At 41.8% G+C, this 64,743-nt stretch overlaps 2 protein-coding genes across 2 annotated transcripts; both read right to left on the bottom strand.

The window, feature by feature from the left end:
- Nucleotides 1-11,869: 11,869 nt before the first annotated feature.
- LOC147443918 (uncharacterized) lies at nt 11,870-41,519 on the bottom strand. The gene is made up of 3 exons (XM_086526714.1): nt 40,380-41,519; nt 39,690-40,069; nt 11,870-12,517 (listed from the first exon to the last, which is right to left on the bottom strand). The coding sequence occupies exons 1-3, from the start codon at nt 41,413-41,415 to the stop codon at nt 12,371-12,373; spliced, it is 1,563 nt and encodes a 520-aa protein (XP_086382840.1). The 5' UTR covers nt 41,416-41,519; the 3' UTR covers nt 11,870-12,370.
- A 638-nt stretch (nt 41,520-42,157) lies between these two features.
- LOC147443917 (uncharacterized) lies at nt 42,158-42,634 on the bottom strand. The gene has a single exon (XM_086528050.1). The coding sequence runs from the start codon at nt 42,632-42,634 to the stop codon at nt 42,158-42,160; it is 477 nt and encodes a 158-aa protein (XP_086384176.1).
- Nucleotides 42,635-64,743: the final 22,109 nt, after the last annotated feature.

The raw sequence follows: 64,743 nt of genomic DNA, 5'->3' as shown, positions 1-64,743 counted from the left end.
TGTTGCAACCAACACTCATGTTGCTTACAATACTGAAAGATTTTTACTTTGGAGAAATACCAAATGTTTAGCAATATAAATAAAGCTCATGCTGATCTTCAAACGTCGTTTCAATCTTCAAACATACAAGTTATCCCACGATCAGTTATTCCAGATCAGTTCACATGATTTGTAGTTCCCATGGACTCTACCTCAACTCTAAAATCCTCTGCACTTTTGGTCCTCTTCAATCTCTTGATGGCAACCGTTCTACCACACATGTGACCTTCACCAAAGCCACCAAAAACTTCACCAAAACCACCGTTACCCAGCCTTCTTGAGGTGAAGCCAGAAGTGGCAATGTGCATCTCACTAAGTGCGTATTCCTTAAGACTAATGTTGTCCAGATCTTGCTCTTCATTTCTATAGAAAGAAGTACCCTCTTCTTGAGGAGGGGTGAGCCCACTACTATCAAGAAACATTATCCTGTACAATAGAAATCCTTTGCATGTCTTGATCCAGGACAAGGTGAGGAGGAAAAAAAGGGAAATGAAGGAGCAGACAAGACCCACTAGGAGCTTGCGGTATGCCCCAGCTACCTTTGGCTGCGGTCCCTGCAGCTTCACCTTTATGAATAAGTTGTAGCTTGGCTCGCTGCTCCTTGACGTGATGATGATCAATGTCCCACAAAGTGAGATCAGGTGCCAAGTAGCATGACATGGAGTGGTTATGGTACATAATTTTCTTGCAATGGCAATCGTCAGAGCATGCCTCCTTGCAATGAGAAAGGGTGATTGGTTGCAAATCGGGCAAGACGAGCAGCTGGTTGCTGACATGCAGATTCGCTGGTGGAAGCTCAATGAAAGTGAAGGGGTCAATGGTGTGACCTGATGAACATGGTGATTTTTTGAAACCTTGGTATCGACCTCAGCCAAAGGAGACTGACATCATGTAAGACACATAAGCTGATGACAGGTTCGCTACACTAGCATAATCAGACCACCGGCCCATCGTTAATTAATGTTGCGGTAGTATAAGTGGGTGGAAGGTGATCCACAAACCGGCCAACACGACATTCCTTTCAAGACAAGTCTGTGGGCGATTCAACATGAAGCCCAATAATTACTACGCCTACTGGACAGGCCTACAGTCATCTGCTATATAATGGCTTAACGGTCCAACCCTCTCAACCCTCCAAATGATGATACAGGAACCTCCATTGCGGCGGTTGTAGCAAACATGGATTGGCCTTCTGCCAACAGATATGTAGCACGTTTTCAAGTGTGACAAACACATAAAGAGGAGATAATTGAATACCTCAGGGAAATGAATTTTGTGAGAAGACAAGGAGCTGGCCAAATCGTATAATTATGTTTAGAGATGGTGTAAGTGAAGGTCAATTTGATGAATTTTTGCAGATGAGGTTGTTGCTATAAACAAAGCCTTTGTAAAGGCAGGGATCCTGATTATAAGCCGTTGATTACATGGGCCACAGTGATCCAAAAACGGCATCACACGAGGCTATTTCCTACTGATGACATCTACAAGGACAAGAATAATAATACTAGATGGTTATGAAACGCAAATTTAGTGAATTTGGGTTTCAATAAATTGTTGAAACATTTCTCAGCTTGTAGGGGAAGCCACACAATCACTTAACTCGGCTCTATTTCTTTGATTGATGTGTTTCATTGTCGCAATATTCTACAGGTTGTGGAGCACGAGGGCCAGATGTCACACGCTCTTGGTATATACTATCATGCTTGTTTGACATGTACGCAAAGTGTGTTGTATTGATGAAAGCATATAATGTGCTCGACAAGATTCTTGTCTATAATATTGGCATGCAACAACATGCAAAACATTGAAATGGTCCAAAGAAAAGGGATGAGATTGTTAATCAGGGATGTGCATTTGCAATGCTTTGGTCTGCAAGCATCCCAAATGTGATGCACTTTTCAAAGCAGAATCTAAGATATGCTTAACACGGGCACATGTAAGTAGTTTTGAGCTGCTTTTAACAATTGTGGATCAAGGGCTTTTATCCAAATGTGATCAACGTTCCTTTTTTTGTTTTGAAGGCATAGGGAATTTTGCAAGACATTGGCATATGCAAAAAAATATCATGATGAGATTGCTAGTCAAGCTCTATAATTTTCCAAAAGCTCTAAGTGAAAAGCTCCCTTTTTTTAACACCCTCGTATTTTCACATGGCCTCTAATTAGGAAATTTTATGCCATTGTAGTAGTATGATACTCCTATGCCTTTCACTTGCTTCCACCTGCCTTGGATTCTTCATGTTGGATGGATACACTGCATTATTTAGGCGATTTGTTGGCTATAAAAGATATATTATTTGAAAAGGGAATTTTTGAAGTTTGAATGCTCATTACCTTTGACTCAGGGATTTCTTCTAGTAGTAGTATTTTTTGAAAGAATTATCTGGCTTGATGTTCACTATCATAAACCATGCATTGTGGTCATATTCAGACCCTAACTCCTATTTATTGGTCGATATACATTAGGTTGATATTGTTTTTATTGTTATGCTATGGTCGATGTACATTAGGTTAATATTGTTTTTAATGTTATGCTCATTTGAGAAATGGGCAAATTTGTTGAGGTCTTACTCTCTGTGTGAAAAGCGAAAACTATAGGTTGTTCACCAATACGGAGATGAAAACAACTTCCTCCACTTTCACAAAAGCCTATCTCCTTCATTGCAACAACAAAGGTCTTTCTGATAAAAGAAAGCTCTGAATTAAACCTCTCTCAAAAAATGAATTAGGATAACTTATAAATGCATGTGGTGTTGCCTTCTGGAATTTATATAGAGGGGATCAATTAGAGGAATAAAAAAAATTACTTGATTTGATTGGTTGTGATCAACAAAAGATTGATACATTTATGGACCATCGACGAGTGTTCCGAATATGAGTGCATAAAAATATGCTTGACCACTTATACATCCTCTCATTAACAACACCCTTTATGTTTTTGGCTCACCCATGGACATGTAATTTTTGTTTAAAGGACCACTTCAGTCTCCAATGACAAGTACTTGGATGAATATGAGAGTGCGGAGGTAAAGAGAGTTTGTAAGGCATATCTCCAACTCACTTGAGCATATTAGAAGGCCCACAATATCTCAGAAATAATTTAGATGTTGGTCCAATTTGCATACTCACAATATTGCTAGGCAACCCGTAAAAGCATATGCTAGTGCCATGAGTAGTCCCAACTCTCAAAAAGCATCTACTAGTGCCATGAGTGACCACCACTAACTGCTTTAGTGGAGTGTGCAAGAATATATGCTTGATTGTACGCTATGAATATTATGCCCATATCATTGCACAAATGACAATTTGACTATTGTGCAAATGATTTTCTCTCTCGACTGTCGCTTCCACTTTGGCATTTTCTCTCTCTCTATCCCTCACACACCCTCTCTCTCTCTCTCTCTCTCTCTCTCTCTCTCTCTATGTGTGTGTGTGTGTGTGTGTGTGTGTGTGTGTGTGTGTGTGTGTCTGTGTGTGTGTGTGTGTTTTTCTCTCGTTGTTGGTACTCTCACACCCCTATCCTATCTCTATACCACAAGTATATTTTTCTCTCTCCGTCTAATCCTTATTCTCTCTCCTTCTCTCGGTACTTATTTCACCTATCTCAACGCCACCATAGAGAGCGTACATATGAGAGATCTCCATGCTTAATAAACTTGAAAAAGCATCACCTTTAGCCAAAAAACGCGAATTGATTAACTCGCAAATAAAATTAACTAGTTTTTTGAGGGTTGCATTGAGGAATACAACAATTCTTGAAGCATTATGTAGCACCCGTTTCTCAAATTTCAATTGCTCATGTATGAGATATCTTTTGATCACTGCACCAACCTCATTGTGTTCACACTTCCCATGGCCAGAAGCAAAGAAATTGTGCATCATCTTGATACCCGTCATATTCAAGAATCATGCTAAAAAATAGAACGGCCGCCTTGCTTTGAATTGTGAAGTAGCACAATAAGACCACACCCAGTGTTGCTTGACACCATAGCCTAGACTTGTCAGCCACTCATGGTGCAAAAGAAAACAGTGGTGCACAAACAAAGTGTCATGTGCCTTGTTATTAGATATGTAGAAGCGGGTCGTCTTTTGAATGGCCCCAAGCACATCATATAAATATGAAATGTGAACCAAAATTGTGACCTAAGTTGAATATCAATGCATTGAATGAATCTCCTTTTGCACCTTATACAAGTAATTCTCTGCAAAATCCACTACATACACCACCACATCTTCAAGAAAGTTCTCCAAACATTCCTTGAATCGTTGAGCTTGCCATATGTACATGTAGTTGTGTTTGACGGAATTCCCCAATTTGATTTGAATCAAGGAAATGAAACGCATCGAATTGACCTTCCAAACCATGAGGTCTTTTTGGGATTTTGTGTTTCCTTTCTCATCCAATTCCTATGTAAGGACCTCGTCAAAGCGCTTCACTGTCATCATAGAGCTATCATCACTTTGTTTGCTTGGATACAATGAAATACTTTCAATGCCACAATGTTTGCATGTTTTGAAAAGAGATTTTCTATGGTGATAAGCACTATCAATGGGCTTTGAACACAATACAAACTCCCACAGGTCTGATAAGAATGGAAATGTGGCATTGGATGTTGTGCACTATGCTGTTCTGTCATGGAAATTACAAACAAGACATCTACAAAAGCTTGACGTTTCTTCCATGGAAAATCTGATTGAAGGCTTCCTTGAAGTATACAAGATGAACATGGTATTCAGAACAGCAAGTGTTGTGGTCCTTCAACCTGCATATGAAGTATTGATTCAGACTCTCAAAGTAACTGAGGGAGATCTTAATGTTAGGATGAACCTTCTAGAACCGCATGGGGTGGTCTCTTTGTGACACAAAAGACACATTTAGAAACATAGAATCACTCACAAGCACACAAAAGCACTTGAAAGCTTATACAAATACATAGAGTCACTCACAAGCACACAACAACACTTGAAAGCACTTTGAAGCACTTGTAAGCTTTCAAAAGCACATGAAAGCATTCAAAAGCACTTGCAAGCACATGACAACACTCAAAGGAATTTGTTTAGAAGAACTTTGAAGCACATGAAGTCTTTCAGGAGCTCCTTAAAGTACTCTAAAATATTTGGAACCATTTGGAAGCACTTGAAAACACTCAAAAGCATTCAAAAAACCTTAGAAGCACTAAGAATCACTGAATGCATTCAGTAGCACATGGAAGCATTTGGAAGCACAAGACAGCTCTTAAAGGACTTTTGTCAGAAGCACTTTATAAAGCACTCAAAGGTTTTTCATGAGCTCTTCAAATCACCTTCAAGTATTTGGTAGCTTTTGCAAGAACTTGAAAGCACTCATAACCATTTTGAAGACCTCAAAAGCACTTAGGAACAAGCACTCAGAAGTCTTCAAAAGCACTTCCAAGTACTTGAAGCCTATTGAAGCTTTTTAAAGCACTAAGAATCAGTTAGAGTCACTTAGAAGCACACGGAGGTACTTAAAAGTACTTGGAATCAAAATTGAAGCATTTAGGGGCATTTGGGAGCACTTGAAGGATATTAGAGGCTTGTAGGACTTTGAAGCACTTTTCAACAATTGAAACTAAATGAAAGCGCTTAGTGAGCACTTGGATTCACTCATAGGCAATCATGAGGAGTTGAAATTGTTTATCACTCTCGGTCAAGCACTATAAAACACAGTTAAATACTAAAATGGACTACTATACATATGAAAACAACAGATGATAGATACCTCTTTTAGCAAGACTCGTGGAGATTATATGGGGAAGATGATGATGAGTTGGATATGGTGCAGAGAAAGGTGTAGAGAAAGGACAGAATGATCAGAGGGAAATTTGAAATTTGAACCAAAGAGAAATGCGGTGCATTGGGAGGGTGAATTTTTGGGAAAGGGACACATTCCCAAGAGATTTGAAAACAATACTACATGTGGGGCCCCCAAAAAGTGACAACCTATGCACCCAATAAAAATATAAAATTTTTCCCCCAATTTTGGGTTTTAAATTCCTTGTTCATATTTTCAAAATGAAAAGTATTTTCTCTCTCTACCCTTTCTTACAAGGAGAGTTTGAGACCACAAACTTCCCCTAATGTAGCCTCACCGAATGGATAGAAGAGTCAAAAATTAGAGATTTATATTAGAGGTACAACATCAAGATAACTCCCACTCCTCATTTGTCACATGTTCACATTCTTGTTGGGCCTTCACCATAACATTCTGCAGGCATCTTAGATTCACAAAAGAAGGCAATGTGTCAAGCTCTTTTGGATAGTGCACCAGTGGTCTTTTCCTCCTCCTAAAGGCACATTGTGTAGCTTTTCTCTCTTGCTAAGTTTTTTTTATGGCCCATCAGTAGCTACTTGTGACTAGTAGCTTTAATGACCTATTGGCAGCTATTTGCAACTAGTAGCGCTTCATGCAACCAATATCTCTCAAGTCCACCTTGGTGCAAGCATATCATTCTTTCCAACGAGATGGGCCCACAAAAATCTTCCCACATTCTTGAATATGTGCATCAGATCTAGCAAGTGGCTGGTTTTCATTCTCGACTAATAGGACAACTCAAACGATATTAAGAACTTATTCATCCCTGGGGGGGGAAGGAGCTCATCATGCCTCTCCTTCAATTCCAACCACTCCCATGTGGATATCTTTTGATGCTCACATCCAAAAAGTCCCACTCATACATCATGGTTCTTTGGAACATTTGCTCAATGAGCTTCATAAAGCTACGTCCTCATCGCTGGCGAAATCAGTGGAAACACAACCTTGGCCCACACATGACACATGCATTGTGCCACTAATTTTAATTACTACACACAAGCAAACCTAGTATGCGGTGTGAACATTGTTTGCATAGCATTGTTGGCAATATACATAAGCATTCTTTGTAGTCAAGACTCACATTAGAATGACTCTAATGAGAGTGTTTCACCAACATGCATGCGGCTCATTTCCACGTCTTCTATGGTTGTCCAGTATTGTTGTATCTCTTCACGGAGCGAATGAAGATATACATCCATATTCTTTATTTATATTGACTTTTTTGGCACAATTAAGCTTAAACTTTAAATATCTTCTGAGAATCAAGCTAGTAGTCATTGTTTCTCGCCACTTTCTAAGCACTTTCACAATGCGTAGTTTCATACACATGCAACTAAAGCATACGATTGGAACATTCTTAGTTCTCTACAAAGCAGAACCATCAAATTTTCATAAACTAAGGAAGATTACCTCTTGTCAAAGTTAATTGTGCGTAAACAAGTAAAGGAATAATAGCACATGTGAATATATGTGTGTATGTGCATGATTCCCCATCCACAAGAGAATATGACTTGCTTTGTTACCAATGATACATAACCCAAAACCTAGGTGTCCAAAGACTCTCATGAAGGGATCTACAGTGATCTCTCTTCATAGGAGAACAACTAAAGTCTTAGACCTTGGTTGTTCACACTCGGCCGGACAAGGGCCAAGGCTTTGGTGTGTCAGGCTACACACCCTATGGCATCCTAAGCCTCTTGAGATCCCATGTGGACTCCATCCCCCAGATTTTCACGAGCATTGTGAATTAAGCATCGTACCTGCATGTGCCATATGCGCTTTGTGGCCCAAATTATATAGATGATGGAGTCTTCAATCTATTTATCACTTTTGCAAAGAGCAAGTTTATCAAATAAGCATACTAAGCAGGAATGCCCTTCAAATCAAAACACATATCAGAACAAGGCCAAGGGAAATGATAAAGACGCATAAAAAGGCTAAGACAATACTCTACACGCTATTCAATTACTAAAATAAATTTCATCCCAGGTGGAAGTCTCAGTTCACAAAGACACATGGGTGTTTACTTACCGCTTTAATGTGGCAGCGCATTAATGGTCACATGGTGCATGCTTATTGCATCGGTGGAGTATCAAATAAATCCTCAACCTAAACACTACTAATGTTTATTAATGTCCAAACAATTTTTAGTATGCTTTATAAGCAAACCATGATGCATGCAATATGGACCTCACTATCAGTGTTGTAGGCTTCTAGTTGTAATAATTCCAAGCATGTCCAAGATTCCATTGATGTAAAAAAATGATGCCAATGTCCTTGAAGGAGAAGCCTATGTGAAGATTCATGATGGGTCCTTACTGCCAAAGGCACGATACAATTGTTTTTAGCTACATAGCTTTCAGTAGCCATCAAGTTTTTCAAATGGTATCAACATAACAGCATCCTCTAATTGCATAATCAAGTGCTAATGGTGGCTCTTGTGCTTGCAATGATGTTGGTGACTTCTTCGTGCTTCACCTCAATAGCATTGTGGAGAATATGGTTATGTTTCGGTTATGCAAGCTCCATGGAGAAACTGAACATGCAAGTTATGGAGACTCTATTTGCGACAATGTATGACTAGGTGATGTACATCTTAGAGAAGATAGCCCCTTGATGGGCTTCTCCGTGCTTCACCTTAGTAGCATTGTGGAGAATATGGTTATGTTTTGGTTATGGAAGGTCCATGGAGAAACTCAACATGCAAGTTATGGAGACTCTATCTACGACAATGTATGACTAGGTGATGTGCATCTTAGAGAAGATAGCCCCTTGATGTTGATGGCTTCTCCGTGCTTCACCTCAATAGCATTGTGGAGAATATGGTCATGTTTTGGTTATGTAAGCTACATGGAGAAGCTCAGTATATGCAGGTCATGGAGACTCTATCTGCAACGATGTATGACTACATGATGTGCATCTTAGAGAAGATAGCCACTTGATGTAGCTCATATTCATGTCATACCAAAGGCTTGCAAGTGATTGTTGCTCTAATACTAGTGTCACAGTGAGGGTGACAAAGTACAATATAGCACCCGCATGCACACATACACACACACTCCTCGTTTCTAGCAAAAATATATATCTCTCTCTCTCTCTCTCACTCTCTCTCTCTCTCTCTCTCTCTCTCTCTCTCTCTCTCTCTCCAAATTTACTATAATGAAGTTTTTTGTGTGCAATTTTCACCAACTTCTACTTAACCAGCATGTGGGAATGTGATCGTTAAAAAGAGGAAGGAATGTCTAGGAAAGATATATAGTAATCATGAAAGCTATTTATTACAAGACTTATAGTAGTTGTTCTACCGGGAAAGTGAACCCAAGGACTTTGTAGGCTCTATATACATAGGAATCAAGAAAGCTATTTATTACAAGACTTATACTAAGTGTTCTACCGAGAAAGTGAACCCTTGAGAATGGAAGTTGTGAAAAAGGGGGGGTTTTTTTGCATGTTTTGTTTCAATAGCAAAACAAAACATGATGCATAAGAGATGATAGCCTCTCTTATAATCCTCAAAAAAAGGCCATAGATATACATAATCTCTTACTTGATTGATTGTAAGTACAAGATGAACTAGGTGTTTATGTGAGTCCATGGGAGCGAGAGTAAGTAATATCGTGTGCGTGCACGTATATGCTTGACACACCAAACACAATGTAACATGCAAATCTATGCAATCTCAAAGACAACATAACATGCAACTATGTGTAAGTTCAAGACTTTTCTATATAAGGAGTAGCGCGCGCACAGCGTTAAGTACATAAAAGCTAGACTAAGAGGTTCATTATTCTCTTTTTGTACCGTTGAGTGCGGTGCAGGTAGTAGGGAGAAATTTTACACATATCATGTATTTACAACTGCACATTGTTGTACATTATAACCTTGAGGGGCGACTGTGGGAACCACCTCCTTAATAGGGAAGGAGGGTACAGCTAAGAGAATGCAACCCGTGATCCTTGAACCCTCAACCTTGGGGTTACATCACATAGGTCTCACCAAGTGAGCTATGCTTCTTGGGTGAGCTAACACATTCTTAGGATAACTCTCTATTAAAGGCTATTAATGGTTTGGTAGACAAGGTGCACATAGGGATAGACATTCCAAACTCGATATGAGGTAAATATTCTAGCTTTAGTCCACAATTTGATACGAGTAGATTCAACGATGAGCAACATTGTTGTCAAAATGTTTTTCAAGATACTAGCATTATGTAGGGAAACCTTCTCTTGCACAATCTCATCATTGCATCAAGAGTAAAGGAGAGCCACATGTATCCTTCATTGACATGGATTAATACTACAAGCATTTCTAGTGGTGTGGCTAGCCAGCAAGCCAACATTGGTATCATAGCAATGTGAGAGAACATGTTAATCAGTTTGGCCTCATGCAACAAACACAAATTGAGTTAAGCTTGATCAATAGTTTTATTTTCTATCATGAGTGCATCAAGTGATTGTCCCATGTTGCTAAGCCACAAATGTGCTCTTAATTGCAATTTATCGTCGGTAAGATTTTATAATGCTTTGTTACTTCCAAACTGTAATTATTAAAGATTAATTCTAAGTTGAACTTGCTCGCCAAAGCTACCTGCACACAAAAGAAAAAAAAACCATGCGCTTTTGACCCAAGAAGCATAGCTCAGTTGGTGAGACCTTTGTGATGTAACCCTAAGGTTGAGGGTCCGAGGCTCGCGGGTTGAGTTCTCTTGGGTGTATCCTCCTTCCCTATTGGGGAGGTAGTTCCCACGGTCGCACTTGTAAATACATGATATGGAGTATATATACATCCTATGAACTTAGGGCCAAAAGGTGCTATAAGTAGGGGTTTTGTGATGAGTATAGATAGACCCTATGGCCTTGCAAATGATGTAGGTGTTTCATGAGTATATATACATTCTATGACCTTTAAGGCCATAGGCTCATATATACATCCTATGACCTTTAGGGCCAGAGGCTGATATATGTAGGCGGAATCTGTTAGTCCCATTATTGTGAAAACCATCAATATGATGAAAGGCTTAACCAATGAGGAAGAGGAAGATCTAATGAAAGCTAATGAGGACCTGTTGTTCATGTCTTGGTGGATGTGCAATCAATTGAGCAACAATACCCCAAAAAAAAAACCATGGTGGTCTACTGGCAACTACTGCTATCAATGCAACTGACCTAATGGTTGGAGCTTAAAGAAACCTTATAATGAGACATTTTGAACAGCAAATGAACCAAATCAATCGTGTTGAAGATGAGGTCTAGAGAGTTAATACAGGATCCGAAAGATAAAGCACAATCAATCAAGATCTCTGTGGAAATGGAATCAACATTTTAGAAGGGAGTCATCGCAAATGTTTTCACTTAAGAATATATAATATGTAGGGTCTGAATTTCAGCACATCAATTTGAAGAAGGATGTGCCAATGAAGAAGCAACTATATCTGATGTATCCGCATATTGCAAAGCAAATAAAGAGAACTAGATAGATTGTTAAAAGTTAGTTTCATTGTCCCAATTGAAAAATTTGAAATGGGTTTCACCCATTGTGGTGGTCCCAATGAAGAACAAGAAGTGGCAGACCTCAGTGAACTATCAAAACTTGAATGCAGCTAACCCATTCCCATTGCTATTTCCAGGTTCTACTTCATATAATCACAAGAAGATTTAGAAATTTTCTCATGTAGGAAAAGGGAGACTTTTTCAGTGTTTTTGACACAATGCATAACATCATGAGCTTCTACTCGGGAGGCACCGCATAACTAGCTAGGTACGATTGGAGGCATGGGACCACCAGCCCCCCCACCGGGCCAACGGTCCCCTGCCCCAATCATACCTAGCTAGGTATGCCGTGCCTCCCTCACAAAAGCTCATGATGTTGAGTTAAGTCATAATGTGGGAATTATTGTCAAAATCTGTCCAAAACTTATTGTGAATGTAGCCGGAAAAAAAAAAAGTGCTGCTTCTTGGATGGCTATAGTGGCTAAAACCAAATGTGGATAGCTACAAAAGATCAAGTAAAGACAGTATTTATTATAACATGAGTTTTTTGCAAAGCAATATGGTTCAAATTCGGCTGGTTGAGATTGCAGAATGCACCTAGCACATTTCAGAGGGATATTTGAGAAATCTGTGGCTCTTGCATATTTTAGTACAAGTTTAGTGCGTTCAAAGGAAGGTATTTAAACCGCTTGCAACCATGTGTTTGAGAAATACCCTCTGGCCAATAAGAAGTATTAGGCACTCAGATTACCTTTCACAAACAAGAGAAACTCACATGGCTCATTACACATTTGCAAGCTGAAAAATACCCACACAAAAGAATGTAGGCCTATATCTCTCTTCCTCTCCAAGGCATGTATTGGGAATGGCCAAAAGGTTCAAAGAATTTGTCGATTGCAAGCTGAACAACTTCATGTTTGCTATGGCAATGCTTCTTTGCACAATGCTTGAATGTTTGGCACATGTCTCTCCTCTTTTGAAAATCAGCAAAGGTGGAAAATCATGTTATCTTACGTCTTTGAGGGAAGTTCTGCACTTGAAAGAGGTAGTTCCACTCCTAGCTCAGCCAGATACTTTGTCTGAAGGTCAAGAAATGCCTCGTCTTGCCATGACAGCTCTTCTGATAATCGAGCAATGCTCGCTTGCTGCGATCTTGCCTGCATTTTTTTAGACTTACATCAGCTTGTCTACCATCTATACTCCAATGCAAGAAACCAAAAAAACAGACTCAACATCAGACTTCAATGAGACGAAGCTTTTTCATTTGGATTTTACACTACTTTTCTCAAGTTTTTTCCTTTTTCTCTAGCCCCAAACCGGTCCATTGAAGCATAAAGCGGCAAGGTTTTAAGCTGAGACACACTTTTCCTGGACACTGCATAGAATTGAGGCCACGACCCCCCTTCAAATGCTTTAAATGCTCTTCTGTCTTTTAAAATCATCAGCCATTATACTGTTTAAGCTGCCTTAACTCCTAAAGACAATGACCACAACTGAAGCCCGAAAGTAAATATTGGCTGTAGGCATTCTATCAAAGCGTTAAGGCCTTTTTGAGAGCATACAGCTTGTTTGGAAAACCAGCTGCCACCACGCCCACAAATCGGTCATTTGTGCTTTGCAGGTTAGAGCATGAACCTTTTATTTTACTGCATAAGCAAATCAGGATTAACCTCTGAACAGGATGAGCATGAAAGACCCATTGAGCAACAACTTGGCTGGAAGAGCAGAGAACGAGCTGCTGATCGAGAGCTGACCCGAGCCAGTGCTGGAGCTGCCACGTTTTGCTGCACAATTCATGGGCCCGAGATGATGTGGCACTGTATAGCAGTGCTGACATGGCACTAAACAGACGTGATGCTAATGTGGCAGTCTGCTGAGAGATTGGCACCAATTGGAAAGCAGCTGACTTTGGTAGCTTTTGGGGTGCCAGTTTTTGAAAGCCTAGCAGCAAGGGCTTTTTGGGCACTAGGTAAAGCAAGAGGCCAAGGGCCTATACAAGGGAAGCCATTATCACTCATCAGTTGCACAGTGGGCTCTCTCCGGCAGTTGTATACACACAACTCATAGTTAATAAAAAGAAGTGGGCACCTACATTAGGGGCCAGTGCATCTGAGTGGGGAACTCCGCCTCACTGTCTTAAGTGTTCAGCTCTCTCTTTCAATTCCAGTATTTGCTGTTTACAGTCCATTCGTGGTGTTGTCCTTATATTCTACCGCCTTGTCACATGACTTGCTGGTTACACATTGGGCGAACTTGCCAATGACCTTCGATGAAGTCCTTGGCCTTGAACTTCCTCTTGTCAAAACTCTTTATTTTTTAGAATATGCTTAATCATAAACAGGCCTCCAGTGCTTCATAAATCGGGCAGGCCCCTTGAACAAGGGGGCCTGAACAAAGTTCGAGCTTCTAAAGGGTTATCCTGCTCAATGCAGTTATCCCAGGCCTCTTAATGTTACATGACAAGCAAATGGTCCTACTTCTCTTGAAGTTCCCACATTATCTTTCACAAGCAGCCTTTGCCTTGTTGCACAGAGAGACAGCAATGCGACAAGCTACTATTGCATGCAGAGAGAGAGAGAGAGAGAGAGAGAGAGAGAGGAGGTCTTGTAACAAGTCATTACCTTCAACTTCTTATCCTTTCATGTTTATGTGATAAGAATGAAATGTGTTAGTATGGTTACAACCAGACATGGCCAAGCACTTTGGCTATTTAACCCAACAATCTCCCACTTAAAGACACATTGTGTAAACCTTTGATGAGTAGATCACCAAGGTTATCATTTGCGTGAATCTTAACAAAGTCTATGCGCTTGTCCTCAAGTTGTCACGTGCACATCTAACCCTATGTGCATGTGGACAAGCTACTTCATGACAAGGGTTCAATCAGTCTAGCCTAGGAAGTGTTCTAGCACTTTCATGAGTCTGTTGGCAAACCGTGCATGTCCAGACACTTAGAGTAGATGCATATCCTCTGGTTGCACACAGCATGACCATCAGATTTCCATCAGAACCCATCAGGAGCATTTTTACAATGCATAGACCTATTTTCCCTATTTTAGCCAATTTTCACTTATTATTTTTAAGTGACTTTTGTTGGGAACTAGGTAGGGCAATTTTGATAAGCAAGTACGTAAGAAACCTAGCGCTAGCATAATCTGGCAGAAGAGGCAACAAGAACACCTTGTTCAATAGACACCTTAGCAAGACCTTCTTGGCAGCAAGCCTTGCGTTTTTAATCTGAAAAGCCTAGCGTTTTCAGCCATCACCAAGCCCTGGCAATTTTGCATTGCAGATCAGCCTGGCGGCAGCAGGACCAACAGAAGCCTAGCGTTTTTGCATCAAACCCCCATTCAATCCTAGCATTTTTTATTTGCAGATCAGCCTCGGCATTTTGCAAATCTACCACGACAAGACCATCCTTAGCATCAACGTTTTCAGTTTTCAACATCAAGACACCGCAGTAGAAGTCCCGAACCTCGTAGATCTCACCTTCCCGCAGCAAATCCTTGTCCCACGGTCAGATCAACGAGCGTTTGCAGATTCAGCCCGGAAAACGCAGATTTCAGCATCTGCGTTTTCAGCACGTCGTAGTTGCATCGTCGTCATCGCCGTCGTCATTGGCATAGAGTTAGAATTCAGCAGATAGAGATTTGCAGATTTCAGCCATTAGCGTTTTCAGATTCCAACCCGTCTCGTCGTCGTCCTCATCGTTGTCAACATCGTCAACAAGTCCAAGCATTGTAGAGATTTGTGCAATCAATAGTAGACCGCTCTCGCCATAGAGAGTGGGGCCTTCGGAGGAGGGTTTGACAACATTTTGGTGTCATATTCTTCTCTCTCTATCTCTCAGTCTCAGTACCTTCATTCACAGTGTTCACCACTTTGTTTGTGTCCATTGCGCTCTCTCACTAAAGGAACAGAAGGCTCTCCCTACCATAAGTAGAAGGAACCCTTGAGCACAGTTCGGAGCACTCATCTTGAGCAAAGTTCAACATTCACTTTTGTTGCACCTTATATTGGTCAGAGCTTTGGCAGTGTTCTGTATCACTCAAGGAAAGAACCATGGAAATTTTTTTTGCTTGTTGCGGTCGCACGTAACCCAATTCCACTTGGGCGTGTCGATTTCCTAATCGTGTTTTTGAAGAGTGACAGGAAACCCAGGAAAGAAGGGCTTGTCCAACCTCTCCTTGTTTCTCTTTTCACTCATTGAGAGCGGACGTGCACTTAGCGGTCGGCCAATCAACATGAGGTGGGAAAAAGCAACCTTGGTGTGAGCGCAAGGCTGCCAAGGGGGTGCGCCCGCGGGAAAGAGAAGAGCTCGGGTACTTCTCTAACACATATTGCAAGCTAAAGAAGAACCTCAAGAACTCAAGAACCCAAGACCCATAAGAACCCAAGTTCCTCGTGAACTTAAGAACCAAAGATCTCAGTGTATGGTCATCACCCGAAGAGGAATGGATACTTTGCATGAAGGTGATGAGTATGAAGAAGGTGAAGAAGAATTTTCCCCACGAAGAGGTTTTTCTGACCTCTCCCTTCCCCATTTGCGCCAAGGTTTGCACTAACTCCTATGGAGGCTTTGGTCGAGTCGATGATGGACATGATGGTATGACAAGGTAGACAACGAGAAGTGTGGCACGAAGAAAGAATGGCAGCCATAGAGCGTTAGTGCGAGCAAGCACGCTTGACGGCCACAGAAAGAAACGCAGAATTGGATCGCGAGCCCAAAGAAAGACTAGCCGAATTGGCCCGCGAGCGCAAAGAAAGACGGTTAGAGCGTGAAGCGCAGACAGATCAGGCATGCAAGAGTTTGTCCTTCTATTTTCTAATGTGCAGGCGCAGATTGAAGAGAATCAAGAGAAGGAGACTCTCTAAGTCTTTTCTTCTCCAAAGCACGACACACATCATTTGCATGATAATGATGAGCATGATGATTTGCATGATCAAGATGTGATTATTCACGAGCATGATGATTTGCAAGATAATGATGTGATTTTTCACAAGGATGATGGTTTAGTTGATGCTTTTTCTAGCGAAGCTAACCTCGTTGCAGATTCGATCAATCACGAAGAACCGATCTTGGCTCTCGAGTCGAGGTCCCAAGAACCCCCACAAGAAGTATTATATGTTCGAATGATTAGTCAGCACACATTGTTCGAGTGTTTCATTCATGATGCTTTCCTGTATTTTAGTCACTGTCCTTATGTGATCCCTTTTCACAGGCATGACATATTGTACGATGAACACGATTCACTCATGAATGAGCACGAATGTATGCGGATTACTCATGAAAAGATGAAATGTTTGCACCCAAGGAATTCACATTCCATGTCTCTTCCTTGGCATGACACAGTATCAAAAAGAGCACAGGAAAGATTGAGCATCAAGCATGGGCATTTCCATTGTGATTTGCCACAGTTGATTGATTTAGATCAAAAAGTCAAGATTTGACCCCATTGTTTGCATGTGTTTGATGAACGGATTGGCCCTCCGTCTCTTTGTTCGTCTACATTGCATGCACAGTCTTTAAAGAAGACTAGAATTTTTCCAGTCACTTTACATGGAATGGGTATGTTCATGGTTTTGTGTTGGAAGTGGTTTCAGGAATTTTCATCCTCGGAGATTCTTGAAGAAGGTAGACTCATGACTCTAGACGAAGTTGAAGCACTGAAGAAGCCACAAATGACTTTGTCGCTTTTGATGCGACCCAAGGAAGCAAGCGTTGCAGACCTTTATGAAGTTCAAGTACGCATGACCCACGCATCAAAGTGGGCCAACGAAGAGTCCTTTTCAAGATTCGAGACGTTGTTGGCAATCTCCCTTTACGCCATACACTTCGGTACCAGTACCTCACTTTGTCACGTGCACATCTAACACTATGTGCATGTGGACAAGCTATTTCATGACAAGGGTTCAGTCAGTCTAGCCTAGGAAGTGTTCTAGCACTTTCGTAAGTCTGTTGGCAGACCGTGCATGTCCAAACACTTAGGGTAGATGCATATCCTTTGGTTGCACACAGCATGATCATCAGATTTCCAACAGAACCCATCAAGAGCATTTTTACAATGCATAGACCTATTTTCCCTATTTTAGCCAATTTTCACTTATTATTTTCAAGTGACTTTTGTTGGGAACTAGGTAGGGCAATTTTGATAAGCAAGTACATAAGAAACCTAGCGCTAGCATAATCTGGTAGAAGAGGCAACAGGAACACCTTATTCAACAGGCACCTTCTCAGCAACAAGCCTGGCGTTTTTAATCAAAAAAGACCAACGTTTTCAGCCATCACCGAGCCCTGGCAATTTTGCATTGCAGATCAGCCCGACGACAGCAGGACCAGCAAAAGCCTAGCATTTTTGCATCAGACCCCCATTCAGCCCTAGCGTTTTTTATTTGCAGATCAACCTCGACATTTTGCAGATCTACCGCAACATGACCATCCTTAGCATCAGCGTTTTCAGTTTTCAGCATCAAGACACCACAGTAGAAATCCCGAACCTCGTAGATCTCACCTTCCCGCAGAAGATCCTCGACGCACAGTCAAATCGGCGAACGTTAGCAAATTCAGCCCGGAAAATGCAAATTTCAGCATCTGCGTTTTCAGCGCGTTGTCGTTGCATCGTCGTCATCGACATAGAGTTAGAATTCAGCAGATAGAAGATTTGTAGATTTCAGCCATTAGCGTTTTCAGATTTCAGCTAGTCTCGTCGTCATCGACATCGTCGGCAAGTCCAAGCATTGTAGAGATTTGTGCAATCAATAGTAGACCGCTCTCGCCATAGAGAGTGGGGCCTTCGAAGGAGGGTTTGACAACATTCTGTTGTCGTATTCTTCTCTCTCTATCTCTCAATCTCAATACCTTCATTCACACTGTTACCACTTTGTTTGTGTCCATTGCACTCTTTCACTAAAGGAACGGAAGGCTCTCCTTCCGTAAGTAAAAGGAACCCTTCAACACATTTCGGAGCACTCATCTTGAGCAAAGTTCAACATTTACTTCCGTTGCACCTTACACAAGCACCTCACAAATAAAGTGATACCTTACATCAATGTGCTTTGTCTTCGCATGAAACACTCGCTCCGTGCTAGGTGGGTAGCACTCTGACTATTGCAATGTAAAACTAGAACCTTTGCAATGATGCCAAATTCTCCCACAAGACAAGTAAGCTATATAGCTTCTTTGTTGGCATTTGACGCCACAATATACTTTATTTCCGTGGTAGGCTAAGATGTATAAACTTGCAAAAAAATTCACCATGAAACTACACCACTAGTGAATGCAAAGACATAACATGTCATAAACCTTTTATTGTCCATCTTTATTGCATAATCTACATCTATGTAGCCAACCACACAATGACACATGCGTCTTTGCTAGCAAGACTCTTTTGTACCATTCAAATATCTCATCACACCCTTCATTGCTTCCCAGGCTCCCAATGCGTCTAGCGAGGCTTCACTATCAATCTGCTCACAACTCCCACTTCAAATGCAATGTGTATACGAGTCCCAATCATGGCCTACATCAAAGAACCAATAGCAGATGCATAAAGACTCTTGGCCATCTCAACCTTTTTATCATTAGATTTGAGAGAATCCTCGTGGCTCAGTTTCACATATGGAAGCAATGGAGTGGATAACACCTTCCCCCCTCGACATTGAAACGCTTCAATACACAACAAATGTGCTCTTTTTAAATTCTCTAACAAGTTACAAGTATAGACTTTCTTCGACTTGTCTCATATAATGCGCATGCCAAGAATGTGGTTTGCTTCACTCAAATCCTTCACATCAAAGTTCTCATACAACTTCGACTTTGATGCATCTATCTCAAGACTATTTTTCCCAAGGATGAGCATATCATCTAAATATTAAATCAAAATCAAAAGACTTCCATCTATAGCTTTCTTTGTTTAGAGACAATGATCAATTTCACTCCGCCTATACCCTTTAGACTTCATGAAAGCATCAAACTTATGATACCAATCCTGTGGTGCTAACACACTAACTTCTCTTTGTCATTCTCAACAAAGTCTTTTGGTTGTTGCATATAACTATCCTCCTGAAGATCACCATGTAAGAATGTTGGTTTAGCATCCATTTGGACTAAATCTATGTTCTCTTTCGCAAACAAAGTAAGTACTATCTGCAAGGTAGTCATCTTGACAACTAGCGTAGAAACCTCGTCAAAGTCTATGCCTTGCTTTTTCTTGAAAACTTTGGGAACCAATCAAGCCTTATACTTTGGATTTCCTATCTAGAAGTTTTCTTCAATCTGTATATACCCATTTACAATGCAAAGCATTCTTTCCTTTTGGTAAAGCTTGTAAGTCCTAACTCTGATTCTCATTCAAAGAATCCATCTCTAATTTCTTAGCACTCTCCCACTTCAGCTTGTCATCCTGTAGCAAAACCTCGTCATAGTAGCAGGGCTCACCATAATCCATCCACATAATATAATCTAAGCTGGGAACAAACCTCTCAAGCGGCCTAGAAACCCTAACTAACCACCTCAATGAAGAATGCTTTGCATAAGGAATAAATTGTCTCGCCAGCATTTCACTACCACTCGATGTATTGTTACTACTCACTACAAATGATCATATGATGGCATACACCGACTTCAAGATTCTTCCAAAATACCACCATCAAGTGTCTTAATAGTGATCCATTGATCAAGTGAACTAGAGTCTTAAGGGCTTCAACCCAAAGACCATCCAGCAACTTACTGGGAGATAATATGCCACCGATTCTCTCTTGAATCGTGCAATTCATTCTCTCAGCAACTCCATTTTTGACGTGTATGAGGAGCAATAAGCTTTCTCCTAATGCCATGTTTCACAAAAACTCTGAAATTCATTAAAGACATACTCTCCATTGTTATCACTCCTTCAACGCTTCACTTCTTGTTTGTTTGGAAAAATGAGATCCATTTGTGACTGATATGAAAGGTATCATAATCTTTACGTTCAATGGATATGCCCAAACCTAGCAAATTGCATCATCTATGAAAGTGATAGAATATGTAGTACAACCTAGTGACTTGGTAGACATAGGTCCATACCCATTTGAGTGCCCTAGATCTAACTTCTCAAGCTTCTTTATCTTTGACGGACAATGCTTGCCATACATTCAATGTTCACAGAGTTCAAAGCCTAAAAAGTTGAAAACATGCAAGTAACTCAACCGCTCAAATGCCACAATCTATGGAGATCCCTAACACTAGTTTTGTAAAAAAATAGTCACTTTTGTGGCTTTAAGAGGCTTTTGTTAAAAAAAAAAATCGATGGCTATTTTGATGTCTAAACAAAAAACCCTCTCAAGGAAATACACCCAACACATAGTATGAGTTGATAAAATGACGTGAAAATAAATCTTTGCACGGCCATCTCTAAGGACTATATCAAATGCGTATAATTTTACTAAATTGACTCAATGTAAACCTTTTCTCTTTAAACAAAATCAAACCTCTTTGAAAAATCCCTCAATATGTATATAATGATTCTATCACACTTCTATGTTGCTTACATAAAGACCAACAACATTTACTACTCGCCGAAGTAGTAAATTACAATTTTACACAAAACGACTCTTTTTTTTTAAAAAAAAAATTCAACTCAATTATGACTCTCAAAGACATCCTAACAAGATGCTCAAGAAGTTTCATGAAGTTTTGATGTCATATGCAAAAGTTATACTTAAAATACTCAAATCTAGACATGAGCCACTTTAGTGGCTCTGTCATAATAATCAATATCTAATTCTCCTAAATGATTTTCTCATGTTAAACTGATCATTTAATATGGGGAAGTGCCAGGGGAGAAAAAGCTAGAATATTGGCTAAGCTAGCAGACCGGCCACAGTAGGGATCCAAAGGGGGGGCCATCTGCAAAAGAGCAATGTGCAACAATGGGCTTAAAAAACCCTAAGGTTCAATCCATTAAGACTTCCAAAATGCCAAGGTTCCAAAATTCAAAGGTTGTGTCCAAAGGTCAAACATTAGGTAAATTGGATGCTTTGTGTGTCCCAAAAGTCTTCATGCATTCCTACATAGGAGGGGGCGAGCCCTAGTTGTAGGAGATGAGAGAGAAACTCACACACACACACATACACAAGCTCCCTTTACACAAAAGGGAATGAGGAACACATGTCAGCTCCCTAGCCCAGATGCCCACAAGGAATACTCAAATCCTATTGGATGACCTTGGAGGTGGACCAATGAGAATTAGGCTAGAGTAAATCTAGTTTAATCAATTTAAAAACACTCAATAAAAGAACCAATAAGAATTAAGCTCTCTAGAAGACTATTGGACAATCTCCCAAGGGGTCCAATGAGCATTCAACAGCCCAATGGCTTGCCTGATTTCTATTGGCAAGGAGGCAAAGGGGTCCAATGAGAGTTTAGTTGCATTTTTTAATTACCTAGAGCTCTCACAAAAGGGGAAAGGGGGACACATGTCAGAAGGCTATCACTTATGCTCCTGAAATCCTATTGGCTAGGCCTGGGGAGGTCCAATAGGGCTGTAGCATGAGCAAATAGCAAGAGGGGTCGACCAAGAGAGAGAGGGGGCTGATTTTCTCAAGGCATTATTGCATTACACACTCACACAATCTCATGTGTGGAGCAAGAAGACTCTCTCTCTTCTCAAGCTTTAATGAAAAGCTTATCACCTACTCCAAGCTTGTGAGAAGGTAGGCCTACACCAACAACTCTTGGCTTTGTGATGCAAATCCAACCAAGAGCCAAGCTTCAATGCATGCTCATCTCCTCTACCATGCTAATTACTAAGCTAAGCTATGCTAATATGAGTGATTATGTGAGGAGATGTACATCTTTCTCGTAAGAATACTCCTTCCTCTCAATCTACTCTCATACCCCGCTAGCTCTCACCATCTTCGAAGGTGTGTGAAGTCTTGGGTCTGAGACCGTGAGGGAATTGATGTTGTGTTTGATAAGTGTTTTGCTTAGTGCATGAAGTTTCCATCTTCATTGCACTAGCTAGTATTGAAGGAAAACAAAGGATTGTATTGTAAAATGTCTCTCTTGATGGGAGAAACCATAATACAAAGCCTTTTGGAGGAGGGACCGGCTCCATGCAAATCCGATCCTCAACTGTTGTCAATGCTTAATTTCTCTCTCTTTTGAAGTATTGTTCATGCTATCTAACTAGGTGTTATACTTTTTGTTGCTCTCTCCAGCCAAGCACTCTTGTTATTCTCATTAGGAATCTATTCTAATGAAATGCTCACTATGTTCATGCTATTTTCCGCTACACACAAGTTACTAGACCATTAGAAGTTACACGCTTCAACCACTTTTGTGGCCCATTACAAGACTAGTGCTCAAGTAAATTGCACTTTTTAGGTCAGAGTGTCCAATGGCAAAGCGATCTCACAAACTGTCTAATGAATCTCTTTTAGTAAGAGCACAAGCAAAAGAAGCTCTTTACATTATGCACATTCCACAATCATGAACAGCCTCAACTTTTATTGCATCCATTCTAGCACCCTTGGACAAAATAATGTGTCGGACAAGAAGTGTTATCTATGGTAGAAAGAACTCACTTTTGCTTCCTTTGATCACCAATCTATGTTCTTGCAACGCTATGAACACTTGAGTCAATGCTCTCAATGCTCTTCTTTGGTTTAAAAGAAAACTATGATATTATCAAAGAATGTATCCATGTATTGTCTATGCTCTTCAAAGATCCCATTCATCATCCTATTGAACACTACAAGAGCATTATGAGGCCAAAAGTTATCACCAAAAACTCGTACAATCCGAAGGATGTCCTTAACACAATCGTGTATACATCTCCAACAACGATTCTGATCTAAGATAGCGACCCTTAAGCAGTAGAGCCCTGTAATTTATCGAATCTATCATCGATCTTGGATAGGTATTGGAAACTCGTTCTTGATGGTAATCTTATTAAGAGCTCGGGTAATCTGTACACATTCTCCATGATCTATATTTCTTCTACACAAGTAGCACTAGGGAACAAAAAGATTAAGAATTAAGTTGCATTTTTACTCAAATCAAAACTTCTAAGAACTCCATGGCTCCCATCAATAGAAGTCTAGAAGACCCTTTGATGAATCTTTTCGAAAAATTATTGCAAAATTTCATCTTCTCAAGAGATTTGACCAATCCCTTTCTAATTGTAGCAAGTCGAGTAGCTCACTAGCTGACTCTTCTTGAATCAACAAATGTATTGTGTCTAATCTCATATCTATACCTTTTAAAAAAGTCTTTGCCAATTTGCAACTTTTCTACTTGCACAAACCAAGAAAATTTTGTTAATCCCTCTCTAAATCAATTTGTAAAAGTTCTTGCAATAGTGCAACACTTCAAAAGATTTTGTCAATCCCTTTTATCACATCTTATAAGACATCAAAAACCATTCGTGCTTTGGCTTTCTTGACTTTTTTGGTCTCTACTTCTTGCCTTCACCCTTCGTCGGAAACTCTACAAACGCTCTCAAAAGCATACACGCCACTATTTTTTTGTTTTTCATTGACCTTGGTTATCAAGTGCAACGAAATTGAATTGGTGAAGATCTAGATTTTACACTTCCACAAATCTTTACTTCTTTCTTTGCGTTACTGATTTCCTTTAGCATGAATGATGGTTCTTTTTATTTCCCCGAAGAGAGAATGAGCGAGGTAGAGATGTAAAGAGGGAGAGAGGGGGAGAGAAGAGGAGAATGACACCCGATGGAATCCTAACCAACCCTCTCAAGGACCCCCCACACCGTTGCCATGATGAGGTATTTGCTCTTGATTGCGTAAATAAAATATAGTGCAATGTGACATGAAACGTTTCTAGGTTTGGTGCATTTCAAGGTTTCAAGGTTTTTTTAAATGTTTCCTTTTGGAGCTCAAAGAAAGCGAAACACAAGTTTCGTTTTACATGTATGTACCTATAATTATACATTGAATATACATACAAATTCACTTGTCAAGACATGTGAAATACCAAAATCTAAATGTGAGACTTGAGAGTCACGAGTGAACAAGGTATCAATTTTTTGAGGTGGCTTTTTTACAAGGCTTAAAAAATCCCCAAACGGGTGGATTGAGGTCAACTGGTCAACGAGGGGCAAAAAAAATTCCACTCGTTTTGCATATTTCACCGAAACGTTTTGCGGACTTTTCGAGGTTTCATGGTTTCGAAACACGTTTTTATGTCACTATGGTACAGTGTACACACATGCAATACCTCAAGTGCAAACTCTATTGACTCGAATGGGGAATATCGCCTCGGTAACTCTTCAAGATGAAACACCTCCGGAGCTGATTTGATACACCTTTGGATCCGTCTCGATTTTGGGTTGTTGATGCCACCAAGGGTAGATTTGGGGTTGATTTGCACTCGCGATGTTACAGGAATCAAGGGTTGAAAGCTGGCTGCAAAAATGTAGATCTGGCACGAAAAAATGCAACAGATTTATTGCGTAAAGCAGGGCTGAAAATGCAGACCTCGATGATGCCGATGATGGACAGCAATGGGAGCAGTCAATAGGCCGAGGAGAGGCTCGATGGGCTGCCGAAGTATCGGACCACAATGGGAACCTTGCAAATGCAGATCCAAGCCGTTCTCTAGGGACGGAAAGGGCTGAAATCTGAAAACCTGAGGCTGATCTGCTGAATACTACAAAAACTGGCTGATCTGGCATTTTTGTAAAAGTTTCTTCTTTAAAAATCAATTTCTCTAAAAAAACCTTCTTTTGTCATGAAATCTCTTTCCTCGTACTATTTCTCTTCTACTTGTGCTCATTCCTAATCATGAAAAAGCATTGCTTCCACAGTCGAATGCTGCAAAACTAGACTGGATTGCTCTGAGAAGAACAACTATTTGATCTTTGATACCACTACAACTGGCGAGGCAATAGAATTATTGTAGCAATCATTGAACTGAACCAAAACAACAAATACATGTACTTAAAAGAGAGAATTCACGAATCACATTGTAGACACGAGACACGAAGTGGCAAGTTTCCACTCCCATAAGAATTGACCCTGAAGTCAAGCACCCACCCCTTTTGATACTTCTTTTTATATTTATAATCATAGATACAATTACCGGGAAGTAATTCTCTACAATCGTGTCTCCACGCATTGATCTGCAAAAGAGAACCCCAAGGCTCATATTGAAAGGTACTAAGGCCCAAAAGCAACTGCTTCAAAAGCTAGCATCCAAAAACTCTCTTGTTGGAAACATGGTGCCCAAAAAAGTTCTTTGCAAGTCAATGCTTGTCCCAAAAAGCAATTGTGCAGTCTGCCACCTCAACACTTGACAACAAAGAACTCTTCCATGCAAGATCACATCAACAAGATGCAAGAGCTTCAACAAGAAATACTTCAAGGAAAGCTTATTAATTTAGAGGATGTGGGCCATCCAACTTTTGGCCGAATTGCCTCCTCGGTATACCAACTTCTGTTCTTCATTGATTACGAGTGGCCAACTGAATTCTATCTCTTGGGACGAGATTGTTTCAATAGTATAAGACTAAGAGGAGTGGTTCAATATAGGGAAGAAGTCAAGCTCCGAAGCTTTGACTGGTTCTTCCAACGACAATAAGAAGCAAAAGGGTAAGAAGAAAAGCAACAACACCAAAGACAAGAGTGATGTCGAGCCAGAAGCCTTGAAGGCGGAACGACAGTGCAACAGTTGCGGTGAGAAGGGACATTATTGGAGGAAGTGTCCATAGCGAGTTGGAGATGCTTTAACTTCTTTGGCGGCAATGACGCAATCACCGGCCTTTGTTTATTTGAAGATTCTCCCCTCAAAGGACTCTCCAGGGATATCAAAGGGTGAGTTGACTCTTGCGGGTTGAGATGATCGTAATTGGAATTTGGATAGTGGTGCTTCACGACACATGACACCATCGAAGGATCTTTTCTCCAACATGCGACGACACTACGATACCATCCTCATTGGCGACAAATCTGAAATTCCTATTCACGAGGGATCTAAGAGGGTATGCATATCTCCAAGGTACTTTATGCTCCGAAGTTGGGATTTCATCTTATGTCTGTGCACGAGATAAGCAAGCTTGGCATGGAGGAGATTTTACAGAGGATGTAGTATCTATTCGGGATTGGCAATCCAACAAAGAGGTCATAGGGGACTCAGTGGAGAACGGACTCTACAGGCTCCATGCTCTTTCTTCAACGACACGGATACCTACAAGTGATCTTTGGCATTATAGATTTGGTAATTTGAACAATGATGCTCTTCGGTTTGCTTTTCATGAGCAGATGCTTACAGGCTTACCACATGTCGAGAGTAAGCATGGGAAATGCATTACTTGTATTCATGCGAAGCAACATCATGAATCTATTCAGAGGCTTACTACACGCCGAGCCATTGCCGTTTTGGAGTTGGTTCACACCGACCATTGTGAACCTATGTGCAGACTCCTTCCCTCGACAAGGCTCTCTATTTCATGTTGTTGGTGGGTGATTTCAATCGCTTTACTTGGGGGTTTCTCTTGTGAAGAAGGAAAGCAATCGAGTGTTGAAGACTATTGATCGGACAAAGGCAGGGAGTTTACCTCCAATGCCTTCATTCATTTTTGTGCAGACAATGGCATCAAGCACGAGCTTGCAAAAACCAGATCACCTTCAGAGAATGGAGTTCTGGAGCGGAAGAATAGGACAATGGTCGAAATGGCATGGACCATGCTTGAGCATCGAGACTTGCCAAAATCTGTATAGGCAGAGACAGTTGCGACGGCAATTCACACCATAAACTGATCTCCAATCTCTTCACTTCCTCGAAAGACCCCGTTCGAAGCCTATTTTGGTAAGAAGACTGACGTCTCTCAATTTTCGGATTTTTGGGAGCAATATGTTCACGTACTGAATGAGCAATGGGAGAAGTTTGCCCCCAAGACTAGGAAAATGATTTTTGTCGGCCACAACTCTCTTTCCAAGGGACATCGACTTTATGATCTAGAAAAGAAGGAAGTTGTACTCAGCCGTGATGTTGCCTTCGATGAGTTTTTCCCTTCAGAGGGCCTTCTGCTCCCAAGTCTTCCACGATGACTCTTGATTTGCCGATACTTAGAGACCCATATTTTGTTTTACCTCTTGATGAACCCTCTTCTCCTACCCCTGTTCTCGAGCTTCGAAGGAGAATGCACCCATTCCAAATGATGCAGATGACAATGGTTCTCATCATAGTGTAGAGTTAGAGTCGGATATACCACTAGTTGCTCCCTAAGGGGAGCAAGACAGACAAGTTGTCGAGGTGACAATTGGAGACTTTGCAAGATTTAGCAACTTCAAATTTTCCATCCAATTGAGGTGAAGCCGGTACTACACGACGATCTCACTTCAATTTGTTGAGGTGGATGGGACTTTATTACAGATAAACTATGCTTTGATGTCAACAGTGATCAAGGACAGAGATCCTTTGACAATTGAGGAGGCGTTTTCACAACCGAAGTGGAAGTTGGCAATGCAGAAAGAACTTGATTCCATCAAGAAGAACAACACTAGGGAGTTGGTTTCGTAGCTTGCCAATCAAAAAGTGATTGGTGTCAAATGGGCTACATGACCAAGTACAAATCTGATGGTTCTTTGGACAAGCACAAGGCAAGACTAGTTGCCAAAGGTTTCTCCCAAAAACCTAGTGTGGACAATATCGAACCTTTGCACCGATTGCAAGGATGGCGACCATTCGGATAGTTCTTGCCCTTGTTGACTTTTTCGGGTGGTCGTTTTTTCAGATGGATGTTGTTTCGGCATTTCCAATGGTGATTTAGAGGACGAGGTGTATGTGGAACAACCTCCGAATTCGAGGATCCAAACTTCGCAAATATGGTTTCTAGGTTGCTAAAGACTCTCTATGGCTTGAAGCAAGCCCCTCAAGCGTGGTACCAGAAGATAGACTCTTTCTTCCTACGACACTCCTTTCGATGATCTTCTCGACACCCAGATTTATATATTTATAGTGAGGGAGGATTAGTGACACTTGTTATCTTCTATGTGGATGATCTTGTGATTACAAGTAGCCATGTTGAGCATAGCCACAGTACTATGGAGACCTTGAACAAGTTTGAGATGATAGATCTCGGCTTGCTTCACTACTTTCTTGGATTGGAGATATGCCAGACAGAGGGGGACATCTTTCTCTCCCAAGAGCACTATATCCAAGAATTGTTGGAAGCATTTGGTATAACTGAGTGCAATGTAAGGTGCAACACAAGTAAATGTTGAACTTTGCTCAAGATGAGTGCTCCGAACTATGCTCAAGGTTCCTTTTACTTAGCGAAGGGAGAGCCTTTCGTTCTTTAATAAAAGAGTGCAAGTGATCACAAACAAAGTGGATGAACACTGTGAATGAAGGTACTAAGACTGAGAGATAGAGAGAGAAGAATACGACACCAGAATGTTGTCAAACCCTCCTCCGAAGGCCCCACTCTCTATGGCGAGAGCAGTCTACTTATGATTGCACAAATCTCTACAATGCTTGGACTTGCCGACGATGTCTACGACGATGAGGACGACGATAGAGACGGGCTGAAATCTGAAAACGCTAAGGGCTGAAATCTGCAAATCTTGTATCTACTGAATTCTGACTATGTCGGTGACGACGGCAATGACGACGATGCAACGACGACGCGGTGACAATGCAGATGCTGAAATCTGCGTTTTTAGGCTGAATCTGCAAACTCCACAAGATCTAACCGTGCGGCAAGGATTTGCTGTCTACTGTGGGAAATCTGCTAATGCTAGGGCTGATCTGTTGTTTACTGTCGCCGAGAATCTGCAAGTCCAAAAACGTTGGCTGATCTGATGCAAAAACGCTAGGTTCTGTTGTCTCTTGCAAAAACGCTAGGCCTCTGTGGGGGGTCTTGCTGAGAAGTTGCCTGTTGAGCAAGGTGCTCCTGTTGCCTCTTTTGCCAAAAAGTGCTAGCGCTAGGTTTCCATTTATACAAACTTAGCAAAATTGACCTACCTACTTTTCAACAAAAGTCACTTAAAAATAATAAGTGAAAAATGTTAAAAATAGGGAAAATAGGTTTATTGCACTGGAAAATTCCCCTGATGGATTCTGATGGGAATGTTGATGATCATGTTGTGTGCAACCGGAGGATATGCATCTAATCTAAGTGTCTGGATATGCACGATCTGCGAACAAACTCACAAAAGTGCCAAATCACTTCCTATTCTAGACTGACTTGACTGAACTGAACCTTGGTCATGATGTAGCTTGTCCACGAACACATAGGGTTGGATGTGTCACGTGACATGCAAACCTATCTCAACCCCTATGAATCCCAATCAAAAGTTCTCACAGTTTGATTCCCCAAATGTAGTAGATGCTATAAAGTATCGAAAACTGGTCGTTTCTGCAACATTCGATTTGATGTCAATTTTCCGGTGGGACTTCTCAGTTCTTTCATGCAAAACTCCGCCAAGTCACATTTAGAGCAAGCTCTTCGTACTCTACCGTATTTAGAGGCGACCAAGTCATTAGGCATTCACTATGCGACTGGAGGTACAGACTCCCAAATCATCCTACGAGGATGGAGTGATTCCGATTTGGGTGGAGATATGATGGACGACATGTCGACTATAGGATACACCTTTTCTTTTGACTCACGAGCAATTTCATGGATCAACAAGAAACAGCTAATAGTTGCCTTATCTTCCATAGAGGCAAAGTTCCGAGTTGTTTGCAATGCTACATGTGACTCAGTGTGGATTCGGAGGCTACTTTTGGAGGTGGGATTTCCCCAACAGACAACCATCATGTACTCTGACAACCAAAGTTTTATAGCCATTGCGAGGAACCCGATGTTCCATGCCCAAACCAAGCATATAGAGATAGAGTACCAATTTGTTCGTGAGAAGACCAAGGATATAGAGTACATCCCGACTTCGAAACCCTGTTGATATCTTCATCAAACCTCTTCCATAGGCGACATTATCCTCTCGTCCCAACTCCCTTCGACTTGTTCCCCATCGAGGATCTGAGAGCGAGTGTTAGAGTTCATATTCTTGTCCAATGGTAGCTCCAATATCTCCCAGGAGCAGATTAGGGAGTGAGTTGTTTTGTGGTTGTGCCCGACCATATCTGAGGTAGACGTAACGGTTCTCCGCGATGCACTCCACGGTGTTGCACGCCCTAGGCTGGCATGAGACAAGACCCTCGTTCCTAGATTTTCTTGAGTTCAGAGTCTAGAGTGCTCTACAGTTCTACTACTAAATATGTGTGTAATCACTTTTAGTGAGTTTACATACTTATTAGCATTTATTAGCCATTTATCAAGATCGTGGGGTTTTACAATAGGTAAGGCAATTCTAGGAATTGCCTATATATGCAACCCCTCTCCTTGTACTTTTGGCATGTGTTGTGATCATTGCAAAGCTTTAACTTTTGGACACACTCTCTCTAGCGTTTTTCTCTTGCTAGCGTATTGTGTATGCGGCTCTCTCTCTCTCTCTCTCTCTCTCTCTCTCTCTCTCTCTCTCTCTCTCTCTCTGTGTGTGTGTGTGTGTGTGTGTGTGTGTGTGTGTGTGTGTGTGTGTGGCCTGAGGCGAGAACGAGCAGCTGGGAGGGCGAAGGGCGAGCTGGCCTGAGGACGAGGGCGAGGGCGAGCAGCCTAAGGCGAGCAGCCTAAGGCGAGCAGCTGGATGAGGGCGAGCAACTGGACCAAGGCGAGCATTATGTGGCGAGCAGGCTGACGAGGACGAGCAGGCATGAGGGGAGGAGACTGAGGCGAAGGACCCTCTCGTGCTGCCAACTTGCTGGACGAAGGACGAGGGACGAGCTCTCTCTCTCTCTGCTGGACGAGGAACGAGGGCGAGCTACTCATCGAAGGCGGGGCGAGCTGCTGGACCTGGTCGAGGGCGAGCAGGTGGACCTGGTCGAGCTGTTAGTCCTGTGTCAAGAGGGCGAGCAACTTGCCAAGGGCGAGGACGAGGGTCCTAACCTCTGAAGGACGAGGGCGAGAGCTAGCTGCCTACCAAGGGAGAGGGCTAGAAGAGCCAAGGACGACCAGACGAGACCAGTGCCAGGGCGAGGACGAGAGCAGTCAAGTCAGCCAGGACGAGGGCGAGGACTTGGTGACGAGGGCAAGGCCAACCAAGGCGGAGGCCAGACCTCAACTGGTGAGGGCCTTGACTCAGTGCTCGCTTTGTTCTTCTCTCTCGGGTGGACCAACCAGTCGAGGATGGTGATGCAAGTGGCTTCACCACGCCACAAAAAATGAAAGCGACTTTCAAGCGGAGGAACAGAGATAGCATACTCTCGCCAAGCTCATTGTGGGCAGGGAAAACCATCAGAATCCAAGATGATTTAATGATGGAGAGGATTCAAGTGATGATTAAATCTGAGCTCAGCTTTATGGGAGATGACATCAGGAAAGAGATGTACGCAAACGCAGAGAGTTATAAGAATTCTATGTATGCAGATATGAGGAAAGAATTCAATAAAGCGATGCTTAGTAAGCATGATGAGATGTATCTATCTGTGAAAGGGGAGATGCAGGCTCTAATGCGGGCAGAAGTGAATGTAATGGAATGTATTATGCAGAAAAATTTGGATGAGGCAATTGCAAGCTTTGAATCTTGGAAAACCAATGTGGAAAAGTGCATGAAGGAAAAAGATACAATGATTGAAGAGCTTAAAGGGGAACTTGCAGCGTGCAAAATTATGCCCAAAACGGAAGGGGAAATCAGCCCTCGATGTTCAAGGAGCTCGAAGATATTAAGGAGCAGGTGAAAACTCTGCGCGAAGGGGAAGAACTAAACTCGAAAGAGACTTCCTCATGGGCGGAGCGCCTTTCTAAAACACAAGATAAAGTTGACGAAGCAGAAAAATGGATTGAAGGTGCAAAGAAAGGAAAGGCCCGGATGCCAGAAGCCGCACAGACTTCTACCATCATCAATATGACCATTGAGGAGGAACAAAAGAGGAGGACTAGAGCCCTCCATGTGCGTATTACTGGTATCAAAGACACCGAAAATGTAGAAGACGAAGTGAAGGAACTCTTGCAGCGCATGGGCATCCCGGAACCTATGCACACAAAGCTTGGAGAGTAGGAAAGAAGGGAGTGGATGAGAAGGGAAACGTCAAAGAGAAAGCACTTATTTTGCGTTTCCGGACTTTGGAAACAAGGAAGGAATTTCTAAAGAAGAGACCAACACTCAAGAAAACTGGAATATTTATGGGGGATGACCTTACTTTAGCACAAATAGCACATATGCAAGAGTTGATGCCAGAGATCAAGGCAGCAAGGGAGACGGGAAAAATTGCCTTTTACAGAGGAGGGAAAGTAGTGGTTTTGGAAAAACGCACAGCATGACGGTGCGAGACGTATGGGACCACACCTCGGATGGCAGCATGGAATTGTAATGGATCATATAGGCTGGATGTGGGTGCCTTTGAAGATAGCTTCAGAAATAGAGACATTGTCTTTTACTCGGAGACACATCAAAAATCTGGACAGTTGATGCCAAGTGTGACTGGCTATTTATGGGAGACAGCTTGTCGGCCAGACACTAGATCCCAGCATGGAAGTCGAGGTTCAGGAGGGGTAGCAGTCTTATTCAAGGAAGAGTTGCAGCCGCTATTACAGATTGTCCGGAGAGATGACCAAGCGAGATACATGTGGGTGAGACTGAGAGCTGAGACAGGCAGATTCTTATACATTGCTATATGTTACTTTCCCCCTAGCACATCAGTCTATACCTCTCCTAGAGGGCAATCCCCTTTCTCTATACTTGATGCTGACATATGGGAGTTCTCTAGAGATGGAGATATCATTCTCTTGGGAGACTTTAATGCCAAGACGTCCAACTCCCAAACGCTATTTTATGATACCTCGGAGGAGATGCTTAGAGAGATGGATATATCGGAGATCGGACTTGACAGACACTCACAGGATAAAGAGCACACAGAGTATGGGAGATATCTCATGGAGATGACAACTACGCATGGTCTGGCCATACTTAATGGTCTAGAGATTTTTCCTTCGTCTGGGGGATTCACATGCTTTCCACACAGACATGGGGCCAGTACAGTGGACTATGTCATGACTTCACCGAGCTTCATCTCTCATATTCAAGATCTCAATGTGGGCCCTAGGCTTGTTGGAGTAGCAATGGACCATGCTCTCCTGAATTTTTCAGTCTCTTTCCAGTATAGTGTCTCTCAGACACCACGGAGGATTGCACACACACGGTATACTTTTACACCAGAGACGGATTCAATCTATGTGGAAGAGATTTACAGACAGATGGGGGCAACCGAGCCTGTATATACAGTGGAGGAGATCACCACTTTATTGACGGAGATCTTGCATGGAGCAACAACAGAGGCATACCCACACACTCAACCAGATCACAGAAGACGTTCTGGGAACATGCCTCAGAATAGTTGGTATGATGAGGAGTGCAGAGAGATGAGAGTTCAGATTCAGAGCAAGCTTATACTTGGAGTCATTACATATAGACAGTCTCGGATTGCCCTTCGGCGTTTAGTGCGACGGAAGAAGCGGGTCTTTTTAGCCCAGATGGAACGTGATTTGTATCAGCTCTTTTTGACCCGAGATTCAGGTGAGGCCTGGCGTCTCTTCCATGAGCACTCACCTCCTCCAATGATTACCTCTCCCGAGATTTGGGGTCAATATGCAGCATCATTATATACAGTACCTGGGCAACCACCATTACCAGACCCTCTAGAGCCATGTCCAACCACTAGTACCTTCTTTACCACTGAGATGGTGAAGAACGCCATTGACAGGATGAGGACTAGGAGAGCATATGATCATGATGGTTTGGTGGCAGAGCACTTGATACATGCTAGAGATTTACTGTCAGAGGTTCTTGCGCGGTTGTTTAACCGTGTCATGTGTGAGGGACTACCCAAGTCCTGGAGATTATCTACTATTGTACCTCTTCTCAAGGCAAGGGACCCCACGGTACCAGGGAACTACCGTACTATTATGATAGGGCACACATTGGCACGGTTGTATGCATCCATTCTTGAACAGCAACTGAGTAAATGGGCAGAAAATGAGGGCATACGAGCAACAGGACAGGCTGGATTCAGGAGGGGTTTCTCCACTTTGGAACATATTCTTACACTCAGAGCCATTATTGAGGAGGGTCGGGCACATGGGGGACGGATGTATTGTTGCTTTGTGGACTTCCGCAAGGCATTTGACACAGTGCCGAGGGCCAGATTGATGCACAGGCTACTGAAGTTGGGAGTACCCACAGAGATCATATGGGGGATCATGGCTTTATACGGCTCAGTGACTGGCCAGGTACGCACTCCTGAGGGGATTTCTGACATTGTTCATTCCAATATTGGAGTGAAACAGGGGTGTCCTTTGTCCCCTACACTTTTTGGTATGTATGTAGATGAGGTCTCTGACTACATTGACAGAGAGGGTGACAGAGGCACTCAGCTGGCAGGGACATGGATCCCTTTATTATTATATGCTGATGATATTGTGTTAATGTCAGAGTCGCCAGAGGGCATGTAAAGACATTTGGATGCATTGCACAACTTTGCAGAGGATAGTGGACTGTCTGTGAACCTTGGTAAAACCAAGGTTATGGTGTTTAACACCACACCGCAATGGGTCAAGAGATCAGCACCTACACTCGTATATGGCCAGGACACTGTGGAGTACACAGATGAATATACATATCTGGGGGTGGTATTCACGGGACCGAGGTTTACCCTGAGGAGAGCAGCAGGGACTAGACTATCCAGAGCCTATGCGGCATTAGGAGGGCTAGAGAGGATGTGTTCGCAGGTTCAGTTTCAAGAACCACGAACAAAGCTATGGCTCTTTGATACTTTGGTTGCTTCAGCTATGCTTTATGGGGTCCAAGTTTGGGGACCATCTGTGAATCATGACAATTGGAGAAACATGGAGAGACCCTTGGTATTTTTGATATCCCGGATGATTAGAGCCAAGGCCTCGGTACCACATGCGATTATTCGAGCGGAGGTAGCCGCCCCTCCTATAGAGATTGAGACTCTTACCAAATCACTGTCCTTTATGCACAGTCTATGGGACACATAGAGGCAGATATACTAGTCTTGCTCTTGAGTCCTCTAGACAGTTAGCAATGCAGGGAGATGCATCATGTTGGTATGCACAGATGACCTCGTGGTTTCAGAGGCATGGTCTCAGCATGGATAGATTGCCTCTCTTTCAGTATTCCCTGGATGCACCCTCCCTGCCAGTCACACGAACGGAGATCACTAGACTCATTCGTCAGGATCTTATACAGTTGGACACCAGGAGGACATGGGTAGAGCCGATACATGAGTTGAGCACGAAGATGACTTTCTACAAAGAGCACCTTCTCCAACTTTCAGGGGATGGGTTTGTGACTCGTCCGAACTACATGGACACTCATTTATCTCATGGTCTACGATGTGCTATTGGGCAGATTCGCACATCCTCACACCAGCTGGAGATTGAGACGGGTAGATTCAGAGGGATACCACCAGAGGCTAGGATATGTCAACTATGCGGTAGAGAGCCAGAGACAAAGCTACACTACATATGCCACTACACTGTGTATTATGAGATACGAGGGCGCTTCCATTGCTTATTCAGGGAGGGTTTTGGACCCCTAGATAGAGTCATGAGGTATCAGGACCAGAGATGCCTTGGTTTATATCTACTTGAGATACACCGACATAGAGACAGTCTGTTGGGGAGACATGGAGTACGACAGTCGCAGAGACAGATCACAGATTTCTTTGGATCGAGGGAGCCAAGAGACCAACCACCAGCACAGGGTTGTACCCGCATTCATACCAAAGGCACCCTCATTGACAAGGCGATTGAGCTTGGGAGATCGAGACGACCACGACCGAGACACAGGAGCACACTACATTGACGGAGACTCCAGCAGAGGATCGGAGGCATTCTAGCACGACACCCAGATTGTCATTGAGGGCCTATTCTACATTTTCACATCTCACATTTCACACTTCATTTCAGTTTTCATTTTTACTTTCAGTACTTTTTGTACTTGTACTTCATACATTGTATTAGATTCACCACTTTGTATCTGATGGTCTCATAGGTCATTTTGGCCTTTTGGAGACGTTAATATATCATTTCATTTCATTTCTCTCTCTCTCTCTCTCTCTCTCTCTCTCTCTCTCTCTCTCTCTCTCTCTCTCTCTCTCTCTCTCTCTCTCTCTCTCTCTCTCTCTCTCTCTCTCTCTCTCTCTCTCTCTCTCTCTCTCTCTCTCTCTCTCTCTCGGTAATATCCCATATGAAGCACCTCTTATCAATAGACTATTAATTCAAAAATAAGTGGCATTAGCACGAAATATAAGTCGTGGGGTTTCCCAACCATGTGCTTGACCCAAACTTTTTGAGCTATATAGGTGACCATAGGGTTCACCTCTTGAGGCATAAGTACCTACAGTGTGATACCCAACATAAGCAACGCATGACGTGGCGTTTTTAGGGCGGCTTCACAAATATTCGAACATCCTTGACGGACAAAAAAAGCAAGCAATAAGAGCTCGCCACACTCGAATGACCGTCCGGAGCTGCTTCACACTCAAAGATCAAGGGCACATGCTGGCGCAAACGTGGCAATCTAGTCACGGACATGCAAGCTTTTTGGATAAGCGACCTCTCCCCCTCGCCCAAGGAATGGGCACCTCCATAAAACAAGGGACCATTAATCACTTCAAAAGTAAAGTCCACCATTGCAACTTGAACTCACACCACGTCCGATACAATTCAACGAGCTAACCAACCCAGCCAATCACCTTCAACATTTTCAAAATGAAAAGTAAAACATATGTCCATGTGTTTGTGAATTCAGCTTTGCCCAGCTACAAAAGGGGCTCACTTTATGAGCGCCCATGTAGGGCCTATATGAGAAACGGGCGGCGCCCGTTTGTGAAGCTGCCCTTAGCTTCTAGCATTTTCTACTCCATCAACATCATTGGCATTTTCTTGACCTAGTTGCAAATTTCAACCATCAGCCCCAAGCATCACTAGCAACAACATCCATCAGCAAATCTCAACCTTCATCGCCACAAAAAAGGTGCAAATCTCAGCCTCTTCACTATCCTCGACATCCATCATAGCAGATCATAGTCTCATCAATTTGCAAATCCAGCATCAATTTCACTAGCGTTTTGCATTTTCAGCTCAGATCCAGGCATCAGTAGCAAGATCCCATCAACATCTCAACATATAGGACCATTAGACCAGCTTTTGTTCAATCTAAAGCAAATACCTCTGTAGCGATAGAGAGGGGGGTTCCTTGGAGAGGGGTTTGGGACCCCATCCTCCCCCCCCCCCCCCTCTCTCTCTCTCTCTCTCTCTCTCTCTCTCTCTCACAATGTGTCTTTTCTCTCTAGCCTATTGCACAACTTTCTCATAAGGTAAAAGGAACCTTGAGTACACACTGAGCACTCGTCCTGAGTTATCACCATAAATCACTTTTGTTGCACATTACACACAAAGACATGGATGTACTAGAGGTTTGGGTGGAAATCGAGATTGCTATAAAGCACAAATGAGGATACGATATATATGTGGGTGATTCGCCTCACTCAAAGGTGATCCACATTGCTCTACAACGTTAAAATTCTCTTCTTCTTTTCTTCTTCTATGTTACTTTTCCCCTAAGGGATCCAGATTCCACATACCACGACCCGGTATGGATAGCCACGCTAATGACGGAGAAGATGGGGGACATTATAGAGAGGAGAAGATAGACAAGACTAGGACAAAAGAGGGTCTAAAGACAGTCACTACTTAACATACTATGGTTCGTAGAGGAGAGGGTTATTCTTATGCCCGCGCACACAACCGCTAATATAAATAATATCTTTGACTATGCTCGTTAAGCCAATAATAAGATCTTGATTTCGGCCACCCTTTGTGAATACTACTTGGGCAACAATGGGTTGTGGTGTTTTGGGGGTTGTGTGTGTTGGGGGGGGGGGGAGGGACGGTATAGGGTCTACTTACTTCTACCGTACATCTACTCCACTCCTTCACCATCCCCTCTTGTCCCATTCGTGCACAAACCATACATCCCTTCACCATCCCCTCTTGTCCCATTGGTAGTCTCAGACTAGTCAAACCCTCACCACAATCCCAGCACACCGTTATCAATTTTGCACATGACCTTAGAAGGGTTTCGCACGAAGGCAAAGGCAAAGTTCCGCTGATGTCAACCACCTTGTTTACATGTGAGTTGCAAAAGCTGTCGCAGCTGCGGTTTGATCGGTCGCCTCCACACAACGAAGCCTTTGAGAGCTAACTCGGCCATTTTGGCAGAGTTGGCTCCATTTATGCTTCGTTCTACACATCACGACAAGATACGCTTCCGTTGTAGCACTCTTTGCAGGCACTGGCAAAATTGGATGACGCCACCTTTAACGAGGATTTGCCTTCGTGCGAACAGCCCTAAAGTCCATATACAACTACCATATCACTAAGGGTTTGCTCCACATGGATCCTTTGGCACCCCTATTTAGCATTGAATACAACGCTGACCTTAATACTACATTTGACTGATATTGAGAGCTTTCCACACACCACCTACACTCCTAAGAGCATCATTATTGGAACTATGCCTTAGAATAGGTAGTCATCTCCGAGAGCAGATCTCCTAGCCAGGCCAGACGTGAGATGTGCACTTACTAGCAATAAGAGATGCACCTTAGAGGAGGCACAACAATTGGACCTCTTTCATATGCTTATAAAAGAGGACCCGGCACCATGGCACACATGCAGACCCCAGAGGGATTATAGAAGATACCAAATTAGACCTCTATACCACAGCCCACAAACCCTCAACAAACAACCACCAAATTCTTCATTTAGGGCATGGTATGAAGAGTCATATCGAGCCTATAGCATAGGAGAGCCTCTAATTGCTCACATTGCTCACATCTTCAAGAGGGCCTTGGCTGATGGTCTTCTAGAGACTTTGAATATGCATAGTATAGTGCCAAAACCCTGTTACCCTTATTGCTCGCATCAACAGGGCCTTGGCCAAGGGTCTTCGTAAGACTTGGACTATGCATACTGCTTGCTAATAATGGTCCTTGAAGCATTTTAATCGACTGAGAAATTATTCTACATGAATAGGGGAGCATCTTACAAAAGTGGTTTAAGATGTCAGTTCAGGCTAACTCATTTGTAATTGTTTGCCCACCCATACGAGTCACAAAGCATGTTGCATGTTAAAAAGACATAACAAATGACCGTGCATAGCATATAATGTGAAGCTACAATGCATACAGTAAAATTGCTTTGTCTTCCACAAAAGGTTTTTTTCTTTCCGACTTACTTCTAGCTGCAACCATTCAAAAATTTGCTTGCACTTTGTATCACGATCATCAAACATGTTCCCCTTCTCCTCAATCAAGCTCAGCTTCTCCTTTGTTTCATGCAAGGCCTCCAATAATGCTCCACATTTCGATGTGAGCAGTCCACATGTGGAGCAATTCTGGGCACATTGTATTCCATCCATTTGTCTCTCTACACAGCAGCTAGTATAGGAAAGGGTAGTCTGATTTGCGTTGCATTCCAGCCCTCTTTTCGAATCATTAGGTTGCAAAACAATGTTTCCTTCGGACAAATTCCTAGTGGAAAAAAAGCCAGGCCCATCTTCAATGTTTTTGCAATAAGAATCTTCCAATACTTGAGCACAATTTGCAGAAGATGGCTCTGCGAATTATCATGTGACAGTCAAGTAATCAACATTTATCAGAGACAATGAATCAACTTAATATCACCTTAAAGATTGCAGCTGAGATGCATACTAAAGTGAATTGTTAGGATGAACCAAGCTTCTCTTCTTGAGCATTGTTATTATGTCAGGCCCATGAGAACATTTGTTGTCTAGGAGCAAGAATGAAATCTCTATTTTGAGTTATTGACATAACCTCCAAAAATTCTGTTTTACACTTCTAAGATGCAGATCTTGATAAAGAATGTACTACATATCATTCTGATCCTCTTGTTGTTCAAGAACTACCTGAAATCTCACTCTGCCTTCTTTGATATCCATTGTTAAGCACTTGTAATGCTTGTTGCTCTTTGCTTCCTTGTTCGTAACTGTGTTCTGCAGCTATGGCAACATCATCATTTTGCAAGTGTTTACCGCTGCAAAGTGCATCTGACTGTAATCTCAAAAGTGTGTTCTCAACTTGTACATGCTGACTCCCTTCATCATGTGGTACATGCTGGTAGATGAGCTCTGGGCTGCAATGTCCATATTCATCTGCAGTGGTTGCCTGGTTGAATCCAAAAGGAGATGCTCGTTCCAAAAGAGACGTAATGGCAGCAGAACCTGTACTGCCTTGCAAGAAAGGAACCCTCTCCGGCAGAGGGGAAGGAGCTTCAGTGCTGGACGCTTCTGAGATTGTTACTGGGTTCCTTGAATATAACCGATACCCTATTTCAAAATTTGTAGGATCAATGGAAGCTTCTATGGTTGATGTCTGATCAGAAAGTTGCTCTGCGCACTTAACACTCAATGACGAAGCGACAAGCTCTGCAAACGGGACTTCTGGGGATGGAGGCGTTGTGAGATGCGCAAGCTCTGGGGGAGGTGTAAAGGGAGCTGTAGAAAGAGGTGTGGTAGGCTCTGTGGTAAGCGTAGAGTGCAGGGGAGGAGTCACTAGCACGGGATCCAGACCCCTGAAGGAGGAATAGCCCCTGGGTGTGGCATCGCTGCAAAGATCGTCAACACATTTTAAGGGAAACAAGGTGAGTAAAGCAGCCGGAGATGGAAGGTTCTCTATGTACGACAAAGAAGCAGGAGACGGAGGAGGGGCATGCACGAGTGGTGATATCGAGGACGAAGAAGGCATCGGTTCAGAGATCTGGATGTTTCCATTGCTGCTAGGGTTTGCTGATGAAGGAGCATGGAGCAGACGTGGGTGGCGCCTGTCACGCTTGCGGGAGGGAGAGGCAAAGCAGTGAAGTTTTCCCCAGCAAGCACGCCATCCTTTGTGGGGCTTATGGACTGCTTCTGCGAGCTGAATTCCATGTTGATCTGAAGGCCTCATGGTGACAAAAGTGCATATGGGCTATGAAGTTTGCGCTGGGCGATGGCTTGAGAAGGAGGATAATGCAGCCTGCAGGTAGATGTCTGCATCAAGACAGCTTTCCTCTTTCAAGATCGCCCTTTTCTTTTCAGAGCCCGAGATGTCACATCAGTTGTGGAACTTGGGCGGGAGAGCCAGGAGTTTAAAAATTCCTCAAAGAAGCATTTGAATTTGGCCTTTGCAGAGTTCAGAGTCCAGACTACCCCACTGCCCGAGGAAGTGAGATCGATCATCGGACTTTCAAACTAGTCTTGTTCTCACGAACGTTTTGTTTACCAATAATGGATTGTATTGTGACAAGTGATAAAAACATGAGGCATGCCCTCATAAGCTTAAAGAGGTTTAGGATAAAACGGTGTAAGGACGAGAGAGAGAGAGAGAGAGAAAGAGAGCAGAACGAGCTGGAAGAGGCGGACATGCCTTTTTTCTCTCTCCCTCATGATGATGTATCGGATGCTTTGTCTCACCCTCATCTGCAAGGGAGGCCCCCAAATGGAGGGTCAAATTTTGCTTTGGGGCTCATTAGAGGGTATCTAGTCAAATGCCCTCTCAAAAGCAAAAGAAAAGGCAGTAAAACTGAATGAAAGAGAGACAGTATCTCAAAGTAAGAGAGAGAGTTAAGGCCGAATCTTTTTCCATGCCAGTGCAAGGGCAGGCAATCCGCGCAGAAGCGCGCAGACGAGGTGGTTTTTCGGAGAGGTCTCTACTTATGCATCTCATTTGCCATTGCTAGCACCCTCGTGTTTGATGCAACCCTGTTAGATTGTCTCACAAAGCTTTCAAGCCGTTCAAGAGGGCGACGTGTTGTTTGCCTCTCGATTGATGGGGCAACGTTGCATTGCCCTAGGTACTCTTCCTTCATATCCTCAAACTGGAATTGAGCCTCCCAACATTGATACGCCTCGTCTCCTTTGAAAATTGAACACCGATTGGATATCATGTGCTCCGCTTTCTCCACTAGTGACGGCTCTTTGATGAGGCGGCTTACTCTGCTACGATCCAAGGGCTCCAACGTGGAAATATCTGGGGATGAAGAGGACGACGATGTAAAGGAGGACTTGTTGTTCTTCTCTATATGGGCCGCCATAGCCAGGCTACAAGAATCTCTGGAAGCAACGAACAAAGTAGTATTGCACGTAACTTGAGAAATAGGAAGCGTGGGAGAGAGCTCCATGGCCATTTCTTGATTTGGAAAGATAAGAAGCAATCTCTCTCTGTTGGGAGAAGAGGGAGACCGGTTGCTTAAAACCATTCAACCTTGCTCACAGACATCATTATCAACCTGTCCACCTCTTTTTCTTAATTTCCAAGCACACACACACGCCTAAACTATCACACACACACACACACACACAGAACATAGAATTGACATAGACAAGATTGTAAGAGTGCGTTAGAGATAGAGACTTGATTAGAGAGTACACAGCAAATTAAGCATAGCATAAGAGTGTAGAGAAGAGAATCTGCAAGAGAAAGGCTTAAATCTAGCCCCAAACTCCACCACCACACCTATTCTTGTGGAGTTTGGTATTTAATATATTATTTGTGAGTTTAAGGTGTCAAAAATTGAGACCCCTCTTTTACAACCACTTCACTTTTGTAAATGAGTGAAGCTCATTAGTTCTTGTATGACATATAAGGGGAAGTTCCCACTACAATTATTTACAGAGATATAGTGGCTTATTGAAATGAAAATCTAAAATACTATGCGAGTATAAAACGGCCAAGGTTATTGTCTACGCCTCTTCGTCAACTCCCCGCATTCCACTCTACAAAATCATCATCATCAACTCAATTAGAAAAATAAATAGACAGCACATAATTAACCATTACGCCAGCTATCTCAATTGTAGCTAACCACTACAACAGGAGGGTGCTTAGTTTCGTAACATCCCTCCCACCAGGAATAGCAATTGTCCTCAATTGCTCAATAGAGAGGTAATGTCATAAAATATAATATCTAACTTTACCAAATGATTTTCTCATATTAAACTGATCATTTGATATGGGAAGATAAAAGGGGAACAAGAGTTATGATATAGATATGTGCTTCTAGATCTATCTCAACAGGGGACCAAAAGGAGAAATGGTTGCATCTCAATAGGGGTCCAAAAGGAAACGGTCTACCAAAAGAACAATGTGCAATAAGTTCTTCTAGATTTACCTCAGCAAGGGACCAAGAGGAGAGATGGTTACATCTCAATAGGGGTCCAAAAGGAGGTAGTCTATCAAAGAGCAACGTGTATCTAATGGAGCTTAAAAGACCTTAGGGTTAGCTTCATTAAAGACCTCCGAAAGTTAGTGTTAAAAAGTCCTTTGACCTTAGGCAAGCTAAGGCTAACTTTAAGGTGGAAATCCTACCCAAGCATGAGATGCTAGTATGCTTAAAGTGGTTGTGGGAACTTTGTCCAAAGCTTGAGGTGATTTTTATGCTTAAATGACTAAAGTTCTTGAAGTGTTCAATTCAAACATAAACTATCAAGAGGCATAAAACGTTTCCATGCTTGATTGATTAAGTGCTTGAAGTATTCAATTCAAACCAAATGACTTAAGAAGCATAAAATACACATGTTCAAATGATCCTCCTCGTGTGGCCCTCACGATGTGCTTGAATCTTATTGGATAGGTTTTAAAGGGGTGAGAAGTTAGATGCATAAAAATAATAATTACGTTCTTTCACTCAAAGAGGAAAAGAGAACACATATCCAAATGAAATTATTAAATAATACGAGAGAGAGAGAGAGAGAGAGAAGGGAGGTATACTCTCCCACACACACACACATTCTCTCATTGTGTGGCGTGCAAAGTGCAAGAGCTCCATCTCCTTCTCCAAGCTTGTTGAGAAGTGAAGAGCCTAACACAAAACTATTGACTATGGAATGCAAATCCAACCAAGAGCCATGCTTCAATGCTTAAGCTTGTCATCTTCTTCATCTTCATTACTACGCTATTATGCTATGCTAAGCAAAAGGACTAATGATAAGTGAGGAACTATTTCTTTCTCCTATGGATGATTCTTCTTCCTCTTCCTTACCCTCATTCCCCGCTAGCTCTCTCCACCTTCGAAGGTGTCTGAGGCCTTGGGACTGAGGCTGGGGATAGTTAATGCTTTTTGCAAAGTTTATGTTATGCTCGTGAATCTTAGCGATTTAATATTTATGTAATTACGATAAATTTTGTGTGATCACAAGGTCTTATTGACACATTTACATGATTACACTAAACATGATCACACCTGGAAACCCACTAAAATCTCGACGGGCTTTCCAGTATTCCCGCCGGGCCCGCCGGGCTTTTCCATTTTTCCTACGGGCCCGCCGAGAATACTGAAAAACCCGACGAGCTCGCAAAATTATATATATGTGGGCCCAATCAGGCCCGCTAGGTGTTATTTCTTTGTTTCATCTTCAGAGAGAGAGAGAGAGAGAGAGAGAGCTCGTCAATCGCCTTTGCAGGGCAGGTACGTCGAGGGGAGAGAGGGAGAGAGGGGGTCATGTGGGAGCGAAGTACCTGACCACATGATCCGGGTATGTGTTGTGTGTGTGTGTATGCGTTGTGTGGTAGCGTGCCTTTTATCGTATTGTGCGGCAGTCATTAGGTACCTTACCACACAATGGGAGTGTGTGTGTAAGCTGTTCTACGGAACAATGCTTACCACGGGGGCATCACCTCGATGACGGGGGGAAGATGGTGTCCTTGTGGTAAGTATTGGCTTACTGTTTGGGTACTACATCGGTAACGCGGTGAATCTAGTATCCTTATGGTAAGTCAACTTCCCTTCTCCTTTCCCAAAAAACATATGGGCATCGGTCGGTAACACGGCCATATGATGTTCGTATGCAAGCCATTATTTCTTCTTAGATTCAGGCGGCACGGTCAGTAATGTGGCTAATAGAGTGTCGTTTGTTAGAAGCATCTGTTTTTGCATAAATGTGGCATTTCAGGTCGTTAACCCGGCCGTATGAACATCATATAATTTGTATGTGCATGTGCGGTTAATTTTTTAAGTATTAAGTATATGAAATACTTGGTCGGTAACGCAGCCGTGAAGAGTATTGTTAGGAAATAAGACGTAGCTAAATAGATAATTGAGTAGATTATTTAATGGAGAGAGACAGATTTACATACACGAGATTATAGAGTAGAGAGAGAGAGAGAGAGAGAGAGAGAGTACACACGATATACGTGGTTCACCCAATGTGGGCTACGTCCACGAAAAAGCAGCCACTCGATGGATTTAGTACTTCAAAACAAGAAGTAGTTTACAAAGGGATTATACCCTTAATGGAGCTCCCGCCTTGCTTTACTCTCACCACCTCACACTCACCTTGTTGCATCGACTTCACACTATTGGCCTCCTTTTATAGGCCAAAAGGGCTGCCCTCTCTTATGAGAGGCAGCCATGAGTAGCCGCCCTTGTGTGAATAAGTCCAAATCAGACCCTCGAATCCGCCCATGCCCTTGTGTAGACAAATCCACTTTTGAATTTGGCCACCGGCCACCGAATTCAGCCACCGGCCCCACCAACCATTGACTTCCGACCACCGGCCATTGACTATCGGCCACCGGCCAACCATAGGTCATTTTCCGACCACTTTCCGACCGTCGTCCGGCCATAATATTCCGACGAAGGAAAAAAAAGTGGCCCCTGATTCTTGGCCGTGAAAATTTTGGTTTCCGATGAGTGATTTTCCTTCACGCACGATGGCTTCTCCTCATAATGGGGACCTTACAAATGTGAGCTTTTACCACAGAAAATTACAAGGGTAAATCAGGCTCCATACTTAACAATCTCCCACTTGGAGACTGATCTCCAAACCAAACCTGTGACTGCTTTCCATTCTGGCTTCTTATCCTTGAATGCCGATTGAAGATGAGCAAAAGCTCAACTTCTCCTTGTTGATCACCTTTGTAAACATGTCTGCAGGATTTTCACTTGTATGCACCTTTCCTAGCTTTAGTTGTCCCTCTTCCAAAAGAGTGTGTATGAAGTGATATCTCACCTCAATGTGCTTTGTCCTTGAATGAAAGGCTGAGTTCTTCGCAAGATGGATAGCGCTTTGGCTATCACTGTACAAGACACAATTGTCTTGTTTGAATCCAAGCTCTTCTAAGAATCTGTGAAGCCACAAAATTTCTTTGCTTGCCTCCGGCATTGCTACATACTCTGCTTCCGTGGCAGAAAGTGAAACCACTTTCTGTAGCTTTGAAGCCCAGCTTACTGTTGTACCTCCAACCGTGAACACATAGCCGGTAGTGCTCCTTCGAGTATCTTTGTCACCTGCCATATCTGCATCGGCATACCCTTCTAGAAAAATATCAGTTCCTCCAAAATACAAAGCATTTGTTGTTGTCCCTTTTAGATACCTAAGTATCCACTCCACAGCTTGCCAATGCTCTTTACCTGGGTTGTCCATGAACCTACTCACAACTCCCACCGCATGTGCAATGTTTGGCCTTGTCCAGACCATAGCATACATTAGAGAACCTACTGTTGCAGCATATGGAACTTTAGACATATAGGCTATCTCCTCTTGTGTCTTTGGACATATATCCTTTGTTAGTTTAAAATGACCAGCCAAAGGTGTAGAAACTGGTTTTGCATTTTGCATTGCAAACCTTTCTAGTACATTCTTGATGTAATCTTCTTGAGATAGCTTCATTGTCTTCTTCTTCCTGTCCCTTAATATTTTCATACCAAGTATCCTCTTTGCAGCACCTAAATCTTTCATTGAAAAAGATTTAGACAGCTCCTCTTTTAGGTCTTTGATGTCCTGCATGTTAGTACTTGCATTCAACATGTCATCAACATACAACATTAGGATGATGAATTTCCCATCTCCCAAATTCTTCGTGTAGACGCAGTGATCCGAGTTGCATCTTGTGAATTCGTGATCCAACATCCATCGATCAAACTTCAAGTACCATTGTCTTAATGCTTGCTTTAAAACATACAAGATCTTCTTTAATCTGCAAACCATTTTCTCCTTACCTTTTACTTCATACCCCTTTGGTTGAAGCATGTAGATTTCCTCCTCTAAGTCACCGTGAGGGAATGCCGTATTTACATCCATTTGCTCGAGATTTAGATCATGAGCATCCACAAGGCTTAAGACAAGCCTAATTGAGTTCATTTTTACAACAGGAGAAAATCTTTCATTGAAGTCGATACCTTTCTTTTGAGAAAACCCTTTTACCACAAGCCTAGACTTGTACCTTTTCTTCCCACCTTCTTCTTCCTTCAGCTTGTACACCCATTTGTTTTGAAGTGCCCGTTTACCTTTAGGCAACTCAACCAACTCCCATGTTTGGTTGCGATGTAGTGAGTCCATCTCCACTTGCATACTCTTCGTCCATTCTTCTTTGGATTCATGTTGCATAGCTTCTTCGTATGATTCTGGCTCTCCAGAATCTGAGATCAAGAGATGGTTGAAGGAAGGAACAAACCTTTCTGGAGGTCTACTTGCTCTTGTAGATCTTCGGGGAATAGGTTGAGGCTCCTCATAAGGTTGATGTTGTTGCACATTGTCACCGTTTGCAGTCCTTGAGTCTTCACCGTCCTCAAGCTCCATGTACTCATCACCTGTTTCTTTTGTTTATTTTCTTTCCAAGTAATCCTTGTACATAGTTTGTTCGTTAAAAATTACATCCCTACTCCTTAAGATTTTACCATCTTCAGGATTCCATAGGCGATACCCAAAGTCACCTCTCCATAGCCAATGAAGAAACACTTTTTGGACTTTGCATCTAGCTTTGATCTTAGGCTTCTATCTATGTGCATGAAAGCCTCACACCCAAACACTTTGAGAAATGCATAATTCACCGGTTTACATGTCCATGCCTCTTCTGGAACTCCCCATCCAATGTCGTTGAGGGTGACCGATTGATTAAGTACACAGACGTACTTACAGCTTCCACCCAAAGCTCAAGCGGTAAGCCTGCATGTAGCCACATGCTTCGTGCTCGCTCCATGATTATCATGTTCATCCTTTCCGAAATCCCATTTTGTTGAGGTGTCCTTTGCCTCCGAATGCCATTGCTAGCACAAAAGCTTTCAAAAGCTTGGCTACAATATTCGCCTCCATTGTCGGATATGAGGCATTTAACCTTGGTACCTGTTTCATTCTCCACAAAGGCTTTCCACCTTTGAAATATGGAAAATACATCGGATTTATTCTTCATGACATAAACCCATGTTTTTCTAGTCGCATCGTCTATAAATGTTACATAGTACAATGAGCCACCAAGTGATGGTGTACTTGCAGGACCCCAAACATCATAATGAACCAACTCAACTTTTTTATTTTTTCTTTCATTTCCTGATTTTTGAAATTTTACCCTCTTTTGTTTACCATAAACACAATCTTCACAGAACTCTAAGTCCACTTCTTTCAAACCTGGTAGAAGCTTCTTTGTTTGAAGGATTTGCATTCCTTTGGCACTCATATGCCCAAGCCGGTAGTGCCACACCGTGCTGTCAACTTCTGTAGTTGCTGCACAAGCTGAAGGTTGCGTGCTAACAGTACACAACTAAAGTGTACTGACTTTTTCTCCTTTGGAAACCACCAAAGATCCCTTTGAAATCTTCCACCATTTGTTTCCGAATGCAATGTTGTGACCTTCATCGTCCAATTGTCCTGTAGAGATCAAATTTTTGCGAAGAGAAGGAACATGCCTAACATCTTTAAGCTTCCATTCATTTCCGTTAGCAGTTTTGACAGAAACTGTACCTTTGCCGACAATCTCACAAGCTTCATCATCTCTCAAGTATACATACCCAAAATTACCTTTGGTGTAGTCTTGGAAATGTTGCTTGTGTGGTGTCGCATGAAATGAAGCCCCGGAATCTACTATCCAGGAATTAGACACATTGTCTAATGAGAGAATTAGAGCATCTTGCTCTACTTTACCTGCCACATTGGCCTCCGATGTTGGCTTGTTGTCTTGAGACTCTGTCTCCTTCTTCTTCTTGGACCAGAAATCCTTCTTGACGTGGCCCTTCTTGCCGCAGTTCCAACATTCAAGAACTGACTTTGTGCGTGACTTGCTCCGCCTTGAGCGATCACGACCCTTTTGGTTTTTGAACCTCTCCTTAGGCCTTCCTCTTATTTCCACTGACAGTGCAGCACTTGATGATTCTCCTGTGCTTCTCCTTCGTATTTCCTTGCTTAGGAGAACACCCACAATATCATCAAACTTAAGAGTATTTGTGCCAAAAATAGAATTACTTACAGCCATTACAAGGCTGTCCCAACTATCTGGTAGAGATGATAGTATAAGGAGAGCTCGCGAGCACTTCGTCATCGAAATTGATTTTCACCGATCGAAGTTGACTTATATTTGTGTTAAAGTCATTTAGGTGTTCTGCAACTGAACCATTCTCTACCATCTTTAGATTGAACAAGCGCTTCATAAGAAATACCTTATTGGATGGCAATGGTTTGTCATCAAGTGACTTCATCATGTCCTCCGTGGTCTTCATCTCCGAAACATTGAAGGCCACCGTTGACACCAAGCTTGACCGGATTGTTCCCAATGCCTTTCGATCAAGGACAATCCATGCTTCATCTGCTATTGTTGCGGGCTTCTTCGCAAGACCGCCTAGTGGCAAATAGAGGTCCTTCTGGTAGAGATAGTCTTCAATCTGCATCTTCCAATGTTGGTAGTTTTTGCCGTTGAACTTCTCAATCTTGAGCTTCCCTTCCTCCGCCATAACTCCCACTCAATTCAAGGAATCCTTTCCTTGAGATAACTTAGCTACGAGCAAACCTTGCTCTGATACCAATTGTTAGGAAATAAAACGTAGCTAAATAGATAATTGAGTAGATTACTTAACAGAGAGAGACAGATTTACATACACGAGATTATAGAGTAGAGAGAGAGAGAGAGTACACACGATATACGTGGTTCACCCAATGTGGGCTACGTCCACAGGAAAGCAGCCACTCAATGGCTTTAGTACTTCAAAACAAGAAGTAGTTTACAAAGGGATTATGCCCTTAATGGAGCTCCCGCCTTGCTTCACTCTCACCACCTCACACTCACCTTGTTGCATCAACTTCACACTATAAAATTTGTGTAGAAATGGTCTCCTTTTATAGGACAAAAGGGTTGCCCTCTCTTATGAGAGGCAGCCATGTGTAGCCGCGCTTGTGTGAATAAGTCCAAATCGGATCCTCCAATCCGCCCTTGTGTAGACAAATCCGCTTTTGAATTCGGCCACCAGCCCCACCGGCCATTGACTTCCGACCACCGGCCACCGGCCATTGACTATCGGCCACCGGCCAACCGGCCAATCGATAGGTCATTTTTCGACCACTTTCCGGCCGCCGTCCGACCATAATATTCCGACGAAGGAAAAAAAAAAAGTGGCCCCTGATTCTTGGCCGTGAAAATTTTGGTTTCCGGTGAGCGATTTTCCTTCACGCACAATGGATTCTCCTCATAATGGGGACCTTACAATTGTGCGCTTTTACCACAAAAAATTACAAGGGTAAATCAGGCTCCATACTTAACAAGTATTTTATACACAAATGTTTAAATTGTATGAGTTTGTTGTTTTTTAACTGTCCATATGAAATTATATACCAGCTAATCATATTCAAAAGAATGCTTTATTTATCAATCATCGCTATTTTAAATGCTCCATTTATATAAATTATATGCAAAAAACTATTTGCACATAATTTGCATGTTAAATATTCTTTTTTATCTTTTTAAAGGACCTCAAGCATCATCGCTATTTTTAATGCTTTATTTACATAAATTCTCTGTAAAAAAGAATTTGCACACAATTTGCATGTTAAATATTCTTTGTATCTTTTTAAAGAGCATCAATTATCATCGCTATTTTGAATGCTACATTTACATAAATTCTATGTAAAAAAGTGTGTGAACACAATTTGCATGTTAAATATTTATTTCTATCTTTTTAAAGAGCAAGACATTCTTTGCAATTTTCTAGTCCGATTGTATACTTCCAATGTTTTAAATGTTTTTGAAGTTTTTAAGTCGGTGTGTGCTTTATTTGAACTAGTATGTGCGCACGGAGAAAAATATAAGTTAAAATTTCAACATATGTTGAAATGTGTCAGACTGTTATTATGTATTATTTGATCTGAATTAAGTTCTTATAAACCACTTGTTTGATCTGCATTTTACACATGTAAGAGATTGCAATTTTAAGTGAAGATTGTTTTCAAATTTTTATCAATATTTCCTTGCACATTTTTTAAAGTCTACAAGTCGTGGTTAAGGGTCTGCCTGAAATAGTGTGAGAGTGTTAGTGTCATTTGCAACCATGAATTTATATTTGATATGCTGTTTTTTATTGTCCAGTGCAAATATGATGCCAGATCAAAAGAAAAATAGTATGCGTGCCATTCGTAAAGAATGTATTTTGGCAATCTCATCATGTATAGATGGTTGCATATAGCAGATTAGTGAAAGCAATGTCTTTATCAAAGACCTCACTAGCGCTATATGGGAGAACACAGAGCATAGGTTGCGAGGTGAATGCCCATACAAGTTGTTGATTCTAGCAAGGATTTGAGAATTTGACCCCCACCACAAGATTAGGACAATGTTGGGCAATATGAAAGTATGTTGCAGAGAATTAAAGGAAGATATTCCACCTGCTTTGCGACATGTCAAAATTAGAGCTCTGGGATAAATTGTGGGAAGAATAGAAGGTAAAGATGAATCATGTGAAAGCGTAGGACCAAGCAGCCTTACCCAAGAGATTGAAGGTGACCTAAGATGTGCAAGCAGCTTTGGGAGGTCGATCCGATGCCAACGGCACTAGGCACAATCATGCGCACGGCTTTGAATACCAAGTGCGCTCATCTTGTCGGCATCCCTCACTAAGCCTTGGGAGAAGGTATGAGGGTTGGAGCAGGGTCCTTTGGTGTGTGCACATTGTACACCGTCAAAGGCATCTCTTTTTTCCAGACCACATTACATATGTGGGAAAATGTTACAAGGGAGGGAGTGAGGCAAAATTTGACAGCTTTCAGACAGAGCAAGGAATGCAAATGATTCACCTCTCTATTGTAAGGTGCATTGGCTTTACTATCGAAGCTCCTTGGATCACAATATTCCCATACTACAATGGGGGTACCGTGGGTGACATGATGTGTCACTTACCATTCGCTCAGACGACACATGCACAAGCTACAACATGGCTAGAGGTCATTGCCTTCAACAAATCTTCATGTACAAGAGATAGATATGGCATGGATCAAAGCAGTGATCGAGTAGATGCCAGCCATTTGTAACGCCTTAATCGATGGCATTGCGGCCGCCCACTCGATCAAGATAGTGTACAGTGACTTGTACTCTTTCAACATAATGTTGGACTTTACTCGCGCCAATAAACCCCACGTCGGCATCATTGATTGAGGGATGATTCTTAGAACGACAGCTAAGCGTGTAACAATTAATTATCTACATCCAAGCGCACAGTCAGACTCTACAATTTTGGAGGCACAGAGAGCAAGGGATGTCGAGATGGATAAGCGATCGTGGATTGCTCTTGAATCATACGATCCACGGTGCACAGATACATACACAAAAGCAAGCGACATTTATGCATTGGGCTATCTATTCGACATGCTAGCAGATGTTTGGAGTGCAGTCATGAAAGTTTATTTTCCAGAAGAAGTTTTTTACCACCCGGACTAAGATGTTATAAAGGCTATTCGAATTAAAGTAGATTGTTGGATGAAGTTAAAAGAGCGGGAACAAAGAACAAATGCTTCTGACGTGTTGATATTTTTCAAAGAACAATTAAAGACAGACCCTAACCTTGTCCAACGTCCCCTTGTTGAACTTGCACCATCATTTTATCCGATCTAAATATTTTTATGATATACATGTTTTGTCCAGGGTATTCTATTTTTTATTGAAGTGTATTATATGGTTTGAAGTGGTTTAGCTAATTGAGTCAATTATCTTTAGTCATTTCAAATTTGACGTGTTGAGTGTTGGTATTTCAAATTTGCCTTGTGGTTCAATTAGTCGTATTAGTTGTGATTTGATTTAGTGGATTTTGATGTCTAATGTATTGGACGAGAAGTTTCTATCTTGTGCATCTGTGAGACTGTTCAATCGTGAGAATATGTATTTGCCAATGATATTGAATATTTGTCTATGTGTGATTGCAACTCCAAGAGAAAATGGCCCATGAAGAACAAGATATTGGCACATCATCGGTGCCCGATGATCAACAAGCGGCTGTTAATGCATTTCAGCGCATGAAGTATGTCGGCATAACAAGCGACGCGCACTGCTTGACGACTCTCAAAATGGGCAAGTCCAAACCATATGAAATGGAAAGAGATCAATCTTGGGCCAAACTCACCGATTTTCTTCCAAGCAACCTTCCAATGACTGATGTCTACCATGACCAAAGCAACCAGTAAAGAATATTGCTTTGACGAGTGCAATTTGTGCTTCTTCTAGAGACTTCACTCAAAATTTTTGATGTAATGATTTTTGACGCATTTGACTAAGTCCACCTTCATTGTGATGCTTAAAAAGAACACTGCCTATAATTTCCTCTCCCTGCGTAGGTTGTTCTCCAAGGTTAGTTACCATCACTACAGGATCTGCAGAGTTAATATCTGGCTCTGAGAACTCTTGACTCGAAGCCTCAGAGCTATATATATGTTGTCTCTTGCCACCCTTTTTGGCGAGCTCTTCTCTCAAACGCTTTGCAACTGCAGGTGCCTGAGGATGTTCATATTCTTACAGCTCTTTTTAACGCTACCTAGAAAATGATCCTTAAGACGTGGTGCACTGCCTGATTTTGTTGTGTGACAAAATTTACTTTGCTACTCCATATATCAGCTGCATATGTTGTGAGCATAATCCCACTCTTTGCCATGAGCTTTTTTATTCTTTGGCTTCTTCATACCACTTGTGCCCACATTTTGCTCCATTGCTTTTTAATTAAAATTGAAGACAAAAGAAACAAATGTTCAATTTTTGAAACATTTTTCTTATTTTCAATATATATTAAAATTTAAAAACCATTCAATATAAAATTGACCATGATGCACAATATGAGATTTTCAATGCTCGCTAGTCAATACACATATCGATCACCTATATTGCGAGCAAACATACACATTGCAATACAGTCTATGCATGGCATAATAACTACAACAATGCTATGAATCTCTCAATGCAATTATTGTTATAATGATTATATATGTCCACTTTGACTTGCAAACAATAAGACACATCTAATTTCAATTGCTACCAAAAACAAATGAAAGCAATAAAATATATGATTGGTCATTTCATGCACTAATAATCTATCATAATACATAATGCACTCTTTGTATAAACCAATGCATAAACTAACGCAAATAAATCTTCAATAAAATCACTCGATTGAGCACTACTTGTACCCACTGAAGAATTGTAGCCCCCCCATGCAACCAATTCAATATATAAAAGCTATTTTAACCCAATTAAGGATTATAGCTCTTATATTGTGGAGTGACAAGTGTAAATCAACTCAAATCTATGATGGTGAAAAATGCAAGACTTCAAGGATCTTTATATGCCCCGTACACTAGTACAAGACATCCGACCCTTGACTATCGACTCGTCATTTACATATGATCATCTTCTAAAACCAATTACACCCCTCATTTGGACCAATGGCTTCTTCGCAATGAGCATGACTCTCCAAGTTTTCGGTTGTTTTGGTTTTGTACCTTTATGTCGGTAAACGAATTGAAAATTTTTAGAAGTGGTTACCGAATTAAGAATCACGTTCAGCCCAAAAAAAGGAGCCGTGACTCTGTAACCTTAGGTCAATTCACAAGGAGATGACTATACCCGGCACTCGGCTACACTCCCCAAAGATTTTCCTAGCTAAAGGACCGCGGTAAGCACACTATCTACTGTATATAATTACTCCCATCGGGCTTTTGCAAATACTCGACAGGCCCGTCGGGAAAATGAAAAAGCCCAACGGGCCCCGCAGGGAAAAATAAAAACCCTGGAGGGCTAACCGGCTCTATGGGTTTTTGCAGGTCATATTCAAAGTCACGTTAACAATTAACGTGATCACGTGATTTTCTTGTGTAAATACTAGAGTTAATGACGTAATCACACGATCATGATGAAATCCCTGCTCGTGATGCATGAAGCTTTCCATCTTCATAGCACCACCAAAGTCACAAGGAACACAAAGATTGTATTATACCAAGTCTCTCTTGATGGGAGAATCTATAATACACACGCCTTTTGGAGGGGGAACCGGGTCCAAGTAAATCCCGTCCTCAATTATTGTCATATTCTCTAACGCTCTCTTTCTTGCAAAAGTATTGTTCATGCCAAGTTAACTAAGTACTATGTTCATGCTGCTACCATCAATTAAGTTCACCCTCTATGTTCTCATAGCGATCTCACAAAAATGTTCACTTTAATTCTCTTAATTCCTCTGTTCTCAAAGTCCATAGGCCATTTCCATTACATTGGTATCAGAGCATTTGGTTTCTCTTTTCTTGCTTAAGAAGAGAGGTCCTTATGTAGCCTATTAATGGTCGATTTTGTTAATTATATTAGGGTAAATGGGACTGGGATCTACTATTGGTTTTGTTGAGTCCACTATGTGGGATACGATGCACACCTCGGGAGCTTTGGTTTTAATAATGGGGTCTTTTTAGACTTGCCTATGGCTTTACCATTATTGATCCATAAGAAGTCCAAAAGGAGCTATCCCTCGGAAATTTTTCTATGTTAGACCCGTCCCACTACTCTCCATAATTAACCAATTCGAGCTATGAGTGTAGATACTCAAGTGCTTATTTTTAAAGGCTAAGAGGAGTGGCAACTAAGGTTTTGACTTGCCAAAGAATACACTAAGTAAATACATAAGTTTAATTAGCATGGCTGACAATAACCAAGAGAGTAGAATGAACATATATGCCTTTGATTTTGCACATGAAGGTGCTAATGATGATGCCCCCATGTTTATCAATTATCTTGTTACTAGGTTGCATAAAGCTATGGGCAACCCTACTTTGCAAGCCGAAGTTAACAACTTCGTGCTTATAGGATTTCCCTTCCTCTCCAAGAGGAGAGAGAGAGAGCTTAGGAGGTCTCTTTATGAGACTCCCGAAATAAGACTCTCTCCCATAAGAGAGGAGGAATCCAAAGAACGAAAAAGAAGTGAATCCCTAAGTTCCTCTAAAAATGTGGCTCCATGAAGACAGTGGTCTAGACTATCGCCAACTCCTCCCAAGAGGAACGATCAACCCATAGTCCTTTTCCTTGTCACTCCAAAAGGGAAGAGAGGAAACAAAGGAAGAAAAAGGCAAGAAAGAGGTCACCCTCTTCTCCTCCTTCTTCACATTCCTCCTCTTCCAACGAAAGCAATAGTTATTCTCTTAGAGAATACAAGAGGAGAGGACATCGCAAAACTTACCATGCATGGTGAAGGTCCCAAAAGCGTAAGAAATTCAAAGAGGGAGGAAAGAGTATCTATTTTCTCACCTTTGGTGCCACCGACAAAGTATTGGTCTTCACCAACAATTTGATGTGGCCTTTGGAGACGAGGGCTTCACAGAGTCCTCCAAGCTACGCCATGTAACTATGCACTTTTAGAAATCTGCTCGTAATGGTGGGCTAGCCTTCATGGCAACGGCAAAGCCCCAAAGACATGGAAAACTCTACAAGTTTCCATAATGAAGCAATTCCTTGCAAGCGATGCCAAGGACAAAGTGCTCACCGAATGGCAAAGCTTGAAGCTGTCTTTTAACAAGTCTATCCACAAATATATGGACATGTTTTGGGATTTACATCTCAAAGCTACAGTCTTTCAAAGGATAGACTTTGCCGAACAAAAGCAACAATTTTGTGCGGTATTACGTGAAGAAATGGCCGAGTATGTCAACTCACAACGGCCTAGCACTATCACCAAAGTCATCCACCAAACTATGGTTGCTTCAAGGATCGATTTCCAACAAGGGGTGAGAAGAAATCTCAAGCACATGGAAAACAAGGATCAAAATGAAGCTAAAGGAAAGAGTAATGCTCAAAACTCTTCCCAAGGCAACACCAACACCAACAACAACAAGGCCAAGAAGAAAGGAGCTTACAAAGGTAAAAATAAACTCTCTCCCAAAGAATTAGAGGCCTTCCATAAAGACCATAAATGCCTTAAGTGTGGGAAGTTTGGACATGGTTATCGTTCTTGCCCCAAAAGAAATGTACTCAATGACACTCCTAGAGCTTCCATGGTTGAAGCTCCAAAAGAGGGTACTCATTGCAAAGGCTCGTACCTCTCCTATGCTTGGGGAAAAGTAAGGGAGCATGATGCCCTTATTCTCTTTGACTCTGGCTCTACTCATGTTAGCAGCAAGCTAACACAGACACCATTTTTCAGGGTTCTCCTTGTAAAACAATTATTATTTTGATAAATTGAGAATATTGTACTCCTATTTTCTTGGTAAACTTTGTAATTAATGAGCCGGGGCTACAAGCTTCCAGATTGTATCAGCCAATCAATTCCCAGCTTTGATGGAACTCCAGATTATTACTTTTTACCACTCAAAAACCTTGGCTAAGGTATAAAAGCCAATTTTTGTAAGTTTTTTATAAGTTTTTGGATAAGAAATACACAGCGTGAGCGAAACGACGCTCCCTTCTCTCCTTCTCGCGCTTCCTACTCCCTCTCTGGTTATCACATTGTGAATGCGTTTGTTGCATTGCAACCGCATGTAAGAGCTCTACGCATTGATGTAAGCCATTCACAATATTTCGTAGCTTTTGGCGGCGCCGACCCGCGGCTTAATTTCATCATAACAAGGAATTTACACTTTTAAAACAAAAAACTAAGCATAGGCGGGGTATTGGGGCATCATTGCTAAGCATTTAGATGCATTCTGGATCGAAAACGACTAGGTCAAAAATCCATTGCTGTTAATAATTGCGATTTTGGAACTTGACCGAAAGTTGGGTTTGAGGCCATAGGCATGTGTGCTTAGGTCTTATAAACTTTTCGTAGAAGTTTCGTTCCGTTTGGATGTCATTTGATGCTGTAACGGATGTGATTTGCTTGCCGATGATGAGCGATTGGCTTTTGGTGATTTCAATCACTTAAGTGTAGCTTGAGTTAGATGCGAGTTGTTTGACAAATTAATCGTGGTTCTCGCTAATACTACAATAAGATAGGATGGTGAGATTACACATGCGTCCCACATTTGGCGCCGCTGCCGGGGATCGTAAACTAAGAAAAAACACGAGCGTCTTGTGTAATTCTCCTTTAACTTTCTCTAGGTTTGCCTAGAGTTCAAAACTCTCTTTTAGAAACCGCATAGCTTAAGATTGTCGTCTTTTGCTGTGTAGAGGTAGCTTAGAAGTAATCGTACTTGCTGAGTATCTTTAGGACTGTAGGATTGTAGATTTAGATTAGGATTTGGAGAATGATTGGTAGATAAGACAAGTCTTAAGATCAAGACTCTGAAAAACATAAAAAACACAAGAAAATGAGTGTTTGTGGACACTTTCCACAGCCCCATTGCATGAGAAACTAGGAGTAGGGTAAGTAGGATCCGAGGTGGATTTCAGAACGTTGCTCTCTCTGAAAGAATCAAGCGTGAGTTATTATGTAAAGTTGCAGAATTTCAGGTCTACGGCTAGAAATAGCTTGAAAAGACTCGAATTTCATGTCTACGGCTAGAAATAGATTGAAAAGACTCGAATTCACTCAATCCGACTGGAGAGTAAGCCTAAGAGTTGTTTGAACCAACGGGTAAGCTCAAAAAGACACTTCGAGGTAAAAATTTCAAGAAGTTGACCAAAACTCAAATTATTTACTTTTTCTTGACATTTTAGGCCAAATCAAGTTTTGACTTGATTTATAGGCTTAAAAAACATCATAAAAAGACGGTCTTTGAGAAAATTGCAAAACAGTGCTTATTTTAAACCTCAAGTTAATAATCGCGATTATTAACTTTTTGCTCTAAATTGGCCAAGATTCATACCATTGACTCATTGCACGTGTACAAACAACTTTTGTAAAGGCCCAAGAGATCTGGATCACTAAACTGGCAAAAAACTGGGTAAAAACTAAAGTTTGTATTGACTTTTTGAATCTTGAGTGTGAATTGAGGAAAAATTTATCCAAACTTGTTGAAAATTGATTCATATGCTTATACTGATGTGATAAACATGTGTATATGCTCAGTTGACCAAAAACTTTCAAAATTCTGTCAAAAGTAAATAATCGCGATTATTTGCATCGCCCTGTTTTTGAAAAAATTTGACCAAGTTGGCATACCACTAGCTTTACCAGGTTGTAATAAGCCCACAAACCATATTTGGTAAGATTTGAATCACTGGAGTGAGAATTGCGACTAAAATTGCAAAGTTAGTCTGCGGATAGATAATTGATGACCATTTGACCAAAAATTGTCCAAACTTGATGAAAGTTGGTTGTTGACCTTAACATAAGGTGCTTAATAGATCTGTGTCAATGTTGGGTCAAAAATTTGTCAGGAGTAAATAATCGCGATTATTTATATCTGCTTCAAAACTTGGTGAATTTGCAAACTTGAGTATACCACAAGGCCAAGCTCATCAAGTAGACCCCACAAGTCAATTTTGGTGAAATTTGGACCATAAAAGTGAGACTTAAGCCAGATTCTTGAAATCAGAGTCTGCGGACACAGAACGGTGGGTAAACTTGATCAAATTTTGTCTAAACTTGTTGAAACTTGTCCAAGGGCTTTAACAAGTTGTATACTTGCCAAACCAATCCAAAAAGTGCCAGAACCTAGCAAAAGTAAATAATCACGATTATTTACTTCTGTTATCGAGAGATTTCAATTTTATTTTTTTTGGGCTTATACAGTGTTAGACCAGCATAATATAAGGCCATAGGGCAATTTCGGGTTCAATCGGATCAAAATTGGTACAGATACACTCAGTTTACAGGTTACCTATTAGACCTTTAATTTTGCTAAGCTGAATCTGAAAGTCAAAAATTTGACTTCCATAGCACGATTTGAAGTGAGATACAGAGACCAATCACGAGAGTTCTCAAGATCTCTACTGTCCTTATAGAAAAATAGCTAATTTGATTAATTTTGTACAGGAATCAGGTTGCAGACGAGGAATCAGTGGCTTGATAGAAAGTTGCAATTGAATCGAGTGGAAATTGATGACAAGTCAATCCAAGGTAAGTACTCTATCCAGGGCTTCATTAGTCTATATGAACCTTAGATCCGGTTGTGTAATAGGAAATCAAGGCTTATTCGGAGAAAGACCAGTAGAGTATCCACTAAAGAAAGCGTAAATCAAGGCAACTCCTTGCACACAATTCCTGAAGAAGTTTCAGACACTTTTCCAGATTCAACATCCGAAATGTCTTCTTACTCGACTCACTCGGAAACCGGAACGACGATGTGCTATAAGCATATACTCTCTTTTTACAAGACTAACCATCACGGAGCCCAAGTTTACTTGGATCCTAACGAAGAGTATGCTATTCGCATTGATGACCATGGTATTGAGTTTCAAGAAGAGGTTAGGCAAACAAACAAGGAAAAATGTACATGGATCGAAACGGAACTCAATACGTACAAGTCAAAAATCCTGATGTGGTAGACAAATGGGGATTAGAAGTAAACACTATAATCCCAGATATGTCAGCAAAAGAAGGACCACCAACTTTGGAATTTGAGGGATACGATCAAGTAGACTTGAAGCCTTTGAAGCGGCTTAGTACAGATAATCCTAGGATCGGAGTCTATTGTTGGGAAGATAGAAACATAAAAGATCTTTTGTGGACTTCTCATGCTAGGCCAGGATAATTAACGGCCATGAAGATCATCTATATCTTCAAGATCAAAGATAAGGGCTCTGCAGATCTACCAACTTACTTGTTTAGGGATTATTATAACAACAATTTTGTTATAAAGACTCCTGAAGAGGTAGAACAAACCAAATACTAGGGGTATTCCATACAGGATTGGATATTGGGTCAAGGACCGGAAACCACTCCAAGAGACGAACATCGTGAGAGATCATCGGAGAGTAATGTGAAGAAACCAGAAACCACCTCATCACGTAGAAAACCGGGTGACACTAAGGCCAATCCAGGGCTACATAAGTCACTATTTCCGATAGACTGGTTTGGAGGACTCGGAACAGGACCAACTCCCAGAAGACCTGGAGTTGAACCAAACAGACGTGTCACACCAGCTGATTTTCAAAAATGGGTCAAAAAATACAGTGGATCAGGGGATCCATATAACCGCTTAGCAAGCTTTAAGCAAGTACTAAGAGCAGAGCGTATATTCGATTTCCATACTCAATTCGAGGGGTTTGGAATGACATTAGAAGGAAAAGCTTTGACATGGTTCCAAAACATTCCACCAAGGTCAATCATGGACTTGAATACATTAGCTCAAGGATTTGTAGTTGCTTGTTCTAAAACGGGGATTAAACATAATACAGTAGCTTAAATCTACAGCTTTAAACAGAAACATGGTGAGTCTGTTAGGGATTGTGCAACTCGAATGAAACAATACATTGCCAGATGCCCAGAGATGGAGAAGAACGACTTGTATCATTGTTTCTGGAGGGACTGCTAGACAAACAACTTCATGCTATACTCTATAGTAAAAAGCATACAACCCTAGAGGCGTATGTGTCTGATGCTATTGACCTAGGAGACAATTGTGAGATCTTCAATGAAGAGGATGTCCCTAAGGATAACCAAAGCGAGAAGAAAACATCCACAAAACCAGCGCAAGTGGGAACGGCTGTTGCAGCATCACTCTCAGCCATAGAGGATATGCTAAAAAGGATGAATGACATGATGAACAATATGCAAAAAGCACCTATGAGAGGACCAGGACGGGGGATACCCCCACAGGACAACCAATTAAGCCACAAAGATGGTGTGCAATCGAGGGTAAATGGACCAACCATGAGACCCACGAGTGCTACTTCAGACCAAATTATGATGGGAATGTTGAGTATGTGTCCATGAGGCCCCAGGGAGAACCCATGTACAGATATCAGCCTAATATGGCTCAAGCTCAAAGACCACCAATGGGTATGGAAAGACCTCAACCTGTGTTAGGACAACAATCTCCTTATCCAGGACATAATGTGGTGCCTGTAAAGTACATGCACTCAGAAGGAGTCATAGATGAACAAGCATTAGTGCTTGTTACACCCTATGCAGAGCCTAGTCCATCTATAGTAATGGTAGAGGGAGATTGGTATAGTCCACACCCACCACCAATGGAGAAAACCATGACTTATGCTCCACCAGAGCTCGCACCAATGTATATGTAGCTAATCAAGGTGTCAAACCTCCCATGGGAAGACCCACGATGAAGCCCAAAATAGGAAACTGTCATAACTGTGGTGTTGATGACCATTGGAAGAACGAATGTCCAGAGCTTGACAAAAACCACAAAAACCTCAAACCAATTGAAGCCGATTGCATACAATGTTGCAAAAAGGGAGGACACTTTGCGGAAGATTGTCCTAAGAATCCTTTGAACAAGGGAAGAACGAAGTCCAAGTGATGCCTAGTAGCTCATCAGAGAGTGAACCGATTGTCTCAATCAAGGTAATCACTAGAGCCCAGGCAAAGAAAAAGAAACAGAATTCCTCTGATGATTCGGAGAACACGGAAGTTTCTTCTCAAAGAATCAAAAGGAGCAGAAGCAAAAGATATGAGATGAGAAAACAAAAACAACGGATTGAAAACAAAGAGAAAGCAAAAATGCTAGCCCAGGACAAGTTGAAAGAAACTGACAGTGAATTCAAGTAACAACCGTGAAATCTGGAGGATCCATTCTGGTTGATAAAATCTTTTAGCCTATCAATGCTGCCTTGGAAGCTTACCAAGCAGAACTCGAGGCAGATCAAAACATGGAAAAAAAATGAAAAAACTATCCATCTCCAGACATGGAAGCAACTAAGCTGGAAGCTTATCAAAACTTGGTAAGAATCACGCAAGAAATGATGGATAAACAAAAACCCAAGCTTGAAAATATTAAAAAATCAGAAGAGCTTGCGGTAGAAGAAACGAAAGCAAAATCCAATGTGGTGGCAGAACCCCACCTTGAAACTAATGAACCAGAGCTCATAGTGCCAGACAACGAAGATGCCTTAGACGAAATTCCATTCGTAGAGGAAGACTGGCCAGGACACTTATGGAAAAAGATAAGAGAGATCAATGATGGGAGCCTAACTTTAAAGTCAGCTCCTATAGAGGAAGTCTGGTTGGATAACCTACCATTTGATATGAACATGGATTTACAATCCTTGTACGGGGATTGTGGATCGAAGGCTTCAGGAATATCTAAACCTATGACATTAAAAACATTACCTTCTTACTTGGGAGATAACGAAGATGAATCTATCATTTGCAAGACCACTCAAGTAAAAAGAGCCAAACAGACCCTAGAAGTAGACAACATTCTCTCGATCATGTCTACACCTCTCCAATGCACTCTTACTTTGGGAGAACTGTTGAAACTCAGGCCATACTTATGGAACGATTTATAGAAAACCCTAGAGAAGGTGGGATAACGAGGTTAATCTCTAAGAATCTGGGAAACTTGAAAAATGAAACGGAAAACAAAGAGATTCGATCAGTTCCTATGAACAAGGTCGGAGAATATTATGAAGGGGAAGAAGGAAACACCACCCTCCTAGTGAAATATAATGACATTGAAACCTTGGCAATATTGGATAGTGGAGTTGGCATAGCCATAGCCACTAAAATAGTATGGGAATCTTGGGGACAACCAGCCATTAGATAAACGCGAATGAAATTGCAGTTGGCTGACGGACACATTGAGAGACCACCACGGCTACTAGAAAAAGTGATAGTCAACTCCTATGGAATTGAATATCAACACACTTTTGCCACAGTAGACTTTGGGAAAAGCTCAACGATGAAATCATATTGGAAAGACCTTTCATGCAGGTATAGCTTATCCAAGATTGGGGAAACGACTATCTGTACTTGAAGCAGGTGGGATCTATAACAAGAGTCAATCTAAAAGATCACACCTATAGAGATGTCTTGAAAACACCCATCCAAGAATTTGATTCAGTCTCTTCGGCTGAAACTAAACTCCCATCATGGCTAAACAAAGACACTCCTATTTGGATGTGCGGAGCTTCAGAAAATGGAAGCTTAAGACGAGAGGAATGTATCCTAGAAAGGGAATGTACAGACAAAGCCTACGTACCTGAACCCTTTCCAGAACATTTGTTTGAACCATTCGAGCGGAC

This window comes from Adiantum capillus-veneris, chromosome 13 (genome assembly GCF_014529385.1).
Source record: "Adiantum capillus-veneris isolate H3 chromosome 13, ASM1452938v2, whole genome shotgun sequence".
NCBI classification, from domain to species: domain Eukaryota; kingdom Viridiplantae; phylum Streptophyta; class Polypodiopsida; order Polypodiales; family Pteridaceae; genus Adiantum; species Adiantum capillus-veneris.
Note: the sequence above shows the minus strand (reverse complement) of the source record. Positions and strands in the feature narration are given on the sequence as shown.

What these genes read in the sequence shown, in the direction of transcription:
- LOC147443918 (XM_086526714.1), bottom strand. Translation starts at nt 41,415, where the DNA reads ATGAGGCCTTCAGATCAACATGGAATTCAGCTCGCAGAAGCAGTCCAT. An exon ending in AAGGCAGAGTGAGATTTCAG is followed by an intron (nt 40,070 to 40,379) that starts GTAGTTCTTGAA and finishes GATAATTCGCAG; the next exon opens with AGCCATCTTCTGCAAATTGT. An exon ending in TTGAATGGTTGCAGCTAGAA is followed by an intron (nt 12,518 to 39,689) that starts GTAAGTCGGAAA and finishes AAAAAAATGCAG; the next exon opens with GCAAGATCGCAGCAAGCGAG.
- LOC147443917 (XM_086528050.1), bottom strand. Translation starts at nt 42,634, where the DNA reads ATGGCCATGGAGCTCTCTCCCACGCTTCCTATTTCTCAAGTTACGTGC.